Source organism: Vanellus vanellus (assembly GCF_965231255.1).
Source record: "Vanellus vanellus genome assembly, chromosome: 1".
Taxonomy (NCBI): Eukaryota; Metazoa; Chordata; class Aves; order Charadriiformes; family Charadriidae; genus Vanellus; species Vanellus vanellus.
This window is the reverse complement of record NC_138905.1, coordinates 81,616,570-81,684,228: the sequence shown is the minus strand read 5'-3', so window position 1 is coordinate 81,684,228 and position 67,659 is coordinate 81,616,570.

Below are 67,659 nucleotides of genomic sequence, written 5' to 3'. Positions count from 1 at the left end.
AAAAGCTGGACGTTTGTCTTTTTTGCTGCGGAGGGCGCCAAAAGTGAAAAAAGGTGCTTTTGAGGATAGAGTCGGCAGGAAAGCAGAGAGGGCCAAATTGTGTGGGGCATTTGAAGGGGTTCCAGGAGGCAGTGAGGACCAGCATGACTTTTCCCCGCTGGCACCTTTGCTGTGGCAGCAAAAGCTGGACGTTTGTCTTTTTTGCTGCGGATGGCGCCAAAAGTGAAAAAAGGTGCTTTTGAGGACAGAGTCGGCAGGTGCTTTTGAGGATAGAGTCGGCAGGAAAGCAGAGAGGGCCAAATTGTGTGGGGCATTTGAAGGGGTTCCAGGAGGGAGTGAGGACCAGCATGACTTTTCCCCGCTGGCACCTTTGCTGTGGCAGCAAAAGCTGGACGTTTGTCTTTTTTGCTGCGGAGGGCGCCAAAAGTGAAAAAAGGTGCTTTTGAGGATAGAGTGGGCAGGAAAGCAGAGAGGGCCAAATTGTGTGGGGCATTTGAAGGGGTTCCAGGAGGCAGTGAGGACCAGCATGACTTTTCCCCGCTGGCACCTTTGCTGTGGCAGCAAAAGCTGGACGTTTGTCTTTTCTGCTGCGGAGGGCACCAAATGTGAAAAAAGGTGCTTTTGAGCATAGACTCAGCAGGAAAGCAGAGAGGGCCAAATTGTGTGGGGCATTTGAAGGGGTTCCAGGAGGCAGTGAGGACCAGCATCACATTTCCCCGCTGGCACCTTTGCTGTGGCAGCAAAAGCTGGACGTTTGTCTTTTCTGCTGCGGAGGGCGCCAAAAGTGAAAAAAGGTGCTTTTGAGGATAGAGTGGGCAGGAAAGCAGAGAGGGCCAAATTGTGTGGGGCATTTGCAGGGGTTCCAGGAGGCAGTGAGGACCAGCATCACTTTTCTCCGCTGGCACCTTTGCTGTGGCAGCAAAAGCTGGACGTTTGTCTTTTTTGCTGCGGAGGGCGCCAAAAGTGAAAAAAGGTGCTTTTGAGGATAGAGTCGGCAGGAAAACAGAGAGGGCCAAATTGTGTGGGGCATTTGAAGGGGTTCCAGGAGGCAGTGAGGACCAGCATCACTTTTCCCCGCTGGCACCTTTGCTGTGGCAGCAAAAGCTGGACGTTTGTCTTTTTTGCTCCGGAGGGCACCAAAAGTGAAAAAAGGTGCTTTTGAGCATAGACTCAGCAGGAAAGCAGAGAGGGCCAAATTGTGTGGGGCATTTGAAGGGGTTCCAGGAGGCAGTGAGGACCAGCATAACTTTTCCCCGCTGGCACCTTTGCTGTGGCAGCAAAAGCTGGACGTTTGTCTTTTCTGCTGCGGAGGGCGCCAAAAGTGAAAAAAGGTGCTTTTGAGGATAGAGTGGGCAGGAAAGCAGAGAGGGCCAAATTGTGTGGGGCATTTGCAGGGGTTCCAGGAGGCAGTGAGGACCAGCATCACTTTTCTCCGCTGGCACCTTTGCTGTGGCAGCAAAAGCTGGACGTTTGTCTTTTTTGCTGCGGAGGGCGCCAAAAGTGAAAAAAGGTGCTTTTGAGGATAGAGTCGGCAGGAAAACAGAGAGGGCCAAATTGTGTGGGGCATTTGAAGGGGTTCCAGGAGGCAGTGAGGACCAGCATCACTTTTCCCCGCTGGCACCTTTGCTGTGGCAGCAAAAGCTGGACGTTTGTCTTTTTTGCTCCGGAGGGCACCAAAAGTGAAAAAAGGTGCTTTTGAGCATAGACTCAGCAGGAAAGCAGAGAGGGCCAAATTGTGTGGGGCATTTGAAGGGGTTCCAGGAGGCAGTGAGGACCAGCATAACTTTTCCCCGCTGGCACCTTTGCTGTGGCAGCAAAAGCTGGACGTTTGTCTTTTTTGCTGCGGAGGGCGCCAAAAGTGAAAAAAGGTGCTTTTGAGGATAGAGTCGGCAGGAAAGCAGAGAGGGCCAAATTGTGTGGGGCATTTGAAGGGGTTCCAGGAGGGAGTGAGGACCAGCATGACTTTTCCCCGCTGGCACCTTTGCTGTGGCAGCAAAAGCTGGACGTTTGTCTTTTTTGCTGCGGAGGGCGCCAAAAGTGAAAAAAGGTGCTTTTGAGGATAGAGTGGGCAGGAAAGCAGAGAGGGCCAAATTGTGTGGGGCATTTGAAGGGGTTCCAGGAGGCAGTGAGGACCAGCATGACTTTTCCCCGCTGGCACCTTTGCTGTGGCAGCAAAAGCTGGACGTTTGTCTTTTCTGCTGCGGAGGGCACCAAATGTGAAAAAAGGTGCTTTTGAGCATAGACTCAGCAGGAAAGCAGAGAGGGCCAAATTGTGTGGGGCATTTGAAGGGGTTCCAGGAGGCAGTGAGGACCAGCATCACATTTCCCCGCTGGCACCTTTGCTGTGGCAGCAAAAGCTGGACGTTTGTCTTTTCTGCTGCGGAGGGCGCCAAAAGTGAAAAAAGGTGCTTTTGAGGATAGAGTGGGCAGGAAAGCAGAGAGGGCCAAATTGTGTGGGGCATTTGCAGGGGTTCCAGGAGGCAGTGAGGACCAGCATCACTTTTCTCCGCTGGCACCTTTGCTGTGGCAGCAAAAGCTGGACGTTTGTCTTTTTTGCTGCGGAGGGCGCCAAAAGTGAAAAAAGGTGCTTTTGAGGATAGAGTCGGCAGGAAAACAGAGAGGGCCAAATTGTGTGGGGCATTTGAAGGGGTTCCAGGAGGCAGTGAGGACCAGCATCACTTTTCCCCGCTGGCACCTTTGCTGTGGCAGCAAAAGCTGGACGTTTGTCTTTTTTGCTCCGGAGGGCACCAAAAGTGAAAAAAGGTGCTTTTGAGCATAGACTCAGCAGGAAAGCAGAGAGGGCCAAATTGTGTGGGGCATTTGAAGGGGTTCCAGGAGGCAGTGAGGACCAGCATGACTTTTCCCCGCTGACACCTTTGCTGTGGCAGCAAAAGCTGGACGTTTGTCTTTTTTGCTGCGGAGGAAACCAAAAGTGAAAAAAGGTGCTTTTGAGCATAGACTCAGCAGGAAAGCAGAGAGGGCCAAATTGTGTGGGGCATTTGAAGGGGTTCCAGGAGGCAGTGAGGACCAGCATCACATTTTCCCGCTGGCACCTTTGCTGTGGCAGCAAAAGCTGGACGTTTGTCTTTTTTGCTGCGGAGGGCGCCAAAAGTGAAAAAAGGTGCTTTTGAGGATAGAGTCGGCAGGAAAGCAGAGAGGGCCAAATTGTGTGGGGCATTTGAAGGGGTTCCAGGAGGCAGTGAGGACCAGCATGACTTTTCCCCGCTGGCACCTTTGCTGTGGCAGCAAAAGCTGGACGTTTGTCTTTTCTGCTGCGGAGGGCGCCAAAAGTGAAAAAAGGTGCTTTTGAGGATAGAGTGGGCAGGAAAGCAGAGAGGGCCAAATTGTGTGGGGCATTTGCAGGGGTTCCAGGAGGCAGTGAGGACCAGCATCACTTTTCCCCGCTGGCACCTTTGCTGTGGCAGCAAAAGCTGGACGTTTGTCTTTTTTGCTGCGGAGGGCGCCAAAAGTGAAAAAAGGTGCTTTTGAGGATAGAGTGGGCAGGAAAGCAGAGAGGGCCAAATTGTGTGGGGCATTTGAAGGGGTTCCAGGAGGCAGTGAGGACCAGCATGACTTTTCCCCGCTGGCACCTTTGCTGTGGCAGCAAAAGCTGGACGTTTGTCTTTTTTGCTCCGGAGGGCACCAAAAGTGAAAAAAGGTGCTTTTGAGCATAGACTCAGCAGGAAAGCAGAGAGGGCCAAATTGTGTGGGGCATTTGAAGGGGTTCCAGGAGGCAGTGAGGACCAGCATGACTTTTCCCCGCTGGCACCTTTGCTGTGGCAGCAAAAGCTGGACGTTTGTCTTTTTTGCTGCGGATGGCGCCAAAAGTGAAAAAAGGTGCTTTTGAGGACAGAGTCGGCAGGTGCTTTTGAGGATAGAGTCGGCAGGAAAGCAGAGAGGGCCAAATTGTTTGGGGCATTTGAAGGGGTTCCAGGAGGGAGTGAGGACCAGCATGACTTTTCCCCGCTGGCACCTTTGCTGTGGCAGCAAAAGCTGGACGTTTGTCTTTTTTGCTGCGGAGGGCGCCAAATGTGAAAAAAGGTGCTTTTGAGGATAGAGTGGGCAGGAAAGCAGAGAGGGCCAAATTGTGTGGGGCATTTGAAGGGGTTCCAGGAGGCAGTGAGGACTAGCATCACTTTTCCCCGCTGGCCCCTTTGCTGTGGCAGCAAAAGCTGGACGTTTGTCTTTTTTGCTCCGGAGGGTGCCAAATGTGAAAAAAGGTGCTTTTGAGCATAGACTCAGCAGGAAAGCAGAGAGGGCAAAATTGTGTGGGGCATTTGCAGGGGTTCCAGGAGGCAGTGAGGACTAGCATCACTTTTCCCAGCTGGCACCTTTGCTGTGGCAGCAAAAGCTGGACGTTTGTCTTTTTTGCTGCGGAGGGCGCCAAAAGTGAAAAAAGGAGCTTAGGATAGAGTCGGCAGGAAAACAGAGAGGGCCAAATTGTGTGGGGCATTTGAAGGGGTTCCAGGAGGCAGTGAAGACCAGCATGACTTTTCCCCGCTGGCCCCTTTGCTGTGGCAGCAAAAGCTGGACGTTTGTCTTTTTTGCTGCGGAGGGCGCCAAAAGTGAAAAAAGGTGCTTTTGAGGACAGAGTCGGCAGGTGCTTTTGAGGATAGAGTCGGCAGGAAATCAGAGAGGGCCAAATTGTGTGGGGCATTTGCAGCGGTTCCAGGAGGCAGTGAGGACCAGCATAACTTTTCCCCGCTGGCACCTTTGCTGTGGCAGCAAAAGCTGGACGTTTGTCTTTTTTGCTGCGGAGGGCGCCAAAAGTGAAAAAAGGTGCTTTTGAGGATAGAGTGGGCAGGAAAGCAGAGAGGGCCAAATTGTGTGGGGCATTTGAAGGGGTTCCAGGAGGCAGTGAGGACCAGCATGACTTTTCCCCGCTGGCACCTTTGCTGTGGCAGCAAAAGCTGGACGTTTGTCTTTTCTGCTGCGGAGGGCGCCAAAAGTGAAAAAAGGTGCTTTTGAGGATAGAGTGGGCAGGAAAGCAGAGAGGGCCAAATTGTGTGGGGCATTTGCAGGGGTTCCAGGAGGCAGTGAGGACCAGCATCACTTTTCCCCGCTGGCACCTTTGCTGTGGCAGCAAAAGCTGGACGTTTGTCTTTTTTGCTGCGGAGGGCGCCAAAAGTGAAAAAAGGTGCTTTTGAGGATAGAGTCGGCAGGAAAACAGAGAGGGCCAAATTGTGTGGGGCATTTGAAGGGGTTCCAGGAGGCAGTGAGGACCAGCATGACTTTTCCCCGCTGGCACCTTTGCTGTGGCAGCAAAAGCTGGACGTTTGTCTTTTCTGCTGCGGAGGGCGCCAAAAGTGAAAAAAGGTGCTTTTGAGGATAGAGTGGGCAGGAAAGCAGAGAGGGCCAAATTGTGTGGGGCATTTGAAGGGGTTCCAGGAGGCAGTGAGGACCAGCATGACTTTTCCCCGCTGGCACCTTTGCTGTGGCAGCAAAAGCTGGACGTTTGTCTTTTTTGCTGCGGAGGGCGCCAAAAGTGAAAAAAGGTGCTTTTGAGGATAGAGTCGGCAGGAAAACAGAGAGGGCCAAATTGTGTGGGGCATTTGAAGGGGTTCCAGGAGGCAGTGAGGACCAGCATCACTTTTCCCCGCTGGCACCTTTGCTGTGGCAGCAAAAGCTGGACGTTTGTCTTTTTTGCTCCGGAGGGCACCAAAAGTGAAAAAAGGTGCTTTTGAGCATAGACTCAGCAGGAAAGCAGAGAGGGCCAAATTGTGTGGGGCATTTGAAGGGGTTCCAGGAGGCAGTGAGGACCAGCATAACTTTTCCCCGCTGGCACCTTTGCTGTGGCAGCAAAAGCTGGACGTTTGTCTTTTCTGCTGCGGAGGGCGCCAAAAGTGAAAAAAGGTGCTTTTGAGGATAGAGTGGGCAGGAAAGCAGAGAGGGCCAAATTGTGTGGGGCATTTGCAGGGGTTCCAGGAGGCAGTGAGGACCAGCATCACTTTTCTCCGCTGGCACCTTTGCTGTGGCAGCAAAAGCTGGACGTTTGTCTTTTTTGCTGCGGAGGGCGCCAAAAGTGAAAAAAGGTGCTTTTGAGGATAGAGTCGGCAGGAAAACAGAGAGGGCCAAATTGTGTGGGGCATTTGAAGGGGTTCCAGGAGGCAGTGAGGACCAGCATCACTTTTCCCCGCTGGCACCTTTGCTGTGGCAGCAAAAGCTGGACGTTTGTCTTTTTTGCTCCGGAGGGCACCAAAAGTGAAAAAAGGTGCTTTTGAGCATAGACTCAGCAGGAAAGCAGAGAGGGCCAAATTGTGTGGGGCATTTGAAGGGGTTCCAGGAGGCAGTGAGGACCAGCATAACTTTTCCCCGCTGGCACCTTTGCTGTGGCAGCAAAAGCTGGACGTTTGTCTTTTTTGCTGCGGAGGGCGCCAAAAGTGAAAAAAGGTGCTTTTGAGGATAGAGTCGGCAGGAAAGCAGAGAGGGCCAAATTGTGTGGGGCATTTGAAGGGGTTCCAGGAGGGAGTGAGGACCAGCATGACTTTTCCCCGCTGGCACCTTTGCTGTGGCAGCAAAAGCTGGACGTTTGTCTTTTTTGCTGCGGAGGGCGCCAAAAGTGAAAAAAGGTGCTTTTGAGGATAGAGTGGGCAGGAAAGCAGAGAGGGCCAAATTGTGTGGGGCATTTGAAGGGGTTCCAGGAGGCAGTGAGGACCAGCATGACTTTTCCCCGCTGGCACCTTTGCTGTGGCAGCAAAAGCTGGACGTTTGTCTTTTCTGCTGCGGAGGGCACCAAATGTGAAAAAAGGTGCTTTTGAGCATAGACTCAGCAGGAAAGCAGAGAGGGCCAAATTGTGTGGGGCATTTGAAGGGGTTCCAGGAGGCAGTGAGGACCAGCATCACATTTCCCCCGCTGGCACCTTTGCTGTGGCAGCAAAAGCTGGACGTTTGTCTTTTCTGCTGCGGAGGGCGCCAAAAGTGAAAAAAGGTGCTTTTGAGGATAGAGTGGGCAGGAAAGCAGAGAGGGCCAAATTGTGTGGGGCATTTGCAGGGGTTCCAGGAGGCAGTGAGGACCAGCATCACTTTTCTCCGCTGGCACCTTTGCTGTGGCAGCAAAAGCTGGACGTTTGTCTTTTTTGCTGCGGAGGGCGCCAAAAGTGAAAAAAGGTGCTTTTGAGGATAGAGTCGGCAGGAAAACAGAGAGGGCCAAATTGTGTGGGGCATTTGAAGGGGTTCCAGGAGGCAGTGAGGACCAGCATCACTTTTCCCCGCTGGCACCTTTGCTGTGGCAGCAAAAGCTGGACGTTTGTCTTTTTTGCTCCGGAGGGCACCAAAAGTGAAAAAAGGTGCTTTTGAGCATAGACTCAGCAGGAAAGCAGAGAGGGCCAAATTGTGTGGGGCATTTGAAGGGGTTCCAGGAGGCAGTGAGGACCAGCATGACTTTTCCCCGCTGACACCTTTGCTGTGGCAGCAAAAGCTGGACGTTTGTCTTTTTTGCTGCGGAGGAAACCAAAAGTGAAAAAAGGTGCTTTTGAGCATAGACTCAGCAGGAAAGCAGAGAGGGCCAAATTGTGTGGGGCATTTGAAGGGGTTCCAGGAGGCAGTGAGGACCAGCATCACATTTTCCCGCTGGCACCTTTGCTGTGGCAGCAAAAGCTGGACGTTTGTCTTTTTTGCTGCGGAGGGCGCCAAAAGTGAAAAAAGGTGCTTTTGAGGATAGAGTCGGCAGGAAAGCAGAGAGGGCCAAATTGTGTGGGGCATTTGAAGGGGTTCCAGGAGGCAGTGAGGACCAGCATGACTTTTCCCCGCTGGCACCTTTGCTGTGGCAGCAAAAGCTGGACGTTTGTCTTTTCTGCTGCGGAGGGCGCCAAAAGTGAAAAAAGGTGCTTTTGAGGATAGAGTGGGCAGGAAAGCAGAGAGGGCCAAATTGTGTGGGGCATTTGCAGGGGTTCCAGGAGGCAGTGAGGACCAGCATCACTTTTCCCCGCTGGCACCTTTGCTGTGGCAGCAAAAGCTGGACGTTTGTCTTTTTTGCTGCGGAGGGCGCCAAAAGTGAAAAAAGGTGCTTTTGAGGATAGAGTGGGCAGGAAAGCAGAGAGGGCCAAATTGTGTGGGGCATTTGAAGGGGTTCCAGGAGGCAGTGAGGACCAGCATGACTTTTCCCCGCTGGCACCTTTGCTGTGGCAGCAAAAGCTGGACGTTTGTCTTTTTTGCTCCGGAGGGCACCAAAAGTGAAAAAAGGTGCTTTTGAGCATAGACTCAGCAGGAAAGCAGAGAGGGCCAAATTGTGTGGGGCATTTGAAGGGGTTCCAGGAGGCAGTGAGGACCAGCATGACTTTTCCCCGCTGGCACCTTTGCTGTGGCAGCAAAAGCTGGACGTTTGTCTTTTTTGCTGCGGATGGCGCCAAAAGTGAAAAAAGGTGCTTTTGAGGACAGAGTCGGCAGGTGCTTTTGAGGATAGAGTCGGCAGGAAAGCAGAGAGGGCCAAATTGTTTGGGGCATTTGAAGGGGTTCCAGGAGGGAGTGAGGACCAGCATGACTTTTCCCCGCTGGCACCTTTGCTGTGGCAGCAAAAGCTGGACGTTTGTCTTTTTTGCTGCGGAGGGCGCCAAATGTGAAAAAAGGTGCTTTTGAGGATAGAGTCGGCAGGAAAGCAGAGAGGGCCAAATTGTGTGGGGCATTTGAAGGGGTTCCAGGAGGCAGTGAGGACTAGCATCACTTTTCCCCGCTGGCCCCTTTGCTGTGGCAGCAAAAGCTGGACGTTTGTCTTTTTTGCTCCGGAGGGTGCCAAATGTGAAAAAAGGTGCTTTTGAGCATAGACTCAGCAGGAAAGCAGAGAGGGCAAAATTGTGTGGGGCATTTGCAGGGGTTCCAGGAGGCAGTGAGGACTAGCATCACTTTTCCCAGCTGGCACCTTTGCTGTGGCAGCAAAAGCTGGACGTTTGTCTTTTTTGCTGCGGAGGGCGCCAAAAGTGAAAAAAGGAGCTTAGGATAGAGTCGGCAGGAAAACAGAGAGGGCCAAATTGTGTGGGGCATTTGAAGGGGTTCCAGGAGGCAGTGAAGACCAGCATGACTTTTCCCCGCTGGCCCCTTTGCTGTGGCAGCAAAAGCTGGACGTTTGTCTTTTTTGCTGTGGAGGGCGCCAAAAGTGAAAAAAGGTGCTTTTGAGGACAGAGTCGGCAGGTGCTTTTGAGGATAGAGTCGGCAGGAAATCAGAGAGGGCCAAATTGTGTGGGGCATTTGCAGCGGTTCCAGGAGGCAGTGAGGACCAGCATAACTTTTCCCCGCTGGCACCTTTGCTGTGGCAGCAAAAGCTGGACGTTTGTCTTTTTTGCTGCGGAGGGCGCCAAAAGTGAAAAAAGGTGCTTTTGAGGATAGAGTGGGCAGGAAAGCAGAGAGGGCCAAATTGTGTGGGGCATTTGAAGGGGTTCCAGGAGGCAGTGAGGACCAGCATGACTTTTCCCCGCTGGCACCTTTGCTGTGGCAGCAAAAGCTGGACGTTTGTCTTTTCTGCTGCGGAGGGCGCCAAAAGTGAAAAAAGGTGCTTTTGAGGATAGAGTGGGCAGGAAAGCAGAGAGGGCCAAATTGTGTGGGGCATTTGCAGGGGTTCCAGGAGGCAGTGAGGACCAGCATCACTTTTCCCCGCTGGCACCTTTGCTGTGGCAGCAAAAGCTGGACGTTTGTCTTTTTTGCTGCGGAGGGCGCCAAAAGTGAAAAAAGGTGCTTTTGAGGATAGAGTCGGCAGGAAAACAGAGAGGGCCAAATTGTGTGGGGCATTTGAAGGGGTTCCAGGAGGCAGTGAGGACCAGCATGACTTTTCCCCGCTGGCACCTTTGCTGTGGCAGCAAAAGCTGGACGTTTGTCTTTTCTGCTGCGGAGGGCGCCAAAAGTGAAAAAAGGTGCTTTTGAGGATAGAGTGGGCAGGAAAGCAGAGAGGGCCAAATTGTGTGGGGCATTTGCAGGGGTTCCAGGAGGCAGTGAGGACCAGCATCACTTTTCTCCGCTGGCACCTTTGCTGTGGCAGCAAAAGCTGGACGTTTGTCTTTTTTGCTGCGGAGGGCGCCAAAAGTGAAAAAAGGTGCTTTTGAGGATAGAGTCGGCAGGAAAACAGAGAGGGCCAAATTGTGTGGGGCATTTGAAGGGGTTCCAGGAGGCAGTGAGGACCAGCATCACTTTTCCCCGCTGGCACCTTTGCTGTGGCAGCAAAAGCTGGACGTTGGTCTTTTTTGCTCCGGAGGGCACCAAAAGTGAAAAAAGGTGCTTTTGAGCATAGACTCAGCAGGAAAGCAGAGAGGGCCAAATTGTGTGGGGCATTTGAAGGGGTTCCAGGAGGCAGTGAGGACCAGCATGACTTTTCCCCGCTGGCACCTTTGCTGTGGCAGCAAAAGCTTGACGTTTGTCTTTTTTGCTGCGGAGGGCGCCAAAAGTGAAAAAAGGTGCTTTTGAGGATAGAGTCGGCAGGAAAGCAGAGAGGGCCAAATTGTGTGGGGCATTTGAAGGGGTTCCAGGAGGCAGTGAGGACTAGCATCACTTTTCCCCGCTGGCCCCTTTGCTGTGGCAGCAAAAGCTGGACGTTTGTCTTTTTTGCTCCGGAGGGTGCCAAATGTGAAAAAAGGTGCTTTTGAGCATAGACTCAGCAGGAAAGCAGAGAGGGCAAAATTGTGTGGGGCATTTGAAGGGGTTCCAGGAGGCAGTGAGGACTAGCATCACTTTTCCCCGCTGGCCCCTTTGCTGTGGCAGCAAAAGCTGGACGTTTGTCTTTTTTGCTCCGGAGGGTGCCAAATGTGAAAAAAGGTGCTTTTGAGCATAGACTCAGCAGGAAAGCAGAGAGGGCAAAATTGTGTGGGGCATTTGCAGGGGTTCCAGGAGGCAGTGAGGACTAGCATCACTTTTCCCAGCTGGCACCTTTGCTGTGGCAGCAAAAGCTGGACGTTTGTCTTTTTTGCTGCGGAGGGCGCCAAAAGTGAAAAAAGGAGCTTAGGATAGAGTCGGCAGGAAAACAGAGAGGGCCAAATTGTGTGGGGCATTTGAAGGGGTTCCAGGAGGCAGTGAAGACCAGCATGACTTTTCCCCGCTGGCCCCTTTGCTGTGGCAGCAAAAGCTGGACGTTTGTCTTTTTTGCTGCGGAGGGCGCCAAAAGTGAAAAAAGGTGCTTTTGAGGACAGAGTCGGCAGGTGCTTTTGAGGATAGAGTCGGCAGGAAATCAGAGAGGGCCAAATTGTGTGGGGCATTTGCAGCGGTTCCAGGAGGCAGTGAGGACCAGCATAACTTTTCCCCGCTGGCACCTTTGCTGTGGCAGCAAAAGCTGGACGTTTGTCTTTTTTGCTGCGGAGGGCGCCAAAAGTGAAAAAAGGTGCTTTTGAGGATAGAGTCGGCAGGAAAGCAGAGAGGGCCAAATTGTGTGGGGCATTTGAAGGGGTTCCAGGAGGCAGTGAGGACCAGCATGACTTTTCCCCGCTGGCACCTTTGCTGTGGCAGCAAAAGCTGGACGTTTGTCTTTTCTGCTGCGGAGGGCGCCAAAAGTGAAAAAAGGTGCTTTTGAGGATAGAGTGGGCAGGAAAGCAGAGAGGGCCAAATTGTGTGGGGCATTTGCAGGGGTTCCAGGAGGCAGTGAGGACCAGCATCACTTTTCCCCGCTGGCACCTTTGCTGTGGCAGCAAAAGCTGGACGTTTGTCTTTTTTGCTGCGGAGGGCGCCAAAAGTGAAAAAAGGTGCTTTTGAGGATAGAGTCGGCAGGAAAACAGAGAGGGCCAAATTGTGTGGGGCATTTGAAGGGGTTCCAGGAGGCAGTGAGGACCAGCATGACTTTTCCCCGCTGGCACCTTTGCTGTGGCAGCAAAAGCTGGACGTTTGTCTTTTCTGCTGCGGAGGGCGCCAAAAGTGAAAAAAGGTGCTTTTGAGCATAGACTCAGCAGGAAAGCAGAGAGGGCCAAATTGTGTGGGGCATTTGAAGGGGTTCCAGGAGGCAGTGAGGACCAGCATCACATTTTCCCGCTGGCACCTTTGCTGTGGCAGCAAAAGCTGGACGTTTGTCTTTTTTGCTGCGGAGGGCGCCAAAAGTGAAAAAAGGTGCTTTTGAGGATAGAGTCGGCAGGAAAGCAGAGAGGGCCAAATTGTGTGGGGCATTTGAAGGGGTTCCAGGAGGCAGTGAGGACCAGCATGACTTTTCCCCGCTGGCACCTTTGCTGTGGCAGCAAAAGCTGGACGTTTGTCTTTTCTGCTGCGGAGGGCGCCAAAAGTGAAAAAAGGTGCTTTTGAGGATAGAGTGGGCAGGAAAGCAGAGAGGGCCAAATTGTGTGGGGCATTTGCAGGGGTTCCAGGAGGCAGTGAGGACCAGCATCACTTTTCTCCGCTGGCACCTTTGCTGTGGCAGCAAAAGCTGGACGTTTGTCTTTTTTGCTGCGGAGGGCGCCAAAAGTGAAAAAAGGTGCTTTTGAGGATAGAGTCGGCAGGAAAACAGAGAGGGCCAAATTGTGTGGGGCATTTGAAGGGGTTCCAGGAGGCAGTGAGGACCAGCATCACTTTTCCCCGCTGGCACCTTTGCTGTGGCAGCAAAAGCTGGACGTTTGTCTTTTTTGCTCCGGAGGGCACCAAAAGTGAAAAAAGGTGCTTTTGAGCATAGACTCAGCAGGAAAGCAGAGAGGGCCAAATTGTGTGGGGCATTTGAAGGGGTTCCAGGAGGCAGTGAGGACCAGCATGACTTTTCCCCGCTGACACCTTTGCTGTGGCAGCAAAAGCTGGACGTTTGTCTTTTTTGCTGCGGAGGAAACCAAAAGTGAAAAAAGGTGCTTTTGAGCATAGACTCAGCAGGAAAGCAGAGAGGGCCAAATTGTGTGGGGCATTTGAAGGGGTTCCAGGAGGCAGTGAGGACCAGCATCACATTTTCCCGCTGGCACCTTTGCTGTGGCAGCAAAAGCTGGACGTTTGTCTTTTTTGCTGCGGAGGGCGCCAAAAGTGAAAAAAGGTGCTTTTGAGGATAGAGTCGGCAGGAAAGCAGAGAGGGCCAAATTGTGTGGGGCATTTGAAGGGGTTCCAGGAGGCAGTGAGGACCAGCATGACTTTTCCCCGCTGGCACCTTTGCTGTGGCAGCAAAAGCTGGACGTTTGTCTTTTCTGCTGCGGAGGGCGCCAAAAGTGAAAAAAGGTGCTTTTGAGGATAGAGTGGGCAGGAAAGCAGAGAGGGCCAAATTGTGTGGGGCATTTGCAGGGGTTCCAGGAGGCAGTGAGGACCAGCATCACTTTTCCCCGCTGGCACCTTTGCTGTGGCAGCAAAAGCTGGACGTTTGTCTTTTTTGCTGCGGAGGGCGCCAAAAGTGAAAAAAGGTGCTTTTGAGGATAGAGTGGGCAGGAAAGCAGAGAGGGCCAAATTGTGTGGGGCATTTGAAGGGGTTCCAGGAGGCAGTGAGGACCAGCATGACTTTTCCCCGCTGGCACCTTTGCTGTGGCAGCAAAAGCTGGACGTTTGTCTTTTTTGCTCCGGAGGGCACCAAAAGTGAAAAAAGGTGCTTTTGAGCATAGACTCAGCAGGAAAGCAGAGAGGGCCAAATTGTGTGGGGCATTTGAAGGGGTTCCAGGAGGCAGTGAGGACCAGCATGACTTTTCCCCGCTGGCACCTTTGCTGTGGCAGCAAAAGCTGGACGTTTGTCTTTTTTGCTGCGGATGGCGCCAAAAGTGAAAAAAGGTGCTTTTGAGGACAGAGTCGGCAGGTGCTTTTGAGGATAGAGTCGGCAGGAAAGCAGAGAGGGCCAAATTGTTTGGGGCATTTGAAGGGGTTCCAGGAGGGAGTGAGGACCAGCATGACTTTTCCCCGCTGGCACCTTTGCTGTGGCAGCAAAAGCTGGACGTTTGTCTTTTTTGCTGCGGAGGGCGCCAAATGTGAAAAAAGGTGCTTTTGAGGATAGAGTCGGCAGGAAAGCAGAGAGGGCCAAATTGTGTGGGGCATTTGAAGGGGTTCCAGGAGGCAGTGAGGACTAGCATCACTTTTCCCCGCTGGCCCCTTTGCTGTGGCAGCAAAAGCTGGACGTTTGTCTTTTTTGCTCCGGAGGGTGCCAAATGTGAAAAAAGGTGCTTTTGAGCATAGACTCAGCAGGAAAGCAGAGAGGGCAAAATTGTGTGGGGCATTTGCAGGGGTTCCAGGAGGCAGTGAGGACTAGCATCACTTTTCCCAGCTGGCACCTTTGCTGTGGCAGCAAAAGCTGGACGTTTGTCTTTTTTGCTGCGGAGGGCGCCAAAAGTGAAAAAAGGAGCTTAGGATAGAGTCGGCAGGAAAACAGAGAGGGCCAAATTGTGTGGGGCATTTGAAGGGGTTCCAGGAGGCAGTGAAGACCAGCATGACTTTTCCCCGCTGGCCCCTTTGCTGTGGCAGCAAAAGCTGGACGTTTGTCTTTTTTGCTGTGGAGGGCGCCAAAAGTGAAAAAAGGTGCTTTTGAGGACAGAGTCGGCAGGTGCTTTTGAGGATAGAGTCGGCAGGAAATCAGAGAGGGCCAAATTGTGTGGGGCATTTGCAGCGGTTCCAGGAGGCAGTGAGGACCAGCATAACTTTTCCCCGCTGGCACCTTTGCTGTGGCAGCAAAAGCTGGACGTTTGTCTTTTTTGCTGCGGAGGGCGCCAAAAGTGAAAAAAGGTGCTTTTGAGGATAGAGTGGGCAGGAAAGCAGAGAGGGCCAAATTGTGTGGGGCATTTGAAGGGGTTCCAGGAGGCAGTGAGGACCAGCATGACTTTTCCCCGCTGGCACCTTTGCTGTGGCAGCAAAAGCTGGACGTTTGTCTTTTCTGCTGCGGAGGGCGCCAAAAGTGAAAAAAGGTGCTTTTGAGGATAGAGTGGGCAGGAAAGCAGAGAGGGCCAAATTGTGTGGGGCATTTGCAGGGGTTCCAGGAGGCAGTGAGGACCAGCATCACTTTTCCCCGCTGGCACCTTTGCTGTGGCAGCAAAAGCTGGACGTTTGTCTTTTTTGCTGCGGAGGGCGCCAAAAGTGAAAAAAGGTGCTTTTGAGGATAGAGTCGGCAGGAAAACAGAGAGGGCCAAATTGTGTGGGGCATTTGAAGGGGTTCCAGGAGGCAGTGAGGACCAGCATGACTTTTCCCCGCTGGCACCTTTGCTGTGGCAGCAAAAGCTGGACGTTTGTCTTTTCTGCTGCGGAGGGCGCCAAAAGTGAAAAAAGGTGCTTTTGAGGATAGAGTGGGCAGGAAAGCAGAGAGGGCCAAATTGTGTGGGGCATTTGCAGGGGTTCCAGGAGGCAGTGAGGACCAGCATCACTTTTCTCCGCTGGCACCTTTGCTGTGGCAGCAAAAGCTGGACGTTTGTCTTTTTTGCTGCGGAGGGCGCCAAAAGTGAAAAAAGGTGCTTTTGAGGATAGAGTCGGCAGGAAAACAGAGAGGGCCAAATTGTGTGGGGCATTTGAAGGGGTTCCAGGAGGCAGTGAGGACCAGCATCACTTTTCCCCGCTGGCACCTTTGCTGTGGCAGCAAAAGCTGGACGTTGGTCTTTTTTGCTCCGGAGGGCACCAAAAGTGAAAAAAGGTGCTTTTGAGCATAGACTCAGCAGGAAAGCAGAGAGGGCCAAATTGTGTGGGGCATTTGAAGGGGTTCCAGGAGGCAGTGAGGACCAGCATGACTTTTCCCCGCTGGCACCTTTGCTGTGGCAGCAAAAGCTTGACGTTTGTCTTTTTTGCTGCGGAGGGCGCCAAAAGTGAAAAAAGGTGCTTTTGAGGATAGAGTCGGCAGGAAAGCAGAGAGGGCCAAATTGTGTGGGGCATTTGAAGGGGTTCCAGGAGGCAGTGAGGACTAGCATCACTTTTCCCCGCTGGCCCCTTTGCTGTGGCAGCAAAAGCTGGACGTTTGTCTTTTTTGCTCCGGAGGGTGCCAAATGTGAAAAAAGGTGCTTTTGAGCATAGACTCAGCAGGAAAGCAGAGAGGGCAAAATTGTGTGGGGCATTTGAAGGGGTTCCAGGAGGCAGTGAGGACTAGCATCACTTTTCCCCGCTGGCCCCTTTGCTGTGGCAGCAAAAGCTGGACGTTTGTCTTTTTTGCTCCGGAGGGTGCCAAATGTGAAAAAAGGTGCTTTTGAGCATAGACTCAGCAGGAAAGCAGAGAGGGCAAAATTGTGTGGGGCATTTGCAGGGGTTCCAGGAGGCAGTGAGGACTAGCATCACTTTTCCCAGCTGGCACCTTTGCTGTGGCAGCAAAAGCTGGACGTTTGTCTTTTTTGCTGCGGAGGGCGCCAAAAGTGAAAAAAGGAGCTTAGGATAGAGTCGGCAGGAAAACAGAGAGGGCCAAATTGTGTGGGGCATTTGAAGGGGTTCCAGGAGGCAGTGAAGACCAGCATGACTTTTCCCCGCTGGCCCCTTTGCTGTGGCAGCAAAAGCTGGACGTTTGTCTTTTTTGCTGCGGAGGGCGCCAAAAGTGAAAAAAGGTGCTTTTGAGGACAGAGTCGGCAGGTGCTTTTGAGGATAGAGTCGGCAGGAAATCAGAGAGGGCCAAATTGTGTGGGGCATTTGCAGCGGTTCCAGGAGGCAGTGAGGACCAGCATAACTTTTCCCCGCTGGCACCTTTGCTGTGGCAGCAAAAGCTGGACGTTTGTCTTTTTTGCTGCGGAGGGCGCCAAAAGTGAAAAAAGGTGCTTTTGAGGATAGAGTCGGCAGGAAAGCAGAGAGGGCCAAATTGTGTGGGGCATTTGAAGGGGTTCCAGGAGGCAGTGAGGACCAGCATGACTTTTCCCCGCTGGCACCTTTGCTGTGGCAGCAAAAGCTGGACGTTTGTCTTTTCTGCTGCGGAGGGCGCCAAAAGTGAAAAAAGGTGCTTTTGAGGATAGAGTGGGCAGGAAAGCAGAGAGGGCCAAATTGTGTGGGGCATTTGCAGGGGTTCCAGGAGGCAGTGAGGACCAGCATCACTTTTCCCCGCTGGCACCTTTGCTGTGGCAGCAAAAGCTGGACGTTTGTCTTTTTTGCTGCGGAGGGCGCCAAAAGTGAAAAAAGGTGCTTTTGAGGATAGAGTCGGCAGGAAAACAGAGAGGGCCAAATTGTGTGGGGCATTTGAAGGGGTTCCAGGAGGCAGTGAGGACCAGCATGACTTTTCCCCGCTGGCACCTTTGCTGTGGCAGCAAAAGCTGGACGTTTGTCTTTTCTGCTGCGGAGGGCGCCAAAAGTGAAAAAAGGTGCTTTTGAGCATAGACTCAGCAGGAAAGCAGAGAGGGCCAAATTGTGTGGGGCATTTGAAGGGGTTCCAGGAGGCAGTGAGGACCAGCATCACATTTTCCCGCTGGCACCTTTGCTGTGGCAGCAAAAGCTGGACGTTTGTCTTTTTTGCTGCGGAGGGCGCCAAAAGTGAAAAAAGGTGCTTTTGAGGATAGAGTCGGCAGGAAAGCAGAGAGGGCCAAATTGTGTGGGGCATTTGAAGGGGTTCCAGGAGGCAGTGAGGACCAGCATGACTTTTCCCCGCTGGCACCTTTGCTGTGGCAGCAAAAGCTGGACGTTTGTCTTTTCTGCTGCGGAGGGCGCCAAAAGTGAAAAAAGGTGCTTTTGAGGATAGAGTGGGCAGGAAAGCAGAGAGGGCCAAATTGTGTGGGGCATTTGCAGGGGTTCCAGGAGGCAGTGAGGACCAGCATCACTTTTCCCCGCTGGCACCTTTGCTGTGGCAGCAAAAGCTGGACGTTTGTCTTTTTTGCTGCGGAGGGCGCCAAAAGTGAAAAAAGGTGCTTTTGAGGATAGAGTGGGCAGGAAAGCAGAGAGGGCCAAATTGTGTGGGGCATTTGAAGGGGTTCCAGGAGGCAGTGAGGACCAGCATGACTTTTCCCCGCTGGCACCTTTGCTGTGGCAGCAAAAGCTGGACGTTTGTCTTTTTTGCTCCGGAGGGCACCAAAAGTGAAAAAAGGTGCTTTTGAGCATAGACTCAGCAGGAAAGCAGAGAGGGCCAAATTGTGTGGGGCATTTGAAGGGGTTCCAGGAGGCAGTGAGGACCAGCATGACTTTTCCCCGCTGGCACCTTTGCTGTGGCAGCAAAAGCTGGACGTTTGTCTTTTTTGCTGCGGATGGCGCCAAAAGTGAAAAAAGGTGCTTTTGAGGACAGAGTCGGCAGGTGCTTTTGAGGATAGAGTCGGCAGGAAAGCAGAGAGGGCCAAATTGTTTGGGGCATTTGAAGGGGTTCCAGGAGGGAGTGAGGACCAGCATGACTTTTCCCCGCTGGCACCTTTGCTGTGGCAGCAAAAGCTGGACGTTTGTCTTTTTTGCTGCGGAGGGCGCCAAATGTGAAAAAAGGTGCTTTTGAGGATAGAGTCGGCAGGAAAGCAGAGAGGGCCAAATTGTGTGGGGCATTTGAAGGGGTTCCAGGAGGCAGTGAGGACTAGCATCACTTTTCCCCGCTGGCCCCTTTGCTGTGGCAGCAAAAGCTGGACGTTTGTCTTTTTTGCTCCGGAGGGTGCCAAATGTGAAAAAAGGTGCTTTTGAGCATAGACTCAGCAGGAAAGCAGAGAGGGCAAAATTGTGTGGGGCATTTGCAGGGGTTCCAGGAGGCAGTGAGGACTAGCATCACTTTTCCCAGCTGGCACCTTTGCTGTGGCAGCAAAAGCTGGACGTTTGTCTTTTTTGCTGCGGAGGGCGCCAAAAGTGAAAAAAGGAGCTTAGGATAGAGTCGGCAGGAAAACAGAGAGGGCCAAATTGTGTGGGGCATTTGAAGGGGTTCCAGGAGGCAGTGAAGACCAGCATGACTTTTCCCCGCTGGCCCCTTTGCTGTGGCAGCAAAAGCTGGACGTTTGTCTTTTTTGCTGTGGAGGGCGCCAAAAGTGAAAAAAGGTTCTTTTGAGGACAGAGTCGGCAGGTGCTTTTGAGGATAGAGTCGGCAGGAAATCAGAGAGGGCCAAATTGTGTGGGGCATTTGCAGCGGTTCCAGGAGGCAGTGAGGACCAGCATAACTTTTCCCCGCTGGCACCTTTGCTGTGGCAGCAAAAGCTGGACGTTTGTCTTTTTTGCTGCGGAGGGCGCCAAAAGTGAAAAAAGGTGCTTTTGAGGATAGAGTGGGCAGGAAAGCAGAGAGGGCCAAATTGTGTGGGGCATTTGAAGGGGTTCCAGGAGGCAGTGAGGACCAGCATGACTTTTCCCCGCTGGCACCTTTGCTGTGGCAGCAAAAGCTGGACGTTTGTCTTTTCTGCTGCGGAGGGCGCCAAAAGTGAAAAAAGGTGCTTTTGAGGATAGAGTGGGCAGGAAAGCAGAGAGGGCCAAATTGTGTGGGGCATTTGCAGGGGTTCCAGGAGGCAGTGAGGACCAGCATCACTTTTCCCCGCTGGCACCTTTGCTGTGGCAGCAAAAGCTGGACGTTTGTCTTTTTTGCTGCGGAGGGCGCCAAAAGTGAAAAAAGGTGCTTTTGAGGATAGAGTCGGCAGGAAAACAGAGAGGGCCAAATTGTGTGGGGCATTTGAAGGGGTTCCAGGAGGCAGTGAGGACCAGCATGACTTTTCCCCGCTGGCACCTTTGCTGTGGCAGCAAAAGCTGGACGTTTGTCTTTTCTGCTGCGGAGGGCGCCAAAAGTGAAAAAAGGTGCTTTTGAGGATAGAGTGGGCAGGAAAGCAGAGAGGGCCAAATTGTGTGGGGCATTTGCAGGGGTTCCAGGAGGCAGTGAGGACCAGCATCACTTTTCTCCGCTGGCACCTTTGCTGTGGCAGCAAAAGCTGGACGTTTGTCTTTTTTGCTGCGGAGGGCGCCAAAAGTGAAAAAAGGTGCTTTTGAGGATAGAGTCGGCAGGAAAACAGAGAGGGCCAAATTGTGTGGGGCATTTGCAGGGGTTCCAGGAGGCAGTGAGGACCAGCATCACTTTTCCCCGCTGGCACCTTTGCTGTGGCAGCAAAAGCTGGACGTTGGTCTTTTTTGCTCCGGAGGGCACCAAAAGTGAAAAAAGGTGCTTTTGAGCATAGACTCAGCAGGAAAGCAGAGAGGGCCAAATTGTGTGGGGCATTTGAAGGGGTTCCAGGAGGCAGTGAGGACCAGCATGACTTTTCCCCGCTGGCACCTTTGCTGTGGCAGCAAAAGCTTGACGTTTGTCTTTTTTGCTGCGGAGGGCGCCAAAAGTGAAAAAAGGTGCTTTTGAGGATAGAGTCGGCAGGAAAGCAGAGAGGGCCAAATTGTGTGGGGCATTTGAAGGGGTTCCAGGAGGCAGTGAGGACTAGCATCACTTTTCCCCGCTGGCCCCTTTGCTGTGGCAGCAAAAGCTGGACGTTTGTCTTTTTTGCTCCGGAGGGTGCCAAATGTGAAAAAAGGTGCTTTTGAGCATAGACTCAGCAGGAAAGCAGAGAGGGCAAAATTGTGTGGGGCATTTGAAGGGGTTCCAGGAGGCAGTGAGGACTAGCATCACTTTTCCCCGCTGGCCCCTTTGCTGTGGCAGCAAAAGCTGGACGTTTGTCTTTTTTGCTCCGGAGGGTGCCAAATGTGAAAAAAGGTGCTTTTGAGCATAGACTCAGCAGGAAAGCAGAGAGGGCAAAATTGTGTGGGGCATTTGCAGGGGTTCCAGGAGGCAGTGAGGACTAGCATCACTTTTCCCAGCTGGCACCTTTGCTGTGGCAGCAAAAGCTGGACGTTTGTCTTTTTTGCTGCGGAGGGCGCCAAAAGTGAAAAAAGGAGCTTAGGATAGAGTCGGCAGGAAAACAGAGAGGGCCAAATTGTGTGGGGCATTTGAAGGGGTTCCAGGAGGCAGTGAAGACCAGCATGACTTTTCCCCGCTGGCCCCTTTGCTGTGGCAGCAAAAGCTGGACGTTTGTCTTTTTTGCTGCGGAGGGCGCCAAAAGTGAAAAAAGGTGCTTTTGAGGACAGAGTCGGCAGGTGCTTTTGAGGATAGAGTCGGCAGGAAATCAGAGAGGGCCAAATTGTGTGGGGCATTTGCAGCGGTTCCAGGAGGCAGTGAGGACCAGCATAACTTTTCCCCGCTGGCACCTTTGCTGTGGCAGCAAAAGCTGGACGTTTGTCTTTTTTGCTGCGGAGGGCGCCAAAAGTGAAAAAAGGTGCTTTTGAGGATAGAGTCGGCAGGAAAGCAGAGAGGGCCAAATTGTGTGGGGCATTTGAAGGGGTTCCAGGAGGCAGTGAGGACCAGCATGACTTTTCCCCGCTGGCACCTTTGCTGTGGCAGCAAAAGCTGGACGTTTGTCTTTTCTGCTGCGGAGGGCGCCAAAAGTGAAAAAAGGTGCTTTTGAGGATAGAGTGGGCAGGAAAGCAGAGAGGGCCAAATTGTGTGGGGCATTTGCAGGGGTTCCAGGAGGCAGTGAGGACCAGCATCACTTTTCCCCGCTGGCACCTTTGCTGTGGCAGCAAAAGCTGGACGTTTGTCTTTTTTGCTGCGGAGGGCGCCAAAAGTGAAAAAAGGTGCTTTTGAGGATAGAGTCGGCAGGAAAACAGAGAGGGCCAAATTGTGTGGGGCATTTGAAGGGGTTCCAGGAGGCAGTGAGGACCAGCATGACTTTTCCCCGCTGGCACCTTTGCTGTGGCAGCAAAAGCTGGACGTTTGTCTTTTCTGCTGCGGAGGGCGCCAAAAGTGAAAAAAGGTGCTTTTGAGGATAGAGTGGGCAGGAAAGCAGAGAGGGCCAAATTGTGTGGGGCATTTGCAGGGGTTCCAGGAGGCAGTGAGGACCAGCATCACTTTTCTCCGCTGGCACCTTTGCTGTGGCAGCAAAAGCTGGACGTTTGTCTTTTTTGCTGCGGAGGGCGCCAAAAGTGAAAAAAGGTGCTTTTGAGGATAGAGTCGGCAGGAAAACAGAGAGGGCCAAATTGTGTGGGGCATTTGAAGGGGTTCCAGGAGGCAGTGAGGACCAGCATCACTTTTCCCCGCTGGCACCTTTGCTGTGGCAGCAAAAGCTGGACGTTTGTCTTTTTTGCTCCGGAGGGCACCAAAAGTGAAAAAAGGTTCTTTTGAGCATAGACTCAGCAGGAAAGCAGAGAGGGCCAAATTGTGTGGGGCATTTGAAGGGGTTCCAGGAGGCAGTGAGGACCAGCATGACTTTTCCCCGCTGGCACCTTTGCTGTGGCAGCAAAAGCTTGACGTTTGTCTTTTTTGCTGCGGAGGGCGCCAAAAGTGAAAAAAGGTGCTTTTGAGGATAGAGTGGGCAGGAAAGCAGAAAGGGCCAAATTGTGTGGGGCATTTGCAGGGGTTCCAGGAGGCAGTGAGGACCAGCATGACTTTTCCCTGCTGGCACCTTTGCTGTGGCAGCAAAAGCTGGACGTTTGTCTTTTTTGCTGCGGAGGGCGCCAAAAGTGAAAAAAGGTGCTTCTGAGGATAGAGTCGGCAGGAAAGCAGAGAGGGCCAAATTGTGTGGGGCATTTGAAGGGGTTCCAGGAGGCAGTGAGGACCAGCATCACATTTCCCCGCTGGCACCTTTGCTGTGGCAGCAAAAGCTGGACGTTTGTCTTTTTTGCTGCGGAGGGCGCCAAATGTGAAAAAAGGTGCTTTTGAGGATAGAGTCGGCAGGAAAGCAGAGAGGGCCAAATTGTGTGGGGCATTTGAAGGGGTTCCAGGAGGCAGTGAGGACTAGCATCACTTTTCCCCGCTGGCCCCTTTGCTGTGGCAGCAAAAGCTGGACGTTTGTCTTTTTTGCTCCGGAGGGTGCCAAATGTGAAAAAAGGTGCTTTTGAGCATAGACTCAGCAGGAAAGCAGAGAGGGCAAAATTGTGTGGGGCATTTGCAGGGGTTCCAGGAGGCAGTGAGGACTAGCATCACTTTTCCCAGCTGGCACCTTTGCTGTGGCAGCAAAAGCTGGACGTTTGTCTTTTTTGCTGCGGAGGGCGCCAAAAGTGAAAAAAGGAGCTTAGGATAGAGTCGGCAGGAAAACAGAGAGGGCCAAATTGTGTGGGGCATTTGAAGGGGTTCCAGGAGGCAGTGAAGACCAGCATGACTTTTCCCCGCTGGCCCCTTTGCTGTGGCAGCAAAAGCTGGACGTTTGTCTTTTTTGCTGCGGAGGGCGCCAAAAGTGAAAAAAGGTGCTTTTGAGGACAGAGTCGGCAGGTGCTTTTGAGGATAGAGTCGGCAGGAAATCAGAGAGGGCCAAATTGTGTGGGGCATTTGCAGCGGTTCCAGGAGGCAGTGAGGACCAGCATAACTTTTCCCCGCTGGCACCTTTGCTGTGGCAGCAAAAGCTGGACGTTTGTCTTTTTTGCTGCGGAGGGCGCCAAAAGTGAAAAAAGGTGCTTTTGAGGATAGAGTGGGCAGGAAAGCAGAGAGGGCCAAATTGTGTGGGGCATTTGCAGGGGTTCCAGGAGGCAGTGAGGACCAGCATCACTTTTCCCCGCTGGCACCTTTGCTGTGGCAGCAAAAGCTGGACGTTTGTCTTTTTTGCTGCGGAGGGCGCCAAAAGTGAAAAAAGGTGCTTTTGAGGATAGAGTCGGCAGGAAAACAGAGAGGGCCAAATTGTGTGGGGCATTTGAAGGGGTTCCAGGAGGCAGTGAGGACCAGCATGACTTTTCCCCGCTGGCACCTTTGCTGTGGCAGCAAAAGCTGGACGTTTGTCTTTTCTGCTGCGGAGGGCGCCAAAAGTGAAAAAAGGTGCTTTTGAGGATAGAGTGGGCAGGAAAGCAGAGAGGGCCAAATTGTGTGGGGCATTTGCAGGGGTTCCAGGAGGCAGTGAGGACCAGCATCACTTTTCTCCGCTGGCACCTTTGCTGTGGCAGCAAAAGCTGGACGTTTGTCTTTTTTGCTGCGGAGGGCGCCAAATGTGAAAAAAGGTGCTTTTGAGGATAGAGTCGGCAGGAAAACAGAGAGGGCCAAATTGTGTGGGGCATTTGCAGGGGTTCCAGGAGGCAGTGAGGACCAGCATCACTTTTCCCCGCTGGCACCTTTGCTGTGGCAGCAAAAGCTGGACGTTTGTCTTTTTTGCTCCGGAGGGCACCAAAAGTGAAAAAAGGTGCTTTTGAGCATAGACTCAGCAGGAAAGCAGAGAGGGCCAAATTGTGTGGGGCATTTGAAGGGGTTCCAGGAGGCAGTGAGGACCAGCATCACTTTTCCCCGCTGGCACCTTTGCTGTGGCAGCAAAAGCAGGACGTTTGTCTTTTTTGCTGCGGATGGCGCCAAAAGTGAAAAAAGGTGCTTTTGAGGACAGAGTCGGCAGGTGCTTTTGAGGATAGAGTCGGCAGGAAAGCAGAGAGGGCCAAATTGTGTGGGGCATTTGAAGGGGTTCCAGGAGGGAGTGAGGACCAGCATGACTTTTCCCCGCTGGCACCTTTGCTGTGGCAGCAAAAGCTGGACGTTTGTCTTTTTTGCTGCGGAGGGCGCCAAAAGTGAAAAAAGGTGCTTTTGAGGATAGAGTGGGCAGGAAAGCAGAGAGGGCCAAATTGTGTGGGGCATTTGAAGGGGTTCCAGGAGGCAGTGAGGACCAGCATGACTTTTCCCCGCTGGCACCTTTGCTGTGGCAGCAAAAGCTGGACGTTTGTCTTTTCTGCTGCGGAGGGCGCCAAAAGTGAAAAAAGGTGCTTTTGAGGATAGAGTGGGCAGGAAAGCAGAGAGGGCCAAATTGTGTGGGGCATTTGCAGGGGTTCCAGGAGGCAGTGAGGACCAGCATCACTTTTCCCCGCTGGCACCTTTGCTGTGGCAGCAAAAGCTGGACGTTTGTCTTTTTTGCTGCGGAGGGCGCCAAAAGTGAAAAAAGGTGCTTTTGAGGATAGAGTCGGCAGGAAAACAGAGAGGGCCAAATTGTGTGGGGCATTTGAAGGGGTTCCAGGAGGCAGTGAGGACCAGCATGACTTTTCCCCGCTGGCACCTTTGCTGTGGCAGCAAAAGCTGGACGTTTGTCTTTTCTGCTGCGGAGGGCGCCAAAAGTGAAAAAAGGTGCTTCTGAGGATAGAGTCGGCAGGAAAGCAGAGAGGGCCAAATTGTGTGGGGCATTTGAAGGGGTTCCAGGAGGCAGTGAGGACCAGCATCACATTTCCCCGCTGGCACCTTTGCTGTGGCAGCAAAAGCTGGACGTTTGTCTTTTTTGCTGCGGAGGGCGCCAAATGTGAAAAAAGGTGCTTTTGAGGATAGAGTCGGCAGGAAAGCAGAGAGGGCCAAATTGTGTGGGGCATTTGAAGGGGTTCCAGGAGGCAGTGAGGACTAGCATCACTTTTCCCCGCTGGCCCCTTTGCTGTGGCAGCAAAAGCTGGACGTTTGTCTTTTTTGCTCCGGAGGGTGCCAAATGTGAAAAAAGGTGCTTTTGAGCATAGACTCAGCAGGAAAGCAGAGAGGGCAAAATTGTGTGGGGCATTTGCAGGGGTTCCAGGAGGCAGTGAGGACTAGCATCACTTTTCCCAGCTGGCACCTTTGCTGTGGCAGCAAAAGCTGGACGTTTGTCTTTTTTGCTGCGGAGGGCGCCAAAAGTGAAAAAAGGAGCTTAGGATAGAGTCGGCAGGAAAACAGAGAGGGCCAAATTGTGTGGGGCATTTGAAGGGGTTCCAGGAGGCAGTGAAGACCAGCATGACTTTTCCCCGCTGGCCCCTTTGCTGTGGCAGCAAAAGCTGGACGTTTGTCTTTTTTGCTGCGGAGGGCGCCAAAAGTGAAAAAAGGTGCTTTTGAGGACAGAGTCGGCAGGTGCTTTTGAGGATAGAGTCGGCAGGAAATCAGAGAGGGCCAAATTGTGTGGGGCATTTGCAGCGGTTCCAGGAGGCAGTGAGGACCAGCATAACTTTTCCCCGCTGGCACCTTTGCTGTGGCAGCAAAAGCTGGACGTTTGTCTTTTTTGCTGCGGAGGGCGCCAAAAGTGAAAAAAGGTGCTTTTGAGGATAGAGTGGGCAGGAAAGCAGAGAGGGCCAAATTGTGTGGGGCATTTGCAGGGGTTCCAGGAGGCAGTGAGGACCAGCATCACTTTTCCCCGCTGGCACCTTTGCTGTGGCAGCAAAAGCTGGACGTTTGTCTTTTTTGCTGCGGAGGGCGCCAAAAGTGAAAAAAGGTGCTTTTGAGGATAGAGTCGGCAGGAAAACAGAGAGGGCCAAATTGTGTGGGGCATTTGAAGGGGTTCCAGGAGGCAGTGAGGACCAGCATGACTTTTCCCCGCTGGCACCTTTGCTGTGGCAGCAAAAGCTGGACGTTTGTCTTTTCTGCTGCGGAGGGCGCCAAAAGTGAAAAAAGGTGCTTTTGAGGATAGAGTGGGCAGGAAAGCAGAGAGGGCCAAATTGTGTGGGGCATTTGCAGGGGTTCCAGGAGGCAGTGAGGACCAGCATCACTTTTCTCCGCTGGCACCTTTGCTGTGGCAGCAAAAGCTGGACGTTTGTCTTTTTGCTGCGGAGGGCGCCAAATGTGAAAAAAGGTGCTTTTGAGGATAGAGTCGGCAGGAAAACAGAGAGGGCCAAATTGTGTGGGGCATTTGCAGGGGTTCCAGGAGGCAGTGAGGACCAGCATCACTTTTCCCCGCTGGCACCTTTGCTGTGGCAGCAAAAGCTGGACGTTTGTCTTTTTTGCTCCGGAGGGCACCAAAAGTGAAAAAAGGTGCTTTTGAGCATAGACTCAGCAGGAAAGCAGAGAGGGCCAAATTGTGTGGGGCATTTGAAGGGGTTCCAGGAGGCAGTGAGGACCAGCATCACTTTTCCCCGCTGGCACCTTTGCTGTGGCAGCAAAAGCAGGACGTTTGTCTTTTTTGCTGCGGATGGCGCCAAAAGTGAAAAAAGGTGCTTTTGAGGACAGAGTCGGCAGGTGCTTTTGAGGATAGAGTCGGCAGGAAAGCAGAGAGGGCCAAATTGTGTGGGGCATTTGAAGGGGTTCCAGGAGGGAGTGAGGACCAGCATGACTTTTCCCCGCTGGCACCTTTGCTGTGGCAGCAAAAGCTGGACGTTTGTCTTTTTTGCTGCGGAGGGCGCCAAAAGTGAAAAAAGGTGCTTTTGAGGAAGAGTGGGCAGGAAAGCAGAGAGGGCCAAATTGTGTGGGGCATTTGAAGGGGTTCCAGGAGGCAGTGAGGACCAGCATGACTTTTCCCCGCTGGCACATTTGCTGTGGCAGCAAAAGCTGGACGTTTTTCTTTTTTGCTGCGGAGGGCACCAAATGTGAAAAAAGGTGCTTTTGAGCATAGACTCAGCAGGAAAGCAGAGAGGGCCAAATTGTGTGGGGCATTTGAAGGGGTTCCAGGAGGCAGTGAGGACCAGCATGACTTTTCCCCGCTGTCACCTTTGCTGTGGCAGCAAAAGCTGGACGTTTGTCTTTTTTGCTGCGGAGGGCGCCAAAAGTGAAAAAAGGTGCTTTTGAGGATAGAGTGGGCAGGAAAGCAGAAAGGGCCAAATTGTGTGGGGCATTTGCAGGGGTTCCAGGAGGCAGTGAGGACCAGCATGACTTTTCCCTGCTGGCACCTTTGCTGTGGCAGCAAAAGCTGGACGTTTGTCTTTTTTGCTGCGGAGGGCGCCAAAAGTGAAAAAAGGTGCTTTTGAGGATAGAGTGGGCAGGAAATCAGAAAGGGCCAAATTGTGTGGGGCATTTGCAGGGGTTCCAGGAGGCAGTGAGGACCAGCATGACTTTTCCCTGCTGGCACCTTTGCTGTGGCAGCAAAAGCTGGACGTTTGTCTTTTTTGCTGCGGAGGGCGCCAAAAGTGAAAAAAGGTGCTTCTGAGGATAGAGTCGGCAGGAAAGCAGAGAGGGCCAAATTGTGTGGGGCATTTGAAGGGGTTCCAGGAGGCAGTGAGGACCAGCATCACATTTCCCCGCTGGCACCTTTGCTGTGGCAGCAAAAGCTGGACGTTTGTCTTTTTTGCTGCGGAGGGCGCCAAATGTGAAAAAAGGTGCTTTTGAGGATAGAGTCGGCAGGAAAGCAGAGAGGGCCAAATTGTGTGGGGCATTTGAAGGGGTTCCAGGAGGCAGTGAGGACCAGCATCACTTTTCCCCGCTGGCACATTTGCTGTGGCAGCAAAAGCTGGACTTTTTTCTTTTTTGCTGCGGAGGGCACCAAATGTGAAAAAAGGTGCTTTTGAGCATAGACTCAGCAGGAAAGCAGAGAGGGCCAAATTGTGTGGGGCATTTGAAGGGGTTCCAGGAGGCAGTGAGGACCAGCATGACTTTTCCCCGCTGTCACCTTTGCTGTGGCAGCAAAAGCTGGACGTTTGTCTTTTTTGCTGCGGAGGGCGCCAAAAGTGAAAAAAGGTGCTTTTGAGGATAGAGTGGGCAGGAAAGCAGAAAGGGCCAAATTGTGTGGGGCATTTGCAGGGGTTCCAGGAGGCAGTGAGGACCAGCATGACTTTTCCCTGCTGGCACCTTTGCTGTGGCAGCAAAAGCTGGACGTTTGTCTTTTTTGCTGCGGAGGGCGCCAAAAGTGAAAAAAGGTGCTTTTGAGGATAGAGTGGGCAGGAAATCAGAAAGGGCCAAATTGTGTGGGGCATTTGCAGGGGTTCCAGGAGGCAGTGAGGACCAGCATGACTTTTCCCTGCTGGCACCTTTGCTGTGGCAGCAAAAGCTGGACGTTTGTCTTTTTTTGCTCCGGAGGGCGCCAAAAGTGAAAAAAGGTGCTTCTGAGGATAGAGTCGGCAGGAAAGCAGAGAGGGCCAAATTGTGTGGGGCATTTGAAGGGGTTCCAGGAGGCAGTGAGGACCAGCATCACATTTCCCCGCTGGCACCTTTGCTGTGGCAGCAAAAGCTGGACGTTTGTCTTTTTTGCTGCGGAGGGCGCCAAAAGTGAAAAAAGGTGCTTTTGAGGACAGAGTCGGCAGGTGCTTTTGAGGATAGAGTCGGCAGGAAATCAGAGAGGGCCAAATTGTGTGGGGCATTTGCAGGGGTTCCAGGAGGCAGTGAGGACCAGCATACCTTTTCCCCGCTTGCACCTTTGCTGTGGCAGCAAAAGCTGGACGTTTGTCTTTTTTGCTGCGGAGGGCGCCAAAAGTGAAAAAAGGTGCTTTTGAGGCTAGAGTCGGCAGGAAAGCAGAGAGGGCCAAATTGTGTGGGGCATTTGAAGGGGTTCCAGGAGGCAGTGAGGACCAGCATGACTTTTCCCCGCTGGCACCTTTGCTGTGGCAGCAAAAGCTGGACGTTTGTCTTTTCTGCTGCGGAGGGCGCCAAAAGTGAAAAAAGGTGCTTTTGAGGATAGAGTGGGCAGGAAAGCAGAGAGGGCCAAATTGTGTGGGGCATTTGAAGGGGTTCCAGGAGGCAGTGAGGACCAGCATGACTTTTCCCTGCTGGCACCTTTGCTGTGGCAGCAAAAGCTGGACGTTTGTCTTTTTTGCTCCGGAGGGTGCCAAATGTGAAAAAAGGTGCTTTTGAGCATAGACTCAGCAGGAAAGCAGAGAGGGCCAAATTGTGTGGGGCATTTGCAGGTATTCCAGGAGGCAGTGAGGACTAGCATCACTTTTCCCAGCTGGCACCTTTGCTGTGGCAGCAAAAGCTGGACGTTTGTCTTTTTTGCTGCGGAGGGCGCCAAAAGTGAAAAAAGGAGCTTAGGATAGAGTCGGCAGGAAAGCAGAGAGGGCCAAATTGTGTGGGGCATTTGAAGGGGTTCCAGGAGGCAGTGAAGACCAGCATGACTTTTCCCCGCTGGCCCCTTTGCTGTGGCAGCAAAAGCTGGACGTTTGTCTTTTTTGCTGCGGAGGGCGCCAAAAGTGAAAAAAGGTGCTTTTGAGGACAGAGTCGGCAGGTGCTTTTGAGGATAGAGTCGGCAGGAAATCAGAGAGGGCCAAATTGTGTGGGGCATTTGCAGGGGTTCCAGGAGGCAGTGAGGACCAGCATACCTTTTCCCCGCTTGCACCTTTGCTGTGGCAGCAAAAGCTGGACGTTTGTCTTTTTTGCTGCGGAGGGCGCCAAAAGTGAAAAAAGGTGCTTTTGAGGCTAGAGTCGGCAGGAAAGCAGAGAGGGCCAAATTGTGTGGGGCATTTGAAGGGGTTCCAGGAGGCAGTGAGGACCAGCATGACTTTTCCCCGCTGGCACCTTTGCTGTGGCAGCAAAAGCTGGACGTTTGTCTTTTTTGCTGCGGAGGGCGCCAAAAGTGAAAAAAGGTGCTTTTGAGGATAGAGTGGGCAGGAAAGCAGAGAGGGCCAAATTGTGTGGGGCATTTGAAGGGGTTCCAGGAGGCAGTGAGGACTAGCATCACTTTTCCCAGCTGGCACCTTTGCTGTGGCAGCAAAAGCTGGACGTTTGTCTTTTTTGCTGCGGAGGGCGCCAAAAGTGAAAAAAGGAACTTAGGATAGAGTCGGCAGGAAAACAGAGAGGGCCAAATTGTGTGGGGCATTTGAAGGGGTTCCAGGAGGCAGTGAAGACCAGCATGACTTTTCCCCGCTGGCCCCTTTGCTGTGGCAGCAAAAGCTGGACGTTTGTCTTTTTTGCTGCGGAGGGCGCCAAAATTGAAAAAAGGTGCTTTTGAGGACAGAGTCGGCAGGTGCTTTTGAGGATAGAGTCGGCAGGAAATCAGAGAGGGCCAAATTGTGTGGGGCATTTGCAGCGGTTCCAGGAGGCAGTGAGGACCAGCATCACTTTTCCCCGCTGGCACCTTTGCTGTGGCAGCAAAAGCTGGACGTTTGTCTTTTTTGCTGCGGAGGGCGCCAAAAGTGAAAAAAGGTGCTTTTGAGGATAGAGTCGGCAGGAAAGCAGAGAGGGCCAAATTGTGTGGGGCATTTGAAGGGGTTCCAGGAGGCAGTGAGGACCAGCATGACTTTTCCCCGCTGGCACCTTTGCTGTGGCAGCAAAAGCTGGACGTTTGTCTTTTTTGCTCCGGAGGGCACCAAAAGTGAAAAAAGGTGCTTTTGAGCATAGACTCAGCAGGAAAGCAGAGAGGGCCAAATTGTGTGGGGCATTTGAAGGGGTTCCAGGAGGCAGTGAGGACCAGCATCACTTTTCCCCGCTGGCACCTTTGCTGTGGCAGCAAAAGCTGGACGTTTGTCTTTTTTGCTGCGGATGGCGCCAAAAGTGAAAAAAGGTGCTTTTGAGGACAGAGTCGGCAGGTGCTTTTGAGGATAGAGTCGGCAGGAAATCAGAGAGGGCCAAATTGTGTGGGGCATTTGCAGGGGTTCCAGGAGGCAGTGAGGACCAGCATCACTTTTCCCCGCTGGCACCTTTGCTGTGGCAGCAAAAGCTGGACGTTTGTCTTTTTTGCTGCGGAGGGCGCCAAAAGTGAAAAAAGGTGCTTTTGAGGATAGAGTGGGCAGGAAAGCAGAGAGGGCCAAATTGTGTGGGGCATTTGAAGGGGTTCCAGGAGGCAGTGAGGACCAGCATGACTTTTCCCCGCAGGCACCTTTGCTGTGGCAGCAAAAGCTGGACGTTTGTCTTTTTTGCTCCGGAGGGCACCAAAAGTGAAAAAAGGTGCTTTTGAGCATAGACTCAGCAGGAAAGCAGAGAGGGCCAAATTGTGTGGGGCATTTGAAGGGGTTCCAGGAGGCAGTGAGGACCAGCATCACTTTTCCCCGCTGGCACCTTTGCTGTGGCAGCAAAAGCTGGACGTTTGTCTTTTTTGCTGCGGATGGCGCCAAAAGTGAAAAAAGGTGCTTTTGAGGACAGAGTCGGCAGGTGCTTTTGAGGATAGAGTCAGCAGGAAAGCAGAGAGGGCCAAATTGTTTGGGGCATTTGAAGGGGTTCCAGGAGGGAGTGAGGACCAGCATGACTTTTCCCCGCTGGCACCTTTGCTGTGGCAGCAAAAGCTGGACGTTTGTCTTTTTTGCTGCGGAGGGCGCCAAAAGTGAAAAAAGGTGCTTTTGAGGATAGAGTGGGTAGGAAAGCAGAGAGGGCCAAATTGTGTGGGGCATTTGAAGGGGTTCCAGGAGGCAGTGAGGACCAGCATGACTTTTCCCCGCTGGCACCTTTGCTGTGGCAGCAAAAGCTGGACGTTTGTCTTTTTTGCTGCGGAGGGCGCCAAAAGTGAAAAAAGGTGCTTTTGAGGATAGAGTGGGCAGGAAAGCAGAAAGGGCCAAATTGTGTGGGGCATTTGCAGGGGTTCCAGGAGGCAGTGAGGACCAGCATGACTTTTCCCTGCTGGCACCTTTGCTGTGGCAGCAAAAGCTGGACGTTTGTCTTTTTTGCTGCGGAGGGCGCCAAAAGTGAAAAAAGGTGCTTCTGAGGATAGAGTCGGCAGGAAAGCAGAGAGGGCCAAATTGTGTGGGGCATTTGAAGGGGTTCCAGGAGGCAGTGAGGACCAGCATGACTTTTCCCCGCTGGCACCTTTGCTGTGGCAGCAAAAGCTGGACGTTTGTCTTTTTTGCTGCGGAGGGCGCCAAATGTGAAAAAAGGTGCTTTTGAGGATAGAGTCGGCAGGAAAGCAGAGAGGGCCAAATTGTGTGGGGCATTTGAAGGGGTTCCAGGAGGCAGTGAGGACCAGCATCACTTTTCCCCGCTGGCCCCTTTGCTGTGGCAGCAAAAGCTGGACGTTTGTCTTTTTTGCTCCGGAGGGTGCCAAATGTGAAAAAAGGTGCTTTTGAGCATAGACTCAGCAGGAAAGCAGAGAGGGCCAAATTGTGTGGGGCATTTGCAGGGGTTCCAGGAGGCAGTGAGGACTAGCATCACTTTTCCCAGCTGGCACCTTTGCTGTGGCAGCAAAAGCTGGACGTTTGTCTTTTTTGCTGCGGAGGGCGCCAAAAGTGAAAAAAGTAGCTTAGGATAGAGTTGGCAGGAAAACAGAGAGGGCTAAATTGTGTGGGGCATTTGAAGGGGTTCCAGGAGGCAGTGAAGACCAGCATGACTTTTCCCCGCTGGCCCCTTTGCTGTGGCAGCAAAAGCTGGACGTTTGTCTTTTTTGCTGCGGAGGGCGCCAAAAGTGAAAAAAGGTGCTTTTGAGGATAGAGTCGGCAGGAAAGCAGAGAGGGCCAAATTGTGTGGGGCATTTGAAGGGGTTCCAGGAGGCAGTGAGGTCCAGCATGACTTTTCCCCGCTGGCACCTTTGCTGTGGCAGCAAAAGCTGGACGTTTGTCTTTTCTGCTGCGGAGGGCGCCAAAAGTGAAAAAAGGTGCTTTTGAGGATAGAGTGGGCAGGAAAGCAGAGAGGGCCAAATTGTGTGGGGCATTTGCAGGGGTTCCAGGAGGCAGTGAGGACCAGCATCACTTTTCCCCGCTGGCACCTTTGCTGTGGCAGCAAAAGCTGGACGTTTGTCTTTTTTGCTGCGGAGGGCGCCAAAAGTGAAAAAAGGTGCTTTTGAGGATAGAGTCGGCAGGAAAACAGAGAGGGCCAAATTGTGTGGGGCATTTGAAGGGGTTCCAGGAGGCAGTGAGGACCAGCATGACTTTTCCCCGCTGGCACCTTTGCTGTGGCAGCAAAAGCTGGACGTTTGTCTTTTCTGCTGCGGAGGGCGCCAAAATGAAAAAAGGTGCTTTTGAGGATAGAGTGGGCAGGAAAGCAGAGAGGGCCAAATTGTGTGGGGCATTTGCAGGGGTTCCAGGAGGCAGTGAGGACCAGCATCACTTTTCTCCGTTGGCACCTTTGCTGTGGCAGCAAAAGCTGGACGTTTGTCTTTTTTGCTGCGGAGGGCGCCAAAAGTGAAAAAAGGTGCTTTTGAGGATAGAGTCGGCAGGAAAACAGAGAGGGCCAAATTGTGTGGGGCATTTGAAGGGGTTCCAGGAGGCAGTGAGGACCAGCATCACTTTTCCCCGCTGGCACCTTTGCTGTGGCAGCAAAAGCTGGACGTTTGTCTTTTTTGCTCCGGAGGGCACCAAAAGTGAAAAAAGGTGCTTTTGAGCATAGACTCAGCAGGAAAGCAGAGAGGGCCAAATTGTGTGGGGCATTTGAAGGGGTTCCAGGAGGCAGTGAGGACCAGCATCACTTTTCCCCGTTGGCACCTTTGCTGTGGCAGCAAAAGCTGGACGTTTGTCTTTTTTGCTGCGGATGGCGCCAAAAGTGAAAAAAGGTGCTTTTGAGGACAGAGTCGGCAGGTGCTTTTGAGGATAGAGTCGGCAGGAAAGCAGAGAGGGCCAAATTGTTTGGGGCATTTGAAGGGGTTCCAGGAGGTAGTGAGGACCAGCATGACTTTTCCCCGCTGGCACCTTTGCTGTGGCAGCAAAAGCTGGACGTTTGTCTTTTTTGCTGCGGAGGGCGCCAAAAGTGAAAAAAGGTGCTTTTGAGGATAGAGTGGGCAGGAAAGCAGAAAGGGCCAAATTGTGTGGGGCATTTGCAGGGGTTCCAGGAGGCAGTGAGGACCAGCATGACTTTTCCCTGCTGGCACCTTTGCTGTGGCAGCAAAAGCTGGACGTTTGTCTTTTTTGCTGCGGAGGGCGCCAAAAGTGAAAAAAGGTGCTTTTGAGGATAGAGTGGGCAGGAAATCAGAAAGGGCCAAATTGTGTGGGGCATTTGCAGGGGTTCCAGGAGGCAGTGAGGACCATCATGACTTTTCCCTGCTGGCACCTTTGCTGTGGCAGCAAAAGCTGGACGTTTGTCTTTTTTGCTGCGGAGGGCGCCAAAAGTGAAAAAAGGTGCTTCTGAGGATAGAGTCGGCAGGAAAGCAGAGAGGGCCAAATTGTGTGGGGCATTTGAAGGGGTTCCAGGAGGCAGTGAGGACCAGCATCACATTTCCCTGCTGGCACCTTTGCTGTGGCAGCAAAAGCTGGACGTTTGTCTTTTTTGCTGCGGAGGGCGCCAAATGTGAAAAAAGGTGCTTTTGAGGATAGAGTCGGCAGGAAAGCAGAGAGGGCCAAATTGTGTGGGGCATTTGAAGGGGTTCCAGGAGGCAGTGAGGACCAGCATCACTTTTCCCCGCTGGCACCTTTGCTGTTGCAGCAAAAGCTGGACGTTTGTCTTTTTTGCTGCGGAGGGCGCCAAAAGTGAAAAAAGGTGCTTAGGATAGAGTCGGCAGAAAAACAGAGAGGGCCAAATTGTGTGGGGCATTTGAAGGGGTTCCAGGAGGCAGTGAAGACCAGCATGACTTTTCTCCGCTGGCACATTTGCTGTGGCAGCAAAAGCTGGACGTTTGTCTTTTTTGCTGTGGAGGGCGCCAAAAGTGAAAAATGGTGCTTTTGAGGATAGAGTCGGCAGGAAAGCAGAGAGGGCCAAATTGTGTGGGGCATTTGAAGGGGTTCCAGGAGGCAGTGAGGACCAGCATGACTTTTCCCCGCTGGCCCCTTTGCTGTGGCAGCAAAAGCTGGACGTTTGTCTTTTTTGCTGCGGAGGGCACCAAATGTGAAAAAAGGTGCTTTTGAGCATAGACTCAGCAGGAAAGCAGAGAGGGCCAAATTGTGTGGGGCATTTGAAGGGGTTCCAGGAGGCAGTGAGGACCAGCATGACTTTTCCCTGCTGGCACCTTTGCTGTGGCAGCAAAAGCTGGACGTTTGTCTTTTTTGCTGCGGAGGGCGCCAAAAGTGAAAAAAGGTGCTTTTGAGGATAGAGTGGGCAGGAAAGCAGAGAGGGCCAAATTGTGTGGGGCATTTGAAGGGGTTCCAGGAGGCAGTGAGGACCAGCATGACTTTTCCCCGCTGGCACCTTTGCTGTGGCAGCAAAAGCTGGACGTTTGTCTTTTTTGCTCCGGAGGGTGCCAAATGTGAAAAAAGGTGCTTTTGAGCATAGACTCAGCAGGAAAGCAGAGAGGGCCAAATTGTGTGGGGCATTTGCAGGGGTTCCAGGAGGCAGTGAGGACTAGCATCACTTTTCCCAGCTGGCACCTTTGCTGTGGCAGCAAAAGCTGGACGTTTGTCTTTTTTGCTGCGGAGGGCGCCAAAATTGAAAAAAGGAGCTTAGGATAGAGTCGGCAGGAAAACAGAGAGGGCCAAATTGTGTGGGGCATTTGAAGGGGTTCCAGGAGGCAGTGAAGACCAGCATGACTTTTCCCCGCTGGCCCCTTTGCTGTGGCAGCAAAAGCTGGACGTTTGTCTTTTTTGCTGCGGAGGGCGCCAAAAGTGAAAAAAGGTGCTTTTGAGGACAGAGTCGGCAGGTGCTTTTGAGGATAGAGTCGGCAGGAAATCAGAGAGGGCCAAATTGTGTGGGGCATTTGCAGGGGTTCCAGGAGGCAGTGAGGACCAGCATAACTTTTCCCCGCTGGCACCTTTGCTGTGGCAGCAAAAGCTGGACGTTTGTCTTTTTTGCTGCGGAGGGCGCCAAAAGTGAAAAAAGGTGCTTTTGAGGATACAGTCGGCAGGAAAGCAAAGAGGGCCAAATTGTGTGGGGCATTTGAAGGGGTTCCAGGAGGCAGTGAGGACCAGCATGACTTTTCCCCGCTGGCACCTTTGCTGTGGCAGCAAAAGCTGGACGTTTGTCTTTTCTGCTGCGGAGGGCGCCAAAAGTGAAAAAAGGTGCTTTTGAGGATAGAGTGGGCAGGAAAGCAGAGAGGGCCAAATTGTGTGGGGCATTTGCAGGGGTTCCAGGAGGCAGTGAGGACCAGCATGACTTTTCCCCGCTGGCACCTTTGCTGTGGCAGCAAAAGCTGGACGTTTGTCTTTTTTGCTGCGGAGGGCGCCAAAAGTGAAAAAAGGTGCTTTTGAGGATAGAGTGGGCAGGAAAGCAGAGAGGGCCAAATTGTGTGGGGCATTTGAAGGGGTTCCAGGAGGCAGTGAGGACCAGCATGACTTTTCCCCGCTGGCACATTTGCTGTGGCAGCAAAAGCTGGACGTTTTTCTTTTTTGCTGCGGAGGGCACCAAATGTGAAAAAAGGTGCTTTTGAGCATAGATTCAGCAGGAAAGCAGAGAGGGCCAAATTGTGTGGGGCATTTGAAGGGGTTCCAGGAGGCAGTGAGGACCAGCATCACTTTTCCCCGTTGGCACCTTTGCTGTGGCAGCAAAAGCTGGACGTTTGTCTTTTTTGCTGCGGATGGCGCCAAAAGTGAAAAAAGGTGCTTTTGAGGACAGAGTCGGCAGGTGCTTTTGAGGATAGAGTCGGCAGGAAAGCAGAGAGGGCCAAATTGTTTGGGGCATTTGAAGGGGTTCCAGGAGGTAGTGAGGACCAGCATGACTTTTCCCCGCTGGCACCTTTGCTGTGGCAGCAAAAGCTGGACGTTTGTCTTTTTTGCTGCGGAGGGCGCCAAAAGTGAAAAAAGGTGCTTTTGAGGATAGAGTGGGCAGGAAATCAGAAAGGGCCAAATTGTGTGGGGCATTTGCAGGGGTTCCAGGAGGCAGTGAGGACCATCATGACTTTTCCCTGCTGGCACCTTTGCTGTGGCAGCAAAAGCTGGACGTTTGTCTTTTTTGCTGCGGAGGGCGCCAAAAGTGAAAAAAGGTGCTTTTGAGGATAGAGTGGGCAGGAAAGCAGAGAGGGCCAAATTGTGTGGGGCATTTGAAGGGGTTCCAGGAGGCAGTGAGGACCAGCATGACTTTTCCCCGCTGGCCCCTTTGCTGTGGCAGCAAAAGCTGGACGTTTGTCTTTTTTGCTGCGGAGGGCACCAAATGTGAAAAAAGGTGCTTTTGAGCATAGACTCAGCAGGAAAGCAGAGAGGGCCAAATTGTGTGGGGCATTTGAAGGGGTTCCAGGAGGCAGTGAGGACCAGCATGACTTTTCCCTGCTGGCACCTTTGCTGTGGCAGCAAAAGCTGGACGTTTGTCTTTTTTGCTGCGGAGGGCGCCAAAAGTGAAAAAAGGTGCTTTTGAGGATAGAGTGGGCAGGAAAGCAGAGAGGGCCAAATTGTGTGGGGCATTTGAAGGGGTTCCAGGAGGCAGTGAGGACCAGCATGACTTTTCCCTGCTGGCACCTTTGCTGTGGCAGCAAAAGCTGGACGTTTGTCTTTTTTGCTCCGGAGGGTGCCAAATGTGAAAAAAGGTGCTTTTGAGCATAGACTCAGCAGGAAAGCAGAGAGGGCCAAATTGTGTGGGGCATTTGCAGGGGTTCCAGGAGGCAGTGAGGACTAGCATCACTTTTCCCAGCTGGCACCTTTGCTGTGGCAGCAAAAGCTGGACGTTTGTCTTTTTTGCTGCGGAGGGCGCCAAAATTGAAAAAAGGAGCTTAGGATAGAGTCGGCAGGAAAACAGAGAGGGCCAAATTGTGTGGGGCATTTGAAGGGGTTCCAGGAGGCAGTGAAGACCAGCATGACTTTTCCCCGCTGGCCCCTTTGCTGTGGCAGCAAAAGCTGGACGTTTGTCTTTTTTGCTGCGGAGGGCGCCAAAAGTGAAAAAAGGTGCTTTTGAGGACAGAGTCGGCAGGTGCTTTTGAGGATAGAGTCGGCAGGAAATCAGAGAGGGCCAAATTGTGTGGGGCATTTGCAGGGGTTCCAGGAGGCAGTGAGGACCAGCATAACTTTTCCCCGCTGGCACCTTTGCTGTGGCAGCAAAAGCTGGACGTTTGTCTTTTTTGCTGCGGAGGGCGCCAAAAGTGAAAAAAGGTGCTTTTGAGGATACAGTCGGCAGGAAAGCAAAGAGGGCCAAATTGTGTGGGGCATTTGAAGGGGTTCCAGGAGGCAGTGAGGACCAGCATGACTTTTCCCCGCTGGCACCTTTGCTGTGGCAGCAAAAGCTGGACGTTTGTCTTTTCTGCTGCGGAGGGCGCCAAAAGTGAAAAAAGGTGCTTTTGAGGATAGAGTGGGCAGGAAAGCAGAGAGGGCCAAATTGTGTGGGGCATTTGCAGGGGTTCCAGGAGGCAGTGAGGACCAGCATGACTTTTCCCCGCTGGCACCTTTGCTGTGGCAGCAAAAGCTGGACGTTTGTCTTTTTTGCTGCGGAGGGCGCCAAAAGTGAAAAAAGGTGCTTTTGAGGATAGAGTGGGCAGGAAAGCAGAGAGGGCCAAATTGTGTGGGGCATTTGAAGGGGTTCCAGGAGGCAGTGAGGACCAGCATGACTTTTCCCCGCTGGCACATTTGCTGTGGCAGCAAAAGCTGGACGTTTTTCTTTTTTGCTGCGGAGGGCACCAAATGTGAAAAAAGGTGCTTTTGAGCATAGATTCAGCAGGAAAGCAGAGAGGGCCAAATTGTGTGGGGCATTTGAAGGGGTTCCAGGAGGCAGTGAGGACCAGCATCACTTTTCCCCGTTGGCACCTTTGCTGTGGCAGCAAAAGCTGGACGTTTGTCTTTTTTGCTGCGGATGGCGCCAAAAGTGAAAAAAGGTGCTTTTGAGGACAGAGTCGGCAGGTGCTTTTGAGGATAGAGTCGGCAGGAAAGCAGAGAGGGCCAAATTGTTTGGGGCATTTGAAGGGGTTCCAGGAGGTAGTGAGGACCAGCATGACTTTTCCCCGCTGGCACCTTTGCTGTGGCAGCAAAAGCTGGACGTTTGTCTTTTTTGCTGCGGAGGGCGCCAAAAGTGAAAAAAGGTGCTTTTGAGGATAGAGTGGGCAGGAAATCAGAAAGGGCCAAATTGTGTGGGGCATTTGCAGGGGTTCCAGGAGGCAGTGAGGACCATCATGACTTTTCCCTGCTGGCACCTTTGCTGTGGCAGCAAAAGCTGGACGTTTGTCTTTTTTGCTGCGGAGGGCGCCAAAAGTGAAAAAAGGTGCTTTTGAGGATAGAGTGGGCAGGAAAGCAGAAAGGGCCAAATTGTGTGGGGCATTTGCAGGGGTTCCAGGAGGCAGTGAGGACCAGCATGACTTTTCCCTGCTGGCACCTTTGCTGTGGCAGCAAAAGCTGGACGTTTGTCTTTTTTGCTGCGGAGGGCGCCAAAAGTGAAAAAAGGTGCTTTTGAGGATAGAGTGGGCAGGAAATCAGAAAGAGCCAAATTGTGTGGGGCATTTGCAGGGGTTCCAGGAGGCAGTGAGGACCATCATGACTTTTCCCTGCTGGCACCTTTGCTGTGGCAGCAAAAGCTGGACGTTTGTCTTTTTTGCTGCGGAGGGCGCCAAAAGTGAAAAAAGGTGCTTCTGAGGATAGAGTCGGCAGGAAAGCAGAGAGGGCCAAATTGTGTGGGGCATTTGAAGGGGTTCCAGGAGGCAGTGAGGACCAGCATCACATTTCCCTGCTGGCACCTTTGCTGTGGCAGCAAAAGCTGGACGTTTGTCTTTTTTGCTGCGGAGGGCGCCAAATGTGAAAAAAGGTGCTTTTGAGGATAGAGTCGGCAGGAAAGCAGAGAGGGCCAAATTGTGTGGGGCATTTGAAGGGGTTCCAGGAGGCAGTGAGGACCAGCATCACTTTTCCCCGCTGGCACCTTTGCTGTTGCAGCAAAAGCTGGACGTTTGTCTTTTTTGCTGCGGAGGGCGCCAAAAGTGAAAAAAGGTGCTTTTGAGGACAGAGTCGGCAGGTGCTTTTGAGGATAGAGTCGGCAGGAAATCAGAGAGGGCCAAATTGTGTGGGGCATTTGAAGGGGTTCCAGGAGGCAGTGAGGACCAGCATAACATTTCCCCGCTGGCACCTTTGCTGTGGCAGCAAAAGCTGGACGTTTGTCTTTTTTGCTGCGGAGGGCGCCAAATGTGAAAAAAGGTGCTTTTGAGGATACAGTCGGCAGGAAAGCAAAGAGGGCCAAATTGTGTGGGGCATTTGAAGGGGTTCCAGGAGGCAGTGAGGACCAGCATGACTTTTCCCCGCTGGCACCTTTGCTGTGGCAGCAAAAGCTGGACGTTTGTCTTTTCTGCTGCGGAGGGCGTCAAAAGTGAAAAAAGGTGCTTTTGAGGATAGAGTGGGCAGGAAAGCAGAGAGGGCCAAATTGTGTGGGGCATTTGCAGGGGTTCCAGGAGGCAGTGAGGACCAGCATGACTTTTCCCCGCTGGCACCTTTGCTGTGGCAGCAAAAGCTGGACGTTTGTCTTTTTTGCTGCGGAGGGCGCCAAAAGTGAAAAAAGGTGCTTTTGAGGATAGAGTGGGCAGGAAAGCAGAGAGGGCCAAATTGTGTGGGGCATTTGAAGGGGTTCCAGGAGGCAGTGAGGACCAGCATGACTTTTCCCCGCTGGCACATTTGCTGTGGCAGCAAAAGCTGGACGTTTTTCTTTTTTGCTGCGGAGGGCACCAAATGTGAAAAAAGGTGCTTTTGAGCATAGACTCAGCAGGAAAGCAGAGAGGGCCAAATTGTGTGGGGCATTTGAAGGGGTTCCAGGAGGCAGTGAGGACCAGCATGACTTTTCCCCGCTGTCACCTTTGCTGTGGCAGCAAAAGCTGGACGTTTGTCTTTTTTGCTGCGGAGGGCGCCAAAAGTGAAAAAAGGTGCTTTTGAGGATAGAGTGGGCAGGAAAGCAGAAAGGGCCAAATTGTGTGGGGCATTTGCAGGGGTTCCAGGAGGCAGTGAGGACCAGCATGACTTTTCCCTGCTGGCACCTTTGCTGTGGCAGCAAAAGCTGGACGTTTGTCTTTTTTGCTGCGGAGGGCGCCAAAAGTGAAAAAAGGTGCTTTTGAGGATAGAGTGGGCAGGAAATCAGAAAGGGCCAAATTGTGTGGGGCATTTGCAGGGGTTCCAGGAGGCAGTGAGGACCAGCATGACTTTTCCCTGCTGGCACCTTTGCTGTGGCAGCAAAAGCTGGACGTTTGTCTTTTTTGCTGCGGAGGGCGCCAAAAGTGAAAAAAGGTGCTTCTGAGGATAGAGTCGGCAGGAAAGCAGAGAGGGCCAAATTGTGTGGGGCATTTGAAGGGGTTCCAGGAGGCAGTGAGGACCAGCATCACATTTCCCCGCTGGCACCTTTGCTGTGGCAGCAAAAGCTGGACGTTTGTCTTTTTTGCTGCGGAGGGCGCCAAATGTGAAAAAAGGTGCTTTTGAGGATAGAGTCGGCAGGAAAGCAGAGAGGGCCAAATTGTGTGGGGCATTTGAAGGGGTTCCAGGAGGCAGTGAGGACCAGCATCACTTTTCCCCGCTGGCACATTTGCTGTGGCAGCAAAAGCTGGACGTTTTTCTTTTTTGCTGCGGAGGGCACCAAATGTGAAAAAAGGTGCTTTTGAGCATAGACTCAGCAGGAAAGCAGAGAGGGCCAAATTGTGTGGGGCATTTGAAGGGGTTCCAGGAGGCAGTGAGGACCAGCATGACTTTTCCCCGCTGTCACCTTTGCTGTGGCAGCAAAAGCTGGACGTTTGTCTTTTTTGCTGCGGAGGGCGCCAAAAGTGAAAAAAGGTGCTTTTGAGGATAGAGTGGGCAGGAAAGCAGAAAGGGCCAAATTGTGTGGGGCATTTGCAGGGGTTCCAGGAGGCAGTGAGGACCAGCATGACTTTTCCCTGCTGGCACCTTTGCTGTGGCAGCAAAAGCTGGACGTTTGTCTTTTTTGCTGCGGAGGGCGCCAAAAGTGAAAAAAGGTGCTTTTGAGGATAGAGTGGGCAGGAAATCAGAAAGGGCCAAATTGTGTGGGGCATTTGCAGGGGTTCCAGGAGGCAGTGAGGACCAGCATGACTTTTCCCTGCTGGCACCTTTGCTGTGGCAGCAAAAGCTGGACGTTTGTCTTTTTTGCTGCGGAGGGCGCCAAAAGTGAAAAAAGGTGCTTCTGAGGATAGAGTCGGCAGGAAAGCAGAGAGGGCCAAATTGTGTGGGGCATTTGAAGGGGTTCCAGGAGGCAGTGAGGACCAGCATCACATTTCCCCGCTGGCACCTTTGCTGTGGCAGCAAAAGCTGGACGTTTGTCTTTTTTGCTGCGGAGGGCGCCAAAAGTGAAAAAAGGTGCTTAGGATAGAGTCGGCAGAAAAACAGAGAGGGCCAAATTGTGTGGGGCATTTGAAGGGGTTCCAGGAGGCAGTGAGGACCAGCATGACTTTTCTCCGCTGGCACATTTGCTGTGGCAGCAAAAGCTGGACGTTTGTCTTTTTTGCTGCGGAGGGCGCCAAAAGTGAAAAAAGGTGCTTTTGAGGATAGAGTGGGCAGGAAAGCAGAGAGGGCCAAATTGTGTGGGGCATTTGAAGGGGTTCCAGGAGGCAGTGAGGACCAGCATGACTTTTCCCCGCTGGCCCCTTTGCTGTGGCAGCAAAAGCTGGACGTTTGTCTTTTTTGCTGCGGAGGGCACCAAATGTGAAAAAAGGTGCTTTTGAGCATAGACTCAGCAGGAAAGCAGAGAGGGCCAAATTGTGTGGGGCATTTGAAGGGGTTCCAGGAGGCAGTGAGGACCAGCATGACTTTTCCCTGCTGGCACCTTTGCTGTGGCAGCAAAAGCTGGACGTTTGTCTTTTTTGCTGCGGAGGGCGCCAAAAGTGAAAAAAGGTGCTTTTGAGGATAGAGTGGGCAGGAAAGCAGAGAGGGCCAAATTGTGTGGGGCATTTGAAGGGGTTCCAGGAGGCAGTGAGGACCAGCATGACTTTTCCCTGCTGGCACCTTTGCTGTGGCAGCAAAAGCTGGACGTTTGTCTTTTTTGCTGCGGAGGGCGCCAAAAGTGAAAAAAGGAGCTTAGGATAGAGTCGGCAGGAAAGCAGAGAGGGCCAAATTGTGTGGGGCATTTGAAGGGGTTCCAGGAGGCAGTGAGGACCAGCATGACTTTTCCCCGCTGGCCCCTTTGCTGTGGCAGCAAAAGCTGGACGTTTGTCTTTTTTGCTGCGGAGGGCGCCAAAAGTGAAAAAAGGTGCTTTTGAGGACAGAGTCGGCAGGTGCTTTTGAGGATAGAGTCGGCAGGAAATCAGAGAGGGCCAAATTGTGTGGGGCATTTGCAGGGGTTCCAGGAGGCAGTGAGGACCAGCATACCTTTTCCCCGCTTGCACCTTTGCTGTGGCAGCAAAAGCTGGACGTTTGTCTTTTTTGCTGCGGAGGGCGCCAAAAGTGAAAAAAGGTGCTTTTGAGGCTAGAGTCGGCAGGAAAGCAGAGAGGGCCAAATTGTGTGGGGCATTTGAAGGGGTTCCAGGAGGCAGTGAGGACCAGCATGACTTTTCCCCGCTGGCACCTTTGCTGTGGCAGCAAAAGCTGGACGTTTGTCTTTTCTGCTGCGGAGGGCGCCAAAAGTGAAAAAAGGTGCTTTTGAGGATAGAGTGGGCAGGAAAGCAGAGAGGGCCAAATTGTGTGGGGCATTTGAAGGGGTTCCAGGAGGCAGTGAGGACCAGCATCACTTTTCCCTGCTGGCACCTTTGCTGTGGCAGCAAAAGCTGGACGTTTGTCTTTTTTGCTGCGGATGGCGCCAAAAGTGAAAAAAGGTGCTTTTGAGGACAGAGTCGGCAGGTGCTTTTGAGGATAGAGTCGGCAGGAAAGCAGAGAGGGCCAAATTGTTTGGGGCATTTGAAGGGGTTCCAGGAGGCAGTGAGGACCAGCATGACTTTTCCCCGCTGGCACCTTTGCTGTGGCAGCAAAAGCTGGACGTTTGTCTTTTTTGCTGCGGAGGGCGCCAAAAGTGAAAAAAGGTGCTTTTGAGGACAGAGTCGGCAGGTGCTTTTGAGGATAGATTCGGCAGGAAATCAGAGAGGGCCAAATTGTGTGGGGCATTTGCAGGGGTTCCAGGAGGCAGTGAGGACCAGCATAACTTTTCCCCGCTGGCACCTTTGCTGTGGCAGCAAAAGCTGGACGTTCGTCTTTTTTGCTGCAGAGGGCGCCAAAAGTGAAAAAAGGTGCTTTTGAGGATACAGTCGGCAGGAAAGCAGAGAGGGCCAAATTGTGTGGGGCATTTGAAGGGGTTCCAGGAGGCAGTGAGGACCAGCATGACTTTTCCCCGCTGGCACCTTTGCTGTGGCAGCAAAAGCTGGACGTTTGTCTTTTCTGCTGCGGAGGGCGCCAAAAGTGAAAAAAGGTGCTTTTGAGGATAGAGTGGGCAGGAAAGCAGAGAGGGCCAAATTGTGTGGGGCATTTGCAGGGGTTCCAGGAGGCAGTGAGGACCAGCATCACTTTTCCCTGCTGGCACCTTTGCTGTGGCAGCAAAAGCTGGACGTTTGTCTTTTTTGCTGCGGAGGGCGCCAAAAGTGAAAAAAGGTGCTTTTGATGATAGAGTGGGCAGGAAAGCAGAGAGGGCCAAATTGTGTGGGGCATTTGAAGGGGTTCCAGAAGGCAGTGAGGACCAGCATCACATTTCCCCGCTGGCACCTTTGCTGTGGCAGCAAAAGCTGGACGTTTGTCTTTTTTGCTGCGGAGGGCGCCAAAAGTGAAAAAAGGTGCTTTTGAGGATAGAGTGGGCAGGAAAGCAGAGAGGGCCAAATTGTGTGGGGCATTTGAAGGGGTTCCAGGAGGCAGTGAGGACTAGCATCACTTTTCCCAGCTGGCACCTTTGCTGTGGCAGCAAAAGCTGGACGTTTGTCTTTTTTGCTCCGGAGGGCACCAAAAGTGAAAAAAGGTGCTTTTGAGCATAGACTCAGCAGGAAAGCAGAGAGGGCCAAATTGTGTGGGGCATTTGAAGGGGTTCCAGGAGGCAGTGAGGACCAGCATCACTTTTCCCCGCTGGCACCTTTGCTGTGGCAGCAAAAGCTGGACGTTTGTCTTTTTTGCTGCGGATGGCGCCAAAAGTGAAAAAAGGTGCTTTTGAGGACAGAGTCGGCAGGTGCTTTTGAGGATAGAGTCGGCAGGAAATCAGAGAGGGCCAAATTGTGTGGGGCATTTGCAGGGGTTCCAGGAGGCAGTGAGGACCAGCATCACTTTTCCCCGCTGGCACCTTTGCTGTGGCAGCAAAAGCTGGACGTTTGTCTTTTTTGCTGCGGAGGGCGCCAAAAGTGAAAAAAGGTGCTTTTGAGGATAGAGTGGGCAGGAAAGCAGAGAGGGCCAAATTGTGTGGGGCATTTGAAGGGGTTCCAGGAGGCAGTGAGGACCAGCATGACTTTTCCCCGCTGGCACCTTTGCTGTGGCAGCAAAAGCTGGACGTTTGTCTTTTTTGCTGCGGAGGGCGCCAAATGTGAAAAAAGGTGCTTTTGAGCATAGACTCAGCAGGAAAGCAGAGAGGGCCAAATTGTGTGGGGCATTTGAAGGGGTTCCAGGAGGCAGTGAGGACCAGCATCACTTTTCCCCGCTGGCCCCTTTGCTGTGGCAGCAAAAGCTGGACGTTTGTCTTTTTTGCTCCGGAGGGTGCCAAATGTGAAAAAAGGTGCTTTTGAGCATAGACTCAGCAGGAAAGCAGAGAGGGCCAAATTGTGTGGGGCATTTGCAGGGGTTCCAGGAGGCAGTGAGGACTAGCATCACTTTTCCCAGCTGGCACCTTTGCTGTGGCAGCAAAAGCTGGACGTTTGTCTTTTTTGCTGCGGAGGGCGCCAAAAGTGAAAAAAGGAGCTTAGGATAGAGTCGGCAGGAAAACAGAGAGGGCTAAATTGTGTGGGGCATTTGAAGGGGTTCCAGGAGGCAGTGAAGACCAGCATGACTTTTCCCCGCTGGCCCCTTTGCTGTGGCAGCAAAAGCTGGACGTTTGTCTTTTTTGCTGCGGAGGGCGCCAAAAGTGAAAAAAGGTGCTTTTGAGGACAGAGTCGGCAGGTGCTTTTGAGGATAGAGTCAGCAGGAAATCAGAGAGGGCCAAATTGTGTGGGGCATTTGCAGCGGTTCCAGGAGGCAGTGAGGACCAGCATAACTTTTCCCCGCTGGCACCTTTGCTGTGGCAGCAAAAGCTGGACGTTTGTCTTTTTTGCTGCGGAGGGCGCCAAAAGTGAAAAAAGGTGCTTTTGAGGCTAGAGTCGGCAGGAAAGCAGAGAGGGCCAAATTGTGTGGGGCATTTGAAGGGGTTCCAGGAGGCAGTGAGGTCCAGCATGACTTTTCCCCGCTGGCACCTTTGCTGTGGCAGCAAAAGCTGGACGTTTGTCTTTTCTGCTGCGGAGGGCGCCAAAAGTGAAAAAAGGTGCTTTTGAGGATAGAGTGGGCAGGAAAGCAGAGAGGGCCAAATTGTGTGGGGCATTTGCAGGGGTTCCAGGAGGCAGTGAGGACCAGCATCACTTTTCTCCGTTGGCACCTTTGCTGTGGCAGCAAAAGCTGGACGTTTGTCTTTTTTGCTGCGGAGGGCGCCAAAAGTGAAAAAAGGTGCTTTTGAGGATAGAGTCGGCAGGAAAACAGAGAGGGCCAAATTGTGTGGGGCATTTGAAGGGGTTCCAGGAGGCAGTGAGGACCAGCATCACTTTTCCCCGCTGGCACCTTTGCTGTGGCAGCAAAAGCTGGACGTTTGTCTTTTTTGCTCCGGAGGGCACCAAAAGTGAAAAAAGGTGCTTTTGAGCATAGACTCAGCAGGAAAGCAGAGAGGGCCAAATTGTGTGGGGCATTTGAAGGGGTTCCAGGAGGCAGTGAGGACCAGCATCACTTTTCCCCGTTGGCACCTTTGCTGTGGCAGCAAAAGCTGGACGTTTGTCTTTTTTGCTGCGGATGGCGCCAAAAGTGAAAAAAGGTGCTTTTGAGGACAGAGTCGGCAGGTGCTTTTGAGGATAGAGTCGGCAGGAAAGCAGAGAGGGCCAAATTGTTTGGGGCATTTGAAGGGGTTCCAGGAGGTAGTGAGGACCAGCATGACTTTTCCCCGCTGGCACCTTTGCTGTGGCAGCAAAAGCTGGACGTTTGTCTTTTTTGCTGCGGAGGGCGCCAAAAGTGAAAAAAGGTGCTTTTGAGGATAGAGTGGGCAGGAAAGCAAAAAGGGCCAAATTGTGTGGGGCATTTGCAGGGGTTCCAGGAGGCAGTGAGGACCAGCATGACTTTTCCCTGCTGGCACCTTTGCTGTGGCAGCAAAAGCTGGACGTTTGTCTTTTTTGCTGCGGAGGGCGCCAAAAGTGAAAAAAGGTGCTTTTGAGGATAGAGTGGGCAGGAAATCAGAAAGGGCCAAATTGTGTGGGGCATTTGCAGGGGTTCCAGGAGGCAGTGAGGTCCATCATGACTTTTCCCTGCTGGCACCTTTGCTGTGGCAGCAAAGCTGGACGTTTGTCTTTTTTGCTGCGGAGGGCGCCAAAAGTGAAAAAAGGTGCTTCTGAGGATAGAGTCGGCAGGAAAGCAGAGAGGGCCAAATTGTGTGGGGCATTTGAAGGGGTTCCAGGAGGCAGTGAGGACCAGCATCACATTTCCCTGCTGGCACCTTTGCTGTGGCAGCAAAAGCTGGACGTTTGTCTTTTTTGCTGCGGAGGGCGCCAAATGTGAAAAAGGTGCTTTTGGAGGATAGAGTGGGCAGGAAAGCAGAGAGGGCCAAATTGTGTGGGGCATTTGAAGGGGTTCCAGGAGGCAGTGAGGACCAGCATCACTTTCCCCGCTGGCACCTTTGCTGTTGCAGCAAAAGCTGGACGTTTGTCTTTTTTGCTGCGGAGGGCGCCAAAAGTGAAAAAAGGTGCTTAGGATAGAGTCGGCAGAAAACAGAGAGGGCCAAATTGGTGTGGGGCATTTGAAGGGGTTCCAGGAGGCAGTGAAGACCAGCATGACTTTTCTCCGCTGGCACATTTGCTGTGGCAGCAAAAAGCTGGACGTTTGTCTTTTTTGCTGTGGAGGGCGCCAAAAGTGAAAAATGGTGCTTTTGAGGATAGAGTCGGCAGGAAAGCAGAGAGGGCCAAATTGTGTGGGGCATTTGAAGGGGTTCCAGGAGGCAGTGAGGACCAGCATGACTTTTCCCTGCTGGCACCTTTGCTGTGGCAGCAAAAGCTGGACGTTTGTCTTTTTTGCTGCGGAGGGCGCCAAAAGTGAAAAAAGGTGCTTTTGAGGATAGAGTGGGCAGGGAAAGCAGAGAGGGCCAAATTGTGTGGGGCATTTGAAGGGGTTCCAGGAGGCAGTGAGGACCAGCATGACTTTTCCCTGCTGGCACCTTTGCTGTGGCAGCAAAGCTGGACGTTTGTCTTTTTTTCTCCGGAGGGTGCCAAATGTGAAAAAAGGTGCTTTTGAGCATAGACTCAGCAGGAAAGCAGAGAGGGCCAAATTGTGTGGGGCATTTGCAGGGGTTCCAGGAGGCAGTGAGGACTAGCATCACTTTTCCCAGCTGGCACCTTTGCTGTGGCAGCAAAAGCTGGACGTTTGTCTTTTTTGCTGCGGAGGGCGCCAAAATTGAAAAAAGGAGCTTAGGATAGAGTCGGCAGGAAAACAGAGAGGGCCAAATTGTGTGGGGCATTTGAAGGGGTTCCAGGGGCAGTGAAGACCAGCATGAACTTTTCCCCGCTGGCCCCTTTGCTGTGGCAGCAAAAGCTGGACGTTTGTCTTTTTTGCTGCGGAGGGCGCAAAAGTGAAAAAAGGTGCTTTTGAGGACAGAGTCGGCAGGTGCTTTTGAGGATAGAGTCGGCAGGAAATCAGAGAGGGCCAAATTGTGTGGGGCATTTGCAGGGGTTCCAGGAGGCAGTGAGGACCAGCATAACTTTTCCCCGCTGGCACCTTTGCTGTGGCAGCAAAAGCTGGACGTTTGTCTTTTTTGCTGCGGAGGGCGCCAAAAGTGAAAAAAGGTGCTTTTGAGGATACAGTCGGCAGGAAAGCAAAGAGGGCCAAATTGTGTGGGGCATTTGAAGGGGTTCCAGGAGGCAGTGAGGACCAGCATGACTTTTCCCCGCTGGCACCTTTGCTGTGGCAGCAAAAGCTGGACGTTTGTCTTTTCTGCTGCGGAGGGCGCCAAAAGTGAAAAAAGGTGCTTTTGAGGATAGAGTGGGCAGGAAAGCAGAGAGGGCCAAATTGTGTGGGGCATTTGCAGGGGTTCCAGGAGGCAGTGAGGACCAGCATCACTTTTCCCCGCTGGCACCTTTGCTGTGGCAGCAAAAGCTGGACGTTTGTCTTTTTTGCTGCGGAGGGCGCCAAAAGTGAAAAAAGGTGCTTTTGAGGATAGAGTCGGCAGGAAAACAGAGAGGGCCAAATTGTGTGGGGCATTTGAAGGGGTTCCAGGAGGCAGTGAGGACCAGCATGACTTTTCCCCGCTGGCACCTTTGCTGTGGCAGCAAAAGCTGGACGTTTGTCTTTTTTGCTCCGGAGGGCACCAAAAGTGAAAAAAGGTGCTTTTGAGCATAGACTCAGCAGGAAAGCAGAGAGGGCCAAATTGTGTGGGGCATTTGAAGGGGTTCCAGGAGGCAGTGAGGACCAGCATCACTTTTCCCCGCTGGCACCTTTGCTGTGGCAGCAAAAGCTGGACGTTTGTCTTTTTTGCTGCGGATGGCGCCAAAAGTGAAAAAAGGTGCTTTTGAGGACAGAGTCGGCAGGTGCTTTTGAGGATAGAGTCGGCAGGAAAGCAGAGAGGGCCAAATTGTGTGGGGCATTTGAAGGGGTTCCAGGAGGCAGTGAGGACCAGCATGACTTTTCCCCGCTGGCACCTTTGCTGTGGCAGCAAAAGCTGGACGTTTGTCTTTTTTGCTGCGGAGGGCGCCAAAAGTGAAAAAAGGTGCTTTTGAGGATAGAGTGGGCAGGAAAGCAGAGAGGGCCAAATTGTGTGGGGCATTTGAAGGGGTTCCAGGAGGCAGTGAGGACCAGCATGACTTTTCCCCGCTGGCCCCTTTGCTGTGGCAGCAAAAGCTGGACGTTTTTCTTTTTTGCTCCGGAGGGTGCCAAAAGTGAAAAAAGGTGCTTTTGAGGATAGAGTCGGCAGGAAAGCAGAGAGGGCCAAATTGTGTGGGGCATTTGCAGGGGTTCCAGGAGGCAGTGAAGACCAGCATGACTTTTCCCTGCTGGCACCTTTGCTGTGGCAGCAAAAGCTGGACGTTTGTCTTTTTTGCTGCGGAGGGCGCCAAATGTGAAAAAAGGTGCTTTTGAGGATAGAGTCGGCAGGAAAGCAGAGAGGGCCAAATTGTGTGGGGCATTTGCAGGGGTTCCAGGAGGCAGTGAGGACCAGCATGACTTTTCCCCGCTGGCACCTTTGCTGTGGCAGCAAAAGCTGGACGTTTGTCTTTTCTGCTGCGGAGGGCGCCAAAAGTGAAAAAAGGTGCTTTTGAGGATAGAGTGGGCAGGAAAGCAGAGAGGGCCAAATTGTGTGGGGCATTTGAAGGGGTTCCACAAGGCAGTGAGGACCAGCATCACTTTTCCCCGCTGGCACCTTTGCTGTGGCAGCAAAAGCTGGACGTTTGTCTTTTTTGCTGCGGAGGGCGCCAAAAGTGAAAAAAGGTGCTTTTGAGGATAGAGTCGGCAGGAAAACAGAGAGGGCCAAATTGTGTGGGGCATTTGAAGGGGTTCCAGGAGGCAGTGAGGACCAGCATGACTTTTCCCCGCTCGCACCTTTGCTGTGGCAGCAAAAGCTGGACGTTTGTCTTTTTTGCTCCGGAGGGCACCAAAAGTGAAAAAAGGTGCTTTTGAGCATAGACTCAGCAGGAAAGCAGAGAGGGCCAAATTGTGTGGGGCATTTGAAGGGGTTCTAGGAGGCAGTGAGGACCAGCATCACTTTTCCCCGCTGGCACCTTTGCTGTGGCAGCAAAAGCTGGACGTTTGTCTTTTTTGCTGCGGATGGCGCCAAAAGTGAAAAAAGGTGCTTTTGAGGACAGAGTCGGCAGGTGCTTTGAGAATAGAGTCATTAGGAAAGCAGAGAGGGCCAAATTGTGTGGGGCATTTGCAGGGGTTCCAGGAGGCTGTGAGGACCAACATCACTTTTCCCCGCTGGCACCTTTGCTGTGGCAGCAAAAGCTGGACGTTTGTCTTTTTTGCTGCGGAGGGCGCCAAAAGTGAAAAAAGGTGCTTTTGAGGATAGAGTGGGCAGGAAAGCAGAGAGGGCCAAATTGTGTGGGGCATTTGAAGGGGTTCCAGGAGGCAGTGAGGACCAGCATGACTTTTCCCTGCTGGCACCTTTGCTGTGGCAGCAAAAGCTGGACGTTTGTCTTTTTTGCTGCGGAGGGCGCCAAAAGTGAAAAAAGGTGCTTTTGAGGATAGAGTGGGCAGGAAAGCAGAGAGGGCCAAATTGTGTGGGGCATTTGAAGGTGTTCCAGGAGGCAGTGAGGACCAGCATCACATTACCCCGCTGGCACGTTTGCTGTGGCAGCAAAAGCTGGACGTTTGTCTTTTTTGCTGCGGAGGGCGCCAAATGTGAAAAAAGGTGCTTTTGAGGATACAGTCGGCAGGAAAGCAGAGAGGGCCAAATTGTGTGGGGCATTTGAAGGGGTTCCAGGAGGCAGTGAGGACCAGCATGACTTTTCCGCGCTGGCCCCTTTGCTGTTGCAGCAAAAGCTGGACGTTTTTCTTTTTTGCTCCGGAGGGTGACAAATGTGAAAAAAGGTGCTTTTGAGGATAGACTCAGCAGGAAAGCAGAGAGGGCCAAATTGTGTGGGGCATTTGCAGGGGTTCCAGGAGGCAGTGAGGACCAGCATCACTTTTCCCAGCTGGCACCTTTGCTGTGGCAGAAAAAGCTGGACGTTTGTCTTTTTTGCTGCGGAGGGCGCCAAAAGTGAAAAAAGGTGCTTAGGATAGAGTGTGCAGGAAAGCAGAGAGGGCCAAATTGTGTGGGGCATTTGAAGGGGTTCCAGGAGGCAGTGAAGACCAGCATGACTTTTCCCCGCTGGCCCCTTTGCTGTGGCAGCAAAAGCTGGACGTTTGTCTTTTTTGCTGCGGAGGGCGCCAAAAGTGAAAAAAGGTGCTTTTGAGGACAGAGTCGGCAGGTGCTTTTGAGGATAGAGTCGGCAGGAAATCAGAGAGGGCCAAATTGTGTGGGGCATTTGCAGGTGTTCCAGGAGGCAGTGAGGACCAGCATAACTTTTCCCCGCTGGCACCTTTGCTGTGGCAGCAAAAGCTGGACGTTTGTCTTTGTTGCTGCGGAGGGCGCCAAAAGTCAAAAAAGGTGCTTTTGAGGATAGAGTCGGCAGGAAAGCAGAGAGGGCCAAATTGTGTGGGGCATTTGAAGGGGTTCCAGGAGGCAGTGAGGACCAGCATGACTTTTCCCCGCTGGCACCTTTGCTGTGGCAGCAAAAGCTGGACGTTTGTCCTTTTTGCTGCGGAGGGCGCCAAAAGTGAAAAAAGGTGCTTTTGAGGATAGAGTGGGCAGGAAAGCAGAGAGGGCCAAATTGTGTGGGGCATTTGAAGGTGTTCCAGGAGGCAGTGAGGACCAGCATGACTTTTCCCCGCTGGCACCTTTGCTGTGGCAGCAAAAGCTGGACGTTTGTCTTTTTTGCTGCGGAGGTCACCAAAAGTTAAAAAAAGGTGCTTTTGAGCATAGACTCAGCAGGAAAGCAGAGAGGGCAAAATTGTGTGGGGCATTTGCAAGGGTTCCAGGAGGCAGTGAGGACCAGCATCACTTTTCCCAGCTGGCACCTTTGCTGTGGCAGCAAAAGCTGGACGTTTGTCTTTTTTGCTGCGGACGGCGCCAAAAGTGAAAAAAGGAGCTTAGGATAGAGTCGGCAGGAAAACAGAGAGGGCCAAATTGTGTGGGGCATTTGCAAGGGTTCCAGGAGGCTGTGAGGACCAGCATCATGTTTCCCCGCTGGCACCTTTGCTGTGGCAGCAAAAGCTGGACGTTTGTCTTTTTTGCTGCGGAGGGCGCCAAAAGTGAAAAAAGGTGCTTTTGAGGACAGAGTCGGCAGGTGCTTTTGAGGATAGAGTCGGCAGGAAAGCAGAGAGGGCCAAATTGTGTGGGGCATTTGCAGGGGTTCCAGGAGGCAGTGAGGACCAGCATAACTTTTCCCCGCTGGCACCTTTGCTGTGGCAGCAAAAGCTGGACGTTTGTCTTTTTTGATGCGGAGGGCGCCAAAAGTGAAAAAAGGTGCTTTTGAGGATAGAGTCGGCAGGAAAGCAGAGAGGGCCAAATTGTGTGGGGCATTTGAAGGGGTTCCAGGAGGCAGTGAGGACCAGCATGACTTTTCCCCGCTGGCACCTTTGCTGTGGCAGCAAAAGCTGGACGTTTGTCCTTTTTGCTGCGGAGGGCGCCAAAAGTGAAAAAAGGTGCTTTTGAGGATAGAGTGGGCAGGAAAGCAGAGAGGGCCAAATTGTGTGGGGCATTTGAAGTTGTTGCAGGAGGCAGTGAGGACCAGCATGACTTTTCCCCGCTGGCACATTTGCTGTGGCAGCAAAAGCTGGACGTTTGTCTTTTTTGCTGCGGAGGGCGCCAAAAGTGAAAAAAGGTGCTTTTGAGGATAGAGTCGGCAGGAAAACAGAGAGGGCCAAATTGTGTGGGGCATTTGAAGGGGTTCCAGGAGGCAGTGAGGACCAGCATGACTTTTCCCCGCTGGCACCTTTGCTGTGGCAGCAAAAGCTGGACGTTTGTCTTTTTTGCTCCGGAGGGCACCAAAAGTGAAAAAAGGTGCTTTTGAGCATAGACTCAGCAGGAAAGCAGAGAGGGCAAAATTGTGTGGGGCATTTGCAAGGGTTCCAGGAGGCAGTGAGGACCAGCATCACTTTTCCCAGCTGGCACCTTTGCTGTGGCAGCAAAAGCTGGACGTTTGTCTTTTTTGCTGCGGACAGCGCCAAAAGTGAAAAAAGGAGCTTAGGATAGAGTCGGCAGGAAAACAGAGAGGGCCAAATTGTGTGGGGCATTTGCAAGGGTTCCAGGAGGCTGTGAGGACCAGCATCACGTTTCCCCGCTGGCACCTTTGCTGTGGCAGGAAAAGCTGGACGTTTGTCTTTTTTGCTGCGGAGGGCGCCAAAAGTGAAAAAAGGTGCTTTTGAGGACAGAGTCGGCAGGTGCTTTTGAGGATAGAGTCGGCAGGAAAGCAGGGAGGGCCAAATTGTGTGGGGCATTTGCAGGGGTTCCAGGAGGCAGTGAGGACCAGCATAACTTTTCCCCGCTGGCACATTTGCTGTGGCAGCAAAAGCTGGACGTTTGTCTTTTTTGATGCGGAGGGCGCCAAAAGTGAAAAAAGGTGCTTTTGAGGATAGAGTCGGCAGGAAAGCAGAGAGGGCCAAATTGTGTGGGGCATTTGAAGGGGTTCCAGGAGGCAGTGAGGTCCAGCATGACTTTTCCCCGCTGGCCCCTTTGCTGTGGCAGCAAAAGCTGGACGTTTGTCTTTTCTGCTGCGGAGGGCGCCAAAAGTGAAAAAAGGTGCTTTTGAGGCTAGAGTTGGCAGGAAAGCAGAGAGGGCCAAATTGTGTGGGGCATTTGAAGGGGTTCCAGGAGGCAGTGAGGACCAGCATGACTTTTCCCCGCTGGCACCTTTGCTCTGGCAGCAAAAGCTGGACGTTTGTCTCTTTTGCTGCGGAGGGCGCCAAAAGTGAAAAAAGGTGCTTTTGAGGATAGAGTGCGCAGGAAAGCAGAGAGGGCCAAATTGTGTGGGGCATTTGAAGGGGTTCCAGGAGGCAGTGAGGACCAGCATGACTTTTCCCCACTGGCACCTTTGCTGTGGCAGCAAAAGCTGGACGTTTGTCTTTTTTGCTGCGGAGGGCACCAAAAGTGAAAAAAGGTGCTTTTGAGGATAGAGTCGGCAGGAAAGCAGAGAGGGCCAAATTGTGTGGGGCATTTGAAGGGGTTCTAGGAGGCAGTGAGGACCAGCATCACTTTTCCCCGCTGGCACCTTTGCTGTGGCAGCAAAAGCTGGACGTTTGTCTTTTTTGCTGCGGATGGCGCCAAAAGTGAAAAAAGGTGCTTTTGAGGACAGAGTCGGCAGGTGCTTTGAGGATAGAGTCAGCAGGAAAGCAGAGAGGGCCAAATTGTGTGGGGCATTTGCAGGGGTTCCAGGAGGCTGTGAGGACCAACATCACTTTTCCCCGCTGGCACCTTTGCTGTGGCAGCAAAAGCTGGACGTTTGTCTTTTTTGCTGCGGAGGGCGCCAAAAGTGAAAAAAGGTGCTTTTGAGGATAGAGTGGGCAGGAAAGCAGAGAGGGCCAAATTGTGTGGGGCATTTGAAGGGGTTCCAGGAGGCAGTGAGGACCAGCATGACTTTTCCCTGCTGGCACCTTTGCTGTGGCAGCAAAAGCTGGACGTTTGTCTTTTTTGCTGCGGACAGCGCCAAAAGTGAAAAAAGGAGCTTAGGATAGAGTCGGCAGGAAAACAGAGAGGGCCAAATTGTGTGGGGCATTTGCAAGGGTTCCAGGAGGCTGTGAGGACCAGCATCACGTTTCCCCGCTGGAACCTTTGCTGTGGCAGGAAAAGCTGGACGTTTGTCTTTTTTGCTGCGGAGGGCGCCAAAAGTGAAAAAAGGTGCTTTTGAGGACAGAGTCGGCAGGTGCTTTTGAGGATAGAGTCGGCAGGAAAGCAGGGAGGGCCAAATTGTGTGGGGCATTTGCAGGGGTTCCAGGAGGCAGTGAGGACCAGCATAACTTTTCCCCGCTGGCACATTTGCTGTGGCAGCAAAAGCTGGACGTTTGTCTTTTTTGATGCGGAGGGCGCCAAAAGTGAAAAAAGGTGCTTTTGAGGCTAGAGTTGGCAGGAAAGCAGAGAGGGCCAAATTGTGTGGGGCATTTGAAGGGGTTCCAGGAGGCAGTGAGGACCAGCATGACTTTTCCCCGCTGGCACCTTTGCTCTGGCAGCAAAAGCTGGACGTTTGTCTCTTTTGCTGCGGAGGGCGCCAAAAGTGAAAAAAGGTGCTTTTGAGGATAGAGTGCGCAGGAAAGCAGAGAGGGCCAAATTGTGTGGGGCATTTGAAGGGGTTCCAGGAGGCAGTGAGGACCAGCATGACTTTTCCCCACTGGCACCTTTGCTGTGGCAGCAAAAGCTGGACGTTTGTCTTTTTTGCTGCGGAGGGCACCAAAAGTGAAAAAAGGTGCTTTTGAGGATAGAGTCGGCAGGAAAGCAGAGAGGGCCAAATTGTGTGGGGCATTTGAAGGGGTTCTAGGAGGCAGTGAGGACCAGCATCACTTTTCCCCGCTGGCACCTTTGCTGTGGCAGCAAAGCTGGACGTTTGTCTTTTTTGCTGCGGATGGCGCCAAAAGTGAAAAAAGGTGCTTTTGAGGACAGAGTCGGCAGGTGCTTTGAGGATAGAGTCAGCAGGAAAGCAGAGAGGGCCAAATTGTGTGGGGCATTTGCAGGGGTTCCAGGAGGCTGTGAGGACCAACATCACTTTTCCCCGCTGGCACCTTTGCTGTGGCAGCAAAAGCTGGACGTTTGTCTTTTTTGCTGCGGAGGGCGCCAAAAGTGAAAAAAGGTGCTTTTGAGGATAGAGTGGGCAGGAAAGCAGAGAGGGCCAAATTGTGTGGGGCATTTGAAGGGGTTCCAGGAGGCAGTGAGGACCAGCATGACTTTTCCCTGCTGGCACCTTTGCTGTGGCAGCAAAAGCTGGACGTTTGTCTTTTTTGCTGCGGAGGGCGCCAAAAGTGAATAAAGGTGCTTTTGAGGATAGAGTGGGCAGGAAAGCAGAGAGGGCCAAATTGTGTGGGGCATTTGAAGGGGTTCCAGGAGGCAGTGAGGACCAGCATCACATTACCCCGCTGGCACGTTTGCTGTGGCAGCAAAAGCTGGACGTTTGTCTTTTTTGCTGCGGAGGGCGCCAAATGTGAAAAAAGGTGCTTTTGAGGATACAGTCGGCAGGAAAGCAGAGAGGGCCAAATTGTGTGGGGCATTTGAAGGGGTTCCAGGAGGCAGTGAGGACCAGCATGACTTTTCCGCGCTGGCCCCTTTGCTGTGGCAGCAAAAGCTGGACGTTTTTCTTTTTTGCTCCGGAGGGTGACAAATGTGAAAAAAGGTGCTTTTGAGGATAGACTCAGCAGGAAAGCAGAGAGGGCCAAATTGTGTGGGGCATTTGCAGGGGTTCCAGGAGGCAGTGAGGACCAGCATCACTTTTCCCAGCTGGCACCTTTGCTGTGGCAGAAAATGCTGGACGTTTGTCTTTTTTGCTGCGGAGGGCGCCAAAAGTGAAAAAAGGTGCTTAGGATAGAGTGTGCAGGAAAGCAGAGAGGGCCAAATTGTGTGGGGCATTTGAAGGGGTTCCAGGAGGCAGTGAAGACCAGCATGACTTTTCCCCGCTGGCCCCTTTGCTGTGGCAGCAAAAGCTGGACGTTTGTCTTTTTTGCTGCGGAGGGCGCCAAAAGTGAAAAAAGGTGCTTTTGAGGACAGAGTCGGCAGGTGCTTTTGAGGATAGAGTCGGCAGGAAATCAGAGAGGGCCAAATTGTGTGGGGCATTTGCAGGTGTTCCAGGAGGCAGTGAGGACCAGCATAACTTTTCCCCGCTGGCACCTTTGCTGTGGCAGCAAAAGCTGGACGTTTGTCTTTGTTGCTGCGGAGGGCGCCAAAAGTCAAAAAAGGTGCTTTTGAGGATAGAGTCGGCAGGAAAGCAGAGAGGGCCAAATTGTGTGGGGCATTTGAAGGGGTTCCAGGAGGCAGTGAGGACCAGCATGACTTTTCCCCGCTGGCACCTTTGCTGTGGCAGCAAAAGCTGGACGTTTGTCCTTTTTGCTGCGGAGGGCGCCAAAAGTGAAAAAAGGTGCTTTTGAGGATAGAGTGGGCAGGAAAGCAGAGAGGGCCAAATTGTGTGGGGCATTTGAAGGTGTTCCAGGAGGCAGTGAGGACCAGCATGACTTTTCCCCGCTGGCACCTTTGCTGTGGCAGCAAAAGCTGGACGTTTGTCTTTTTTGCTGCGGAGGGCGCCAAAAGTGAAAAAAGGTGCTTTTGAGGATAGAGTCGGCAGGAAAGCAGAGAGGGCCAAATTGTGTGGGGCATTTGAAGGGGTTCCAGGAGGCAGTGAGGACCAGCATGACTTTTCCCCGCTGGCACCTTTGCTGTGGCAGCAAAAGCTGGACGTTTGTCTTTTTTGCTCCGGAGGGCACCAAAAGTTAAAAAAAGGTGCTTTTGAGCATAGACTCAGCAGGAAAGCAGAGAGGGCAAAATTGTGTGGGGCATTTGCAAGGGTTCCAGGAGGCAGTGAGGACCAGCATCACTTTTCCCAGCTGGCACCTTTGCTGTGGCAGCAAAAGCTGGACGTTTGTCTTTTTTGCTGCGGACGGCGCCAAAAGTGAAAAAAGGAGCTTAGGATAGAGTCGGCAGGAAAACAGAGAGGGCCAAATTGTGTGGGGCATTTGCAAGGGTTCCAGGAGGCTGTGAGGACCAGCATCATGTTTCCCCGCTGGCACCTTTGCTGTGGCAGCAAAAGCTGGACGTTTGTCTTTTTTGCTGCGGAGGGCGCCAAAAGTGAAAAAAGGTGCTTTTGAGGACAGAGTCGGCAGGTGCTTTTGAGGATAGAGTCGGCAGGAAAGCAGAGGGCCAAATTGTGTGGGGCATTTGCAGGGGTTCCAGGAGGCAGTGAGGACCAGCATAACTTTTCCCCGCTGGCACCTTTGCTGTGGCAGCAAAAGCTGGACGTTTGTCTTTTTTGATGCGGAGGGCGCCAAAAGTGAAAAAAGGTGCTTTTGAGGATAGAGTCGGCAGGAAAGCAGAGAGGGCCAAATTGTGTGGGGCATTTGAAGGGGTTCCAGGAGGCAGTGAGGACCAGCATGACTTTTCCCCGCTGGCACCTTTGCTGTGGCAGCAAAAGCTGGACGTTTGTCCTTTTTGCTGCGGAGGGCGCCAAAAGTGAAAAAAGGTGCTTTTGAGGATAGAGTGGGCAGGAAAGCAGAGAGGGCCAAATTGTGTGGGGCATTTGAAGTTGTTGCAGGAGGCAGTGAGGACCAGCATGACTTTTCCCCGCTGGCACATTTGCTGTGGCAGCAAAAGCTGGACGTTTGTCTTTTTTGCTGCGGAGGGCGCCAAAAGTGAAAAAAGGTGCTTTTGAGGATAGAGTCGGCAGGAAAACAGAGAGGGCCAAATTGTGTGGGGCATTTGAAGGGGTTCCAGGAGGCAGTGAGGACCAGCATGACTTTTCCCCGCTGGCACCTTTGCTGTGGCAGCAAAAGCTGGACGTTTGTCTTTTTTGCTCCGGAGGGCACCAAAAGTGAAAAAAGGTGCTTTTGAGCATAGACTCAGCAGGAAAGCAGAGAGGGCAAAATTGTGTGGGGCATTTGCAAGGGTTCCAGGAGGCAGTGAGGACCAGCATCACTTTTCCCAGCTGGCACCTTTGCTGTGGCAGCAAAAGCTGGACGTTTGTCTTTTTTGCTGCGGACAGCGCCAAAAGTGAAAAAAGGAGCTTAGGATAGAGTCGGCAGGAAAACAGAGAGGGCCAAATTGTGTGGGGCATTTGCAAGGGTTCCAGGAGGCTGTGAGGACCAGCATCACGTTTCCCCGCTGGCACCTTTGCTGTGGCAGGAAAAGCTGGACGTTTGTCTTTTTTGCTGCGGAGGGCGCCAAAAGTGAAAAAAGGTGCTTTTGAGGACAGAGTCGGCAGGTGCTTTTGAGGATAGAGTCGGCAGGAAAGCAGGGAGGGCCAAATTGTGTGGGGCATTTGCAGGGGTTCCAGGAGGCAGTGAGGACCAGCATAACTTTTCCCCGCTGGCACATTTGCTGTGGCAGCAAAAGCTGGACGTTTGTCTTTTTTGATGCGGAGGGCGCCAAAAGTGAAAAAAGGTGCTTTTGAGGATAGAGTCGGCAGGAAAGCAGAGAGGGCCAAATTGTGTGGGGCATTTGAAGGGGTTCCAGGAGGCAGTGAGGTCCAGCATGACTTTTCCCCGCTGGCCCCTTTGCTGTGGCAGCAAAAGCTGGACGTTTGTCTTTTCTGCTGCGGAGGGCGCCAAAAGTGAAAAAAGGTGCTTTTGAGGCTAGAGTTGGCAGGAAAGCAGAGAGGGCCAAATTGTGTGGGGCATTTGAAGGGGTTCCAGGAGGCAGTGAGGACCAGCATGACTTTTCCCCGCTGGCACCTTTGCTCTGGCAGCAAAAGCTGGACGTTTGTCTCTTTTGCTGCGGAGGGCGCCAAAAGTGAAAAAAGGTGCTTTTGAGGATAGAGTGCGCAGGAAAGCAGAGAGGGCCAAATTGTGTGGGGCATTTGAAGGGGTTCCAGGAGGCAGTGAGGACCAGCATGACTTTTCCCCACTGGCACCTTTGCTGTGGCAGCAAAAGCTGGACGTTTGTCTTTTTTGCTGCGGAGGGCACCAAAAGTGAAAAAAGGTGCTTTTGAGGATAGAGTCGGCAGGAAAGCAGAGAGGGCCAAATTGTGTGGGGCATTTGAAGGGGTTCTAGGAGGCAGTGAGGACCAGCATCACTTTTCCCCGCTGGCACCTTTGCTGTGGCAGCAAAAGCTGGACGTTTGTCTTTTTTGCTGCGGATGGCGCCAAAAGTGAAAAAAGGTGCTTTTGAGGACAGAGTCGGCAGGTGCTTTGAGGATAGAGTCAGCAGGAAAGCAGAGAGGGCCAAATTGTGTGGGGCATTTGCAGGGGTTCCAGGAGGCTGTGAGGACCAACATCACTTTTCCCCGCTGGCACCTTTGCTGTGGCAGCAAAAGCTGGACGTTTGTCTTTTTTGCTGCGGAGGGCGCCAAAAGTGAAAAAAGGTGCTTTTGAGGATAGAGTGGGCAGGAAAGCAGAGAGGGCCAAATTGTGTGGGGCATTTGAAGGGGTTCCAGGAGGCAGTGAGGACCAGCATGACTTTTCCCTGCTGGCACCTTTGCTGTGGCAGCAAAAGCTGGACGTTTGTCTTTTTTGCTGCGGAGGGCGCCAAAAGTGAATAAAGGTGCTTTTGAGGATAGAGTGGGCAGGAAAGCAGAGAGGGCCAAATTGTGTGGGGCATTTGAAGGGGTTCCAGGAGGCAGTGAGGACCAGCATCACATTACCCCGCTGGCACGTTTGCTGTGGCAGCAAAAGCTGGACGTTTGTCTTTTTTGCTGCGGAGGGCGCCAAATGTGAAAAAAGGTGCTTTTGAGGATACAGTCGGCAGGAAAGCAGAGAGGGCCAAATTGTGTGGGGCATTTGAAGGGGTTCCAGGAGGCAGTGAGGACCAGCATGACTTTTCCGCGCTGGCCCCTTTGCTGTGGCAGCAAAAGCTGGACGTTTTTCTTTTTTGCTCCGGAGGGTGACAAATGTGAAAAAAGGTGCTTTTGAGGATAGACTCAGCAGGAAAGCAGAGAGGGCCAAATTGTGTGGGGCATTTGCAGGGGTTCCAGGAGGCAGTGAGGACCAGCATCACTTTTCCCAGCTGGCACCTTTGCTGTGGCAGAAAAAGCTGGACGTTTGTCTTTTTTGCTGCGGAGGGCGCCAAAAGTGAAAAAAGGTGCTTAGGATAGAGTGTGCAGGAAAGCAGAGAGGGCCAAATTGTGTGGGGCATTTGAAGGGGTTCCAGGAGGCAGTGAAGACCAGCATGACTTTTCCCCGCTGGCCCCTTTGCTGTGGCAGCAAAAGCTGGACGTTTGTCTTTTTTGCTGCGGAGGGCGCCAAAAGTGAAAAAAGGTGCTTTTGAGGACAGAGTCGGCAGGTGCTTTTGAGGATAGAGTCGGCAGGAAATCAGAGAGGGCCAAATTGTGTGGGGCATTTGCAGGTGTTCCAGGAGGCAGTGAGGACCAGCATAACTTTTCCCCGCTGGCACCTTTGCTGTGGCAGCAAAAGCTGGACGTTTGTCTTTGTTGCTGCGGAGGGCGCCAAAAGTCAAAAAAGGTGCTTTTGAGGATAGAGTCGGCAGGAAAGCAGAGAGGGCCAAATTGTGTGGGGCATTTGAAGGGGTTCCAGGAGGCAGTGAGGACCAGCATGACTTTTCCCCGCTGGCACCTTTGCTGTGGCAGCAAAAGCTGGACGTTTGTCCTTTTTGCTGCGGAGGGCGCCAAAAGTGAAAAAAGGTGCTTTTGAGGATAGAGTGGGCAGGAAAGCAGAGAGGGCCAAATTGTGTGGGGCATTTGAAGGGGTTCCAGGAGGCAGTGAGGACCAGCATCACTTTTCCCCGCTGGCACCTTTGCTGTGGCAGCAAAAGCTGGACGTTTGTCTTTTTTGCTGCGGAGGGCGCCAAAAGTGAAAAAAGGTGCTTTTGAGGATAGAGTCGGCAGGAAAGCAGAGAGGGCCAAATTGTGTGGGGCATTTGAAGGGGTTCCAGGAGGCAGTGAGGACCAGCATGACTTTTCCCCGCTGGCACCTTTGCTGTGGCAGCAAAAGCTGGACGTTTGTCTTTTTTGCTCCGGAGGGCACCAAAAGTTAAAAAAAGGTGCTTTTGAGCATAGACTCAGCAGGAAAGCAGAGAGGGCAAAATTGTGTGGGGCATTTGCAAGGGTTCCAGGAGGCAGTGAGGACCAGCATCACTTTTCCCAGCTGGCACCTTTGCTGTGGCAGCAAAAGCTGGACGTTTGTCTTTTTTGCTGCGGACGGCGCCAAAAGTGAAAAAAGGAGCTTAGGATAGAGTCGGCAGGAAAACAGAGAGGGCCAAATTGTGTGGGGCATTTGCAAGGGTTCCAGGAGGCTGTGAGGACCAGCATCACGTTTCCCCGCTGGCACCTTTGCTGTGTCAGCAAAAGCTGGACGTTTGTCTTTTTTGCTGCGGAGGGCGCCAAAAGTGAAAAAAGGTGCTTAGGATAGAGTGTGCAGGAAAGCAGAGAGGGCCAAATTGTGTGGGGCATTTGAAGGGGTTCCAGGAGGCAGTGAAGACCAGCATGACTTTTCCCCGCTGGCCCCTTTGCTGTGGCAGCAAAAGCTGGACGTTTGTCTTTTTTGCTGCGGAGGGCGCCAAAAGTGAAAAAAAGTGCTTTTGAGGACAGAGTCAGCAGGTGCTTTTGAGGATAGAGTCGGCAGGAAATCAGAGAGGGCCAAATTGTGTGGGGCATTTGCAGGTGTTCCAGGAGGCAGTGAGGACCAGCATAACTTTTCCCCGCTGGCACCTTTGCTGTGGCAGCAAAAGCTGGACGTTTGTCTTTGTTGCTGCGGAGGGCGCCAAAAGTCAAAAAAGGTGCTTTTGAGGATAGAGTCGGCAGGAAAGCAGAGAGGGCCAAATTGTGTGGGGCATTTGAAGGGGTTCCAGGAGGCAGTGAGGACCAGCATGACTTTTCCCCGCTGGCACCTTTGCTGTGGCAGCAAAAGCTGGACGTTTGTCCTTTTTGCTGCGGAGGGCGCCAAAAGTGAAAAAAGGTGCTTTTGAGGATAGAGTCGGCAGGAAAGCAGAGAGGGCCAAATTGTGTGGGGCATTTGAAGGTGTTCCAGGAGGCAGTGAGGACCAGCATCACTTTTCCCCGCTGGCACCTTTGCTGTGGCAGCAAAAGCTGGACGTTTGTCTTTTTTGCTGCGGAGGGCACCAAAAGTTAAAAAAAGGTGCTTTTGAGCATAGACTCAGCAGGAAAGCAGAGAGGGCAAAATTGTGTGGGGCATTTGCAAGGGTTCCAGGAGGCAGTGAGGACCAGCATCACTTTTCCCAGCTGGCACCTTTGCTGTGGCAGCAAAAGCTGGACGTTTGTCTTTTTTGCTGCGGACGGCGCCAAAAGTGAAAAAAGGAGCTTAGGATAGAGTCGGCAGGAAAACAGAGAGGGCCAAATTGTGTGGGGCATTTGCAAGGGTTCCAGGAGGCTGTGAGGACCAGCATCACGTTTCCCCGCTGGCACCTTTGCTGTGGCAGCAAAAGCTGGACGTTTGTCTTTTTTGCTGCGGAGGGCGCCAAAAGTGAAAAAAGGTGCTTTTGAGGACAGAGTCGGCAGGTGCTTTTGAGGATAGAGTCGGCAGGAAAGCAGAGAGGGCCAAATTGTGTGGGGCATTTGCAGGGGTTCCAGGAGGCAGTGAGGACCAGCATAACTTTTCCCCGCTGGCACCTTTGCTGTGGCAGCAAAAGCTGGACGTTTGTCTTTTTTGATGCGGAGGGCGCCAAAAGTGAATAAAGGTGCTTTTGAGGATAGAGTCGGCAGGAAAGCAGAGAGGGCCAAATTGTGTGGGGCATTTGAAGGGGTTCCAGGAGGCAGTGAGGACCAGCATGACTTTTCCCCGCTGGCACCTTTGCTGTGGCAGCAAAAGCTGGACGTTTGTCCTTTTTGCTGCGGAAGGCGCCAAAAGTGAAAAAAGGTGCTTTTGAGGATAGAGTGGGCAGGAAAGCAGAGAGGGCCAAATTGTGTGGGGCATTTGAAGTTGTTGCAGGAGGCAGTGAGGACCAGCATGACTTTTCCCCGCTGGCACATTTGCTGTGGCAGCAAAAGCTGGACGTTTGTCTTTTTTGCTGCGGAGGGCGCCAAAAGTGAAAAAAGGTGCTTTTGAGGATAGAGTCGGCAGGAAAACAGAGAGGGCCAAATTGTGTGGGGCATTTGAAGGGGTTCCAGGAGGCAGTGAGGACCAGCATGACTTTTCCCCGCTGGCACCTTTGCTGTGGCAGCAAAAGCTGGACGTTTGTCTTTTTTGCTCCGGAGGGCACCAAAAGTGAAAAAAGGTGCTTTTGAGCATAGACTCAGCAGGAAAGCAGAGAGGGCAAAATTGTGTGGGGCATTTGCAAGGGTTCCAGGAGGCAGTGAGGACCAGCATCACTTTTCCCAGCTGGCACCTTTGCTGTGGCAGCAAAAGCTGGACGTTTGTCTTTTTTGCTGCGGACAGCGCCAAAAGTGAAAAAAGGAGCTTAGGATAGAGTCGGCAGGAAAACAGAGAGGGCCAAATTGTGTGGGGCATTTGCAAGGGTTCCAGGAGGCTGTGAGGACCAGCATCACGTTTCCCCGCTGGCACCTTTGCTGTGGCAGGAAAAGCTGGACGTTTGTCTTTTTTGCTGCGGAGGGCGCCAAAAGTGAAAAAAGGTGCTTTTGAGGACAGAGTCGGCAGGTGCTTTTGAGGATAGAGTCGGCAGGAAAGCAGGGAGGGCCAAATTGTGTGGGGCATTTGCAGGGGTTCCAGGAGGCAGTGAGGACCAGCATAACTTTTCCCCGCTGGCACATTTGCTGTGGCAGCAAAAGCTGGACGTTTGTCTTTTTTGATGCGGAGGGCGCCAAAAGTGAAAAAAGGTGCTTTTGAGGATAGAGTCGGCAGGAAAGCAGAGAGGGCCAAATTGTGTGGGGCATTTGAAGGGGTTCCAGGAGGCAGTGAGGTCCAGCATGACTTTTCCCCGCTGGCCCCTTTGCTGTGGCAGCAAAAGCTGGACGTTTGTCTTTTCTGGTGCGGAGGGCGCCAAAAGTGAAAAAAGGTGCTTTTGAGGCTAGAGTTGGCAGGAAAGCAGAGAGGGCCAAATTGTGTGGGGCATTTGAAGGGGTTCCAGGAGGCAGTGAGGACCAGCATGACTTTTCCCCGCTGGCACCTTTGCTCTGGCAGCAAAAGCTGGACGTTTGTCTCTTTTGCTGCGGAGGGCGCCAAAAGTGAAAAAAGGTGCTTTTGAGGATAGAGTGCGCAGGAAAGCAGAGAGGGCCAAATTGTGTGGGGCATTTGAAGGGGTTCCAGGAGGCAGTGAGGACCAGCATGACTTTTCCCCACTGGCACCTTTGCTGTGGCAGCAAAAGCTGGACGTTTGTCTTTTTTGCTGCGGAGGGCGCCAAAAGTGAAAAAAGGTGCTTTTGAGGATAGAGTGGGCAGGAAAGCAGAGAGGGCCAAATTGTGTGGGGCATTTGAAGGGGTTCCAGGAGGCAGTGAGGACCAGCATGACTTTTCCCCGCTGGCACATTTGCTGTGGCAGCAAAAGCTGGACGTTTGTCTTTTTTGCTGCCGAGGGCGCCAAAATTGAAAAAAGGTGCTTAGGATAGAGTCGGCAGAAAAACAGAGAGGGCCAAATTGTGTGGGGCATTTGAAGGGGTTCCAGGAGGCAGTGAAGACCAGCATGACTTTTCCCCGCTGGCACATTTGCTGTGGCAGCAAAAGCTGGACGTTTGTCTTTTTTGCTGCGGAGGGCGCCAAAAGTGAAAAAAGGTGCTTTTGAGGATAGAGTCGGCAGGAAAGCAGAGAGGGCCAAATTGTGTGGGGCATTTGAAGGGGTTCCAGGAGGCAGTGAGGACCAGCATAACGTTTCCCCGCTGGCACATTTGCTGTGGCAGCAAAAGCTGGACGTTCGTCTCTTTTGCTGCGGAGGGCACCAAATGTTAAAAAAGGTGCTTTTGAGGATAGAGTCGGCAGGAAAGCAGAGAGGGCCAAATTGTGTGGGGCATTTGAAGGGGTTCCAGGAGGCAGTGAGGACCAGCATGACTTTTCCCCGCTGGCACCTTTGCTGTGGCAGCAAAAGCTGGACGTTTGTCTTTTTTGCTGCGGAGGGCGCCAAAAGTGAATAAAGGTGCTTTTGAGGATAGAGTGGGCAGGAAAGCAGAGAGGGCCAAATTGTGTGGGGCATTTGAAGGGGTTCCAGGAGGCAGTGAGGACCAGCATGACTTTTCCCTCCTGGCACCTTTGCTGTGGCAGCAAAAGCTGGGCGTTTGTCTTTTTTGCTCCGGAGGGCACCAAAAGTGAAAAAAGGTGCTTTTGAGGATAGAGTGGGCAGGAAAGCAGAGAGGGCCAAATTGTGTGGGGCATTTGAAGGGGTTCCAGGAGGCAGTGAGGACCAGCATCACATTTCCCCGCTGGCACCTTTGCTGTGGCAGCAAAAGCTGGACGTTTGTTTTTTTTTGCTGCGGAGGGCGCCAAATATGAAAAAAGGAGCTTTTGAAGATACAGTCGGCAGGAAAGCAGAGAGGGCCAAATTGTGTGGGGCATTTGAAGGGGTTCCAGGAGGCAGTGAGGACCAGCATGACTTTTCCCCGCTGGCCCCTTTGCTGTGGCAGCAAAAGCTGGACGTTTGTCTTTTTTGCTCCGGAGGGCAACAAATGTGAAAAAAGGTGCTTTTGAGCATAGACTCAGGAGGAAAGCAGAAAGAGCCAAATTGTGTGGGACATTTGCAGGGGTTCCAGGAGGCAGTGAGGACCAGCATCACTTTTCCCAGCTGGCACCTTTGCTGTGGCAGCAAAAGCTGGACGTTTGTCTTTTTTTCTGCGGAGGGCACCAAAAGTGAAAAAAGGAGCTTAGGATAGAGTCGGCAGGAAAACAGAGAGGGCCAAATTGTGTGGGGCATTTGAAGGGGTTCCAGGAGGCAGTGAGGACCAGCATGACTTTTCCCCGCTGGCACCTTTGCTGTGGCAGGAAAAGCTGGACGTTTGTCTTTTTTGCTGCGGAGGGCGCCAAAAGTGAAAAAAGGTGCTTTTGAGGACAGAGTCGGCAGGTGCTTTTGAGGATAGAGTCGGCAGGAAAGCAGGGAGGGCCAAATTGTGTGGGGCATTTGCAGGGGTTCCAGGAGGCAGTGAGGACCAGCATAACTTTTCCCCGCTGGCACATTTGCTGTGGCAGCAAAAGCTGGACGTTTGTCTTTTTTGATGCGGAGGGCGCCAAAAGTGAAAAAAGGTGCTTTTGAGGATAGAGTCGGCAGGAAAGCAGAGAGGGCCAAATTGTGTGGGGCATTTGAAGGGGTTCCAGGAGGCAGTGAGGTCCAGCATGACTTTTCCCCGCTGGCCCCTTTGCTGTGGCAGCAAAAGCTGGACGTTTGTCTTTTCTGGTGCGGAGGGCGCCAAAAGTGAAAAAAGGTGCTTTTGAGGCTAGAGTTGGCAGGAAAGCAGAGAGGGCCAAATTGTGTGGGGCATTTGAAGGGGTTCCAGGAGGCAGTGAGGACCAGCATGACTTTTCCCCGCTGGCACCTTTGCTCTGGCAGCAAAAGCTGGACGTTTGTCTCTTTTGCTGCGGAGGGCGCCAAAAGTGAAAAAAGGTGCTTTTGAGGATAGAGTGCGCAGGAAA